The sequence below is a fragment of the Xenopus laevis genome, chromosome 6L (genome assembly GCF_017654675.1).
Source record: "Xenopus laevis strain J_2021 chromosome 6L, Xenopus_laevis_v10.1, whole genome shotgun sequence".
NCBI classification, from domain to species: domain Eukaryota; kingdom Metazoa; phylum Chordata; class Amphibia; order Anura; family Pipidae; genus Xenopus; species Xenopus laevis.
The window spans coordinates 1919914-1992002 of record NC_054381.1 but is presented as its reverse complement, the minus strand read 5'-3'; the positions used below and the strand labels follow the sequence as shown (position 1 = coordinate 1992002).

Below are 72089 nucleotides of genomic sequence, written 5' to 3'. Positions count from 1 at the left end.
CAGTGGGTCCTGCACATTATACTCAGTGGGAGACAGTGGATCCTGGCACATTATACTCAGTGGGAGACAGTGGGTCCTGGTACATTATAACAGTGGGAGACAGTGGGTCCTGGCACATTATACACAGTGGGAGACAGTGGTCCTGGCACATTATACACAGTGGGAGACAGTGGGTCCTGGCACATTATACCAGTGGGAGACAGTGGGTCCTGGCACATTATACACAGTGGGAGACAGTGGGTCCTGCACATTATACTCAGTGGGAGACAGTGGGTCCTGGCACATTATACTCAGTGGGAGACAGTGGTCCTGGCACATTATACTCAGTGGGAGACAGTGGGTCCTGGCACATTATACTCAGTGGAGACAGTGGTCCTGGCACATTATACTCAGTGGGAGACAGTGGGTCCTGGCACATTATACATGGAAGACAGTGGGTCCTGGCACATTATACTCAGTGGGAGACAGTGGGTCCTGGCACATTATACTCAGTGGGAGACAGTGGGTCCTGGCACATTATACGCAGTGGGAGACAGTGGGTCCTGGCACATTATACCAGTGGGAGACAGTGGGTCCTGGCACATTATACTCAGTGGGAGACAGTGGTCCTGGCACATTATACTCAGTGGAGACAGTGGGTCCTGGCACATTATACTCAGTGGGAGACAGTGGGTCCTGCACATATACTCAGTGGGAGACAGTGGGTCCTGGCACATTATACCAGTGGGAGACAGTGGTCCTGGCACATCATACTCAGTGGGAGACAGTGGTCCTGGCACATTATACCAGTGGGAGACAGTGGGTCCTGGCACATTATACTCAGGGGGAGACAGTGGGTCCTGGTACATTATACAGTGGGAGACAGTGGATCCTGGCAAATTATACTCAATGGGAGACAGTGGGTCCTGGCACATTATACTCAGTGGGAGACAGTGCGTCCTGGCACATTATACAGTGGAAGACAGTGGGTCCTGGCACATTATACTCAGTGGGAGACAGTGGGTCCTGGCACATTATACTCAGTGGGAGACAGTGGTCCTGGTACATTATACAGTGGGAGACAGTGGTCCTGGCACATTATACTCAGTGGGAGACAGTGGTCCTGGCACATTTACACAGTGGGAGAAGTGGGTCTGGCACATTATACTCAGTGGGAGACAGTGGGTCCTGGCACATTATACTCAGTGGGAGACAGTGGGTCCTGGCACATTATACAAGTGGAGACAGTGGGTCCTGGCACATTATACTCAGTGGAGACAGTGGGTCCTGGCACATTATACCAGTGGAAGACAGTGGGTCCTGGCACATTATACTCAGTGGAGACAGTGGATCCTGGCACATTATACCAGTGGAGACAGTGGGTCCTGGCACATTATACTCAGTGGGAGACAGTGGTCCTGGCACATTATACAGTGGAAGACAGTGGGTCCTGGCACATTATACTCAGTGGAGACAGTGGGTCCTGGCACATTATACAGTGGGAGACAGTGGGTCCTGGCACATTATACTCAGTGGGAGACAGTGGTCCTGGCACATTATACTCAGTGGGAGACAGTGGGTCCTGGACATTATACAGTGGGAGACAGTGGGTCCTGGTACATTATACTCAGTGGGAGACAGTGGGTCCTGGCACATTATACTCAGTGGGAGACAGTGGGTCCTGGCACATTATACTCAGTGGGAGACAGTGGGCCCTGGCACATTATACAGTGGAAGACAGTGGATCCTGGCACATTATACTCAGTGGGAGACAGTGGGTCCTGGCACATTTTACACAGTGGGAGACAGTGGGTCCTGGCACATTATACTCAGTGGGAGACAGTGGATCCTGGCACATTTTACACAGTGGGAGACAGTGGGTCCTGGCACATTATACTCAGTGGGAGACAGTGGATCCTGGCACATTATACTCAGTGGGAGACAGTGGGTCCTGGTACATTATACACAGTGGGAGACAGTGGGTCCTGGCACATTATACACAGTGGGAGACAGTGGGTCCTGGCACATTATACACAGTGGGAGACAGTGGGTCCTGGCACATTATACACAGTGGGAGACAGTGGGTCCTGACACATTATACACAGTGGGAGACAGTGGGTCCTGTCACATTATACTCAGTGGGAGACAGTGGATCCTGGCACATTATACTCAGTGGGAGACAGTGGATCCTGGCACATTATACTCCGTGGGAGACAGTGGGTCCTGGCACATTATACTCAGTAGGAGACAGTGGATCCTGGCACATTATACTCAGTGGGAGACAGTGGGTCCTGGTACATTATACAATGGGAGACAGTGGGTCCTGGCACATTATACTCAGTGGGAGACAGTGGGTCCTGGCACATTATAGTCAGTGGGAGACAGTGGGTCCTGGCACATTATACGCAGTGGGAGACAGTGGGTCCTGGCACATTTTACACAGTGGGAGACAGTGGGTCCTGGCACATTATACTCAGTAGGAGACAGTGGATCCTGGCACATTATACTCAGTGGGAGACAGTGGGTCCTGGCACATTATACTCAGTGGGAGACAGTGGGTCCTGGCACATTATACTCAGTGGGAGACAGTGGGTCCTGGCACATTATACTCAGTAGGAGACAGTGGATCCTGGCACATTATACTCAGTGGGAGACAGTGGGTCCTGGTACATTATACTCAGTGGGAGACAGTGGGTCCTGGCACATTATACAGTGGAAGACAGTGGGTCCTGGCACATTATAGTCAGTAGGAGACAGTGGATCCTGGCACATTATACTCAGTGGGAGACAGTGGGTCCTGGCACATTATACTCAGTGGGAGACAGTGGGTCCTGGCACATTATACTCAGTAGGAGACAGTGGATCCTGGCACATTATACAGTGGAAGACAGTGGGTCCTGGCACATTATACTCAGTGGGAGACAGTGGGTCCTGGCACATTATACTCAGTGGGAGACAGTGGATCCTGGCACATTATACTCAGTAGGAGACAGTGGGTCCTGGCACATTATACTCAGTGGGAGACAGTGGGTCCTGGCACATTATACTCAGTGGGAGACAGTGGGTCCTGGCACATTATACTCAGTGGGAGACAGTGGGTCCTGGCACATTATAGTCAGTAGGAGACAGTGGATCCTGGCACATTATAGTCAGTAGGAGACAGTGGGTCCTGGCACATTATACAGTGGAAGACAGTGGGTCCTGGCACATTATAGTCAGTAGGAGACAGTGGATCCTGGCACATTATACTCAGTGGGAGACAGTGGGTCCTGGCACATTATACTCAGTGGGAGACAGTGGGTACTGGCACATTATACTCAGTGGGAGACAGTGGGTCTTGGCACATTATACTCAGTGGGAGACAGTGGGTCCTGGCACATTATACTCAGTGGGAGACAGTGGGTCTTGGCACATTATACAATGGGAGACAGTGGGTCCTGGCACATTATACAATGGGAGACAGTGGGTCCTGGCACATTATACTCAGTGGGAGACAGTGGGCCCTGGCACATTATACTCAGTGGGAGACAGTGGGTCCTGGCACATTATACTCAGTGGGAGACAGTGGGTCCTGGCACATTATACAGTGGAAGACAGTGGGTCCTGGCACATTATACTCAGTGGGAGACAGTGGGTCCTGGCACATTATACTCAGTGGGAGACAGTGGGTCCTGGCACATTATACTCAGTGGGAGACAGTGGGTCCTGGCACATTTTACACAGTGGGAGACAGTGGGTCCTGGCACATTATACTCAGTGGGAGACAGTGGGTCCTGGCACATTATACTCAGTGGGAGACAGTGGGTCCTGGCACATTATACTCAGTGGGAGACAGTGGGTCCTGGCACATTTTACACAGTGGGAGACAGTGGGTCCTGGCACATTATACTCAGTGGGAGACAGTGGGTCCTGGCACATTATACTCAGTGGGAGACAGTGGGTCCTGGCACATTATACTCAGTGGGAGACAGTGGGTCCTGGCACATCATACTCAGTGGGAGACAGTGGGTCCTGGTACATTATACAGTGGGAGACAGTGGATCCTGGCACATTATACTCAGTGGGAGACAGTGGGTCCTGGCACATTTTACACAGTGGGAGACAGTGGGTCCTGGCACATTATACTCAGTGGGAGACAGTGGGTCCAGGCACATTATACAGTGGAAGACAGTGGGTCCTGGCACATTATACTCAGTGGGAGACAGTGGGTCCTGGCACATTATACTCAGTGGGAGACAGTGGGTCCTGGTACATTATACAGTGGGAGACAGTGGATCCTGGCACATTATACTCAGTGGGAGACAGTGGGTCCTGGCACATTTTACAAAGTGGGAGACAGTGGGTCCTGGCACATTATACTCAGTGGGAGACAGTGGGTCCTGGCACATTATACTCAGTGGGAGACAGTGGGTCCTGGCACATTATACACAGTGGGAGACAGTGTGTCCTGGCACATTATACACCGTGGGAGACAGTGGGTCCTGGTACATTATACTCAGTGGGAGACAGTGGGTCCTGGCACATTATACTCAGTGGGAGACAGTGGGTCCTGGCACATTATACTCAGTGGGAGACAGTGGGTCCTGGCACATTTTACACAGTGGGAGACAGTGGGTCCTGGCACATTATACTCAGTGGGAGACAGTGGATCCTGGCACATTTTACACAGTGGGAGACAGTGGGTCCTGGCACATTATACTCAGTGGGAGACAGTGGATCCTGGCACATTATACTCAGTGGGAGACAGTGGGTCCTGGTACATTATACACAGTGGGAGACAGTGGGTCCTGGCACATTATACACAGTGGGAGACAGTGGGTCCTGGCACATTATACACAGTGGGAGACAGTGGGTCCTGGCACATTATACACAGTGGGAGACAGTGGGTCCTGACACATTATACACAGTGGGAGACAGTGGGTCCTGGCACATTATACTCAGTGGGAGACAGTGGATCCTGGCACATTATACTCAGTGGGAGACAGTGGATCCTGGCACATTATACTCCGTGGGAGACAGTGGGTCCTGGCACATTATACTCAGTAGGAGACAGTGGATCCTGGCACATTATACTCAGTGGGAGACTGTCAGGCTTACCGTCTGATCCAGCGAAGAAGGAGCAGGATTAGCAGAATGCGAACCCACAAGCGCCTCGCACAACACTAACCCACCTGGAGTGGAACAGGGAGAAGTGAAGTGGCGAGTAGCCAATGAGACTGACCAAGCGAAGTACAGAGGGTTCAGGCAGAAGCGAAGTCAACAGGCCGAAGTCGTGGGCAGGCAGCGAAGAGTCGTAATCGTAGTCAGGCAAGAAGGTCAGGGCAGGCGGCAATAAGACAATCCGGAAACAGGCTGAGGTCAAACACAGAAGATCAATAGTATACAATGCTAGGGGTTCAGTCAAATAACCTAATAACCAGGCAAGGAGTCAGAGTTCAGATTGAGACTAAATAGAGCTATTTGGCGCCAAACTAGCGTCATTACGCTGGCGTCGCACAGCTGACGTCAGTGCGTCCGTCATTGGCGTCCGTCGCCGGTGCCCATGCGTCCGCGACCGTCGCCGGCGCTATCGCGTCGGCGACCGTCGCCGGCGTCCAACACCGCGCGCCGACGCGCATCGGTTCCCCGATGAGCGCGCCTGCGCCTGTGCCGGAAGGAACGCGAAGGCGAATCCTTACATTGCCCCCCATCAAGGAGCGGCCTCAGGACGCAACTGGCAGAAGGTTTATCAGGGTAGCTCTTGTGAAAATCCTTCAACAGCTCCGCGGCATGGATATTAGAAACAGGCTCCCAAGAATCCTCTTCCGGACCAAAGCCTTTCCAGCTGACCAGATATTGGAGATGCTTGCCTCTAACACGGGAATCCAGGATCTTCTCAACCTCGAACTCTTCTTGCCCGTCTACTACAACAGGAGGTGGAGGAGAAGCTGTACGGCCAGGAAAATGAAATGCGGAGGCTGGTTTCAGTAGAGCAGCATGAAACACAGGATGAATACGCCAGGAAGCCGGAAGCTTAAGTTGGAAAGCCACAGGATTAATCTGCCGAGTAATAAGAAAGGACCCAGGAACCGTTGACCCAACTTCTTACTGGGACAGGACAATTTGAGGTTAGCAGTGGATAACCAAACGCGGTCCCCACCTTAAACTCTGGATCACTTCTTCGTTTCTTGTCAGCATATATTTTAAAGTTCTGTTGTGCTTTTCTCATGTTCTTCTGGAGTTTCAGAAAATTATCAGCCAAAAAGGTTAACCGGTCCTTGACTGCAGGAACAAGAATATCTGAAACAATGGAAGAAGGGAAGGTTACAGGATGTAGGCCATAATTTGCAAAGAAGGGAGACTGGTTAATAGTAGAATGTTGGGCGTTATTATAAGCGAACTCCGCTAGAGGAAGGAGATTAACCCAATCATCCTGGAGATAAGAGGAGTAACATCTCAAATACTGCTCAAGGGTCTGATTAGTTCGCTCCGTCTGGCCATTGGTTTGAGGATGAAAAGCTGATGAAAGTGACACAGAAATCTTAAGAGCACCACATAAGGCTTTCCAGAACTGAGATGTAAACTGTGGACCACGATCGGATACAACCTCATCGGGAAGACCGTGAAGTCTTACTACTTCCTTGATGAAACAGTCCGCCATCTCAGAAGCAGAAGGAAGTCCAGGCAAAGATTTAAAATGAGCCATCTTGGTCAAGCGGTCAATGAAGACAACAATAGTGGAGCAATCACAGGAGAGTGGTAAGTCAGAAATGAAGTCCATAGACACCGAACCCCAAGGACGAGAAGGAACTGGAAGGGGTTGGAGAAGGCCAATAGGACGAACATGAGAATCCTTGAATCTGGTACAAACCTCACACGAAGAGACAAATTTTAAACAGTCCTTAGTCATCCCAGGCCACCAAAATAGCCTTTTAGCAGAAACAATAGTTTTCTTAATACCTGGATGACCCGCCAGTTTAGCGTCATGAATGTTTTTGAGAACTTCCAAACGCATTTGTTCAGGAACAAAGATTTTCCCCTCATGCAGAAGAAACCCTTCTTTGGGCACTAAAGAAGGTTCACAAACGGTTTTAGATGCATCCTTAATTTGATTCACCAGAACAGACTGCAACAAAAGAAAGTTATTTGAATTAAGAATTGTCTCGGGAGAAGAGAGAGTCTCATCCTCAGAAGAAAACATGCGGGATAGGGCATCCGCCTTGACATTCTTGGACCCGGGCCGGTAAGTCAGGTGAAAATTAAATCGCATGAAGAAAAGGGCCCATCTTGCTTGTCTAGGTCTTAATCTCTTGGCGGAACGTAGGTATTCCAAATTCCTATGATCAGTGAAAATGAGAATTGGGTGTTTGGAACCTTCGAGGAGATACCTCCACTCTTCTAATGCTAATTTAATAGCAAGTAGTTCGCGATCCGCCACGTCGTAGTTGCATTCGCACTTGGCCAATTTACGTGAAAAGAAGGCGACTGGATGGAGTTCTTCTTGAATTCCAGACCTTTGTGATAAAACAGCGCCCACAGCATTTTCTGATGCGTCGACCTCTAACGTAAAAGGAAGAGCCAAGTCTGGATGGCGAAGAATTGGAGCCGACGTAAAGAGTTTCTTTCAACTTCTCAAAAGCTATCTGAGCCTGTGATGACCAAGAAAATTTTTGATTACAGCGTGTGAGTTCAGTAATCGGTAAAATAATTTGAGAGAAATTCTTTATAAATTTCCTATAGAAATTTGCGAATCCAATGAAACGTTGAACCGCTTTCTTAGAAGAGGGAACAGGCCAATCAATAATTGCGGAGATCTTCTTGGAATCCATTTGAATTCCTACAGGAGAAATAAAAAACCCCAAAAAGTCTACAGATGTCTGTTCAAATACGCACTTCTCCACCTTGGCATAGAGCTGATGAGTACGGAGCCGGGCAAGAACCTTCTTAACATGCATTCTATGCTCTTCCAAAGAACTAGAGAAAATTAAAATATCGTCCAAATAAATGATGACGAAAATATCAAGAAAGTCTCAAAAACATCGTTGACAAAATGCTGAAACGTAGCGGGAGCATTACAAAGTCCGAATGGCATGACGAGATATTCAAAATGACCATAACGGGTACGGAATGCCGTCTTCCATTCATCCCCTTCCCGAATTCGAACCAAGTTATAAGCCCCTCGTAGATCAAGTTTAGAGAAAATCTTGGCCTCCTTAAATCGTTGGAACAGCTCCGGAATGAGAGGAAGAGGGTAACGATTTTTGACCGTGATCTTATTTAAGTCTCTATAATCAATACAAGGTCTCAAGGAATGGTCTTTTTTTTCAACGAAGAAAATCCCGGCTCCGGCAGGAGAAGAAGATTGTCGGATAAATCCCTTGGCAAGGTTTTCATCCAAATAAGTGCGTAACTCCAGGAGTTCAGGCTCTGTTAAAGGATAAATGCGTCCGAAAGGAATTTGAGCTCCTGGGAGAAGATTAATGGGACAATCATAGATTCGATGGGGAGGTAGCCTATCGGCTCCTTTCTTGTTGAAAACATCAGCAAATTCCCAATACGCCAGAGGGAGAAGATCAAGACTTTCAGGAGAAGGAGAAAGGGAACATACTTTAATTGAAGAAGACGAATTCTCAAGTAAACATTTAGAAAGGCAAAATTTCGAAGAAAAATGTTACACCACCAGTGGCCCAATTGATAGAAGGATTATGTCTCTGTAACCAGGGTAACCCCAAAATGATAGGGAATAAAGGAGACGAAACAACATCAAAATTCATTACTTCCGAATGAATTTTATTAATCACCACAAACAGTGCAACAGTCTCTTGAACCACAGGACCCGAAGTGATTAGGGAACCATCCGCCACACGAAGTGCTATGGGGTTCTTCTTTGATTGAAGAGGGATTTGGAACTGAAGGGCAACTTCGCGGTCCAAGAAGCACCCACTTGCCCCGGAGTCAAGTATTGCTTGTAGTTCCACCACCTTGTCTCCCCACTGCAAGGATAGAGAGATTGTCAGTAAGGACACAGAAAAGTTGCAACCATTAAAGTCTCTTCCAAAAGTCTCCTTACCCAAAGGACGGGTTGGACAATTCCGAAGAAGATGACCCGCTTGCCCACAGTACAAGCAAAGATTAAGCCTGCGACGTCTGAGGCGCTCTTCAGGGTTAATGCCGACTTAATGGCCCCAATCTGCATCGGCTCTGGGGCAGTACTGATAGTAGCAGTAGGAACTGTAGATGTCATCATAGGAGGCATACGGATAGGAGGTGGAGCAGAAGGTAAGAGCCAAGTAGGAGATACAAAACCAGCCTTTTCAGCCTTTTCCTCCTCCCTACGTTCTCTGAGTCTTTGATCCAGCTGAATGGAGGTATGGATAAGTTCCTCCAAGGTGTCAGGGATGCCTGTACGGGCCAACTCATTTTTCAGCTCAGCCGAAAGACCCAGGCGGTAGCGGTTCTTCAGAGCTGCGGGATTCCACTCAGTATCCTCTGCCCACTGACGAAACTCCAGAGTATAGTCCTCGACAGGACGAGAACCTTGTCTCAAGGCATGCAGGGCGGCTTCGGCAGTGGAGGTTCTGTGTGGATCATCATAGACTACGGCCATGGCATCAAAGAACGAGTCCACAGTGGCCAAAACAGGACTTTGCCGATCCAACAGACGAAAGGCCCAAGTCTGAGGCTCACCGGTCAGGAAGGAGATAACAACCCCCACTCGTGTCTGTTCATTCGGATAGGTGTGAGGCTTAAGAGAAAATAGTAGTTTGCAGCTGCTTCTAAAGTTGCGAAATAATTTCCGGTCACCAGCAAACTTCTCAGGGAAAGCAACTTTCGGCTCCGAAATCTCAGAAGTAATTACTTGTACTTCGGCTGGAGCGGAGGAAGAAGATGCTGTAGCGGAGGAAGGATTAACAGCCGGGGGATGTACTCTGATGTGCTCCTGTATCTGAGCGTAAACCGCTCTGAAGCTCTCGGACGGCTTGGGTCAAGGACGACAGCTGTTGCGTCAGGACAGAAAATGGGGAAGCCCCTTCAGTTGGATCCATGGCCTGGTTATACTGTCAGGCTTACCGTCTGATCCAGCGAAGAAGGAGCAGGATTAGCAGAATGCGAACCCACAAGCGCCTCGCACAACACTAACCCACCTGGAGTGGAACAGGGAGAAGTGAAGTGGCGAGTAGCCAATGAGACTGACCAAGCGAAGTACAGAGGGTTCAGGCAGAAGCGAAGTCAACAGGCCGAAGTCGTGGGCAGGCAGCGAAGAGTCGTAATCGTAGTCAGGCAAGAAGGTCAGGGCAGGCGGCAATAAGACAATCCGGAAACAGGCTGAGGTCAAACACAGAAGATCAATAGTATACAATGCTAGGGGTTCAGTCAAATAACCTAATAACCAGGCAAGGAGTCAGAGTTCAGATTGAGACTAAATAGAGCTATTTGGCGCCAAACTAGCGTCATTACGCTGGCGTCGCACAGCTGACGTCAGTGCGTCCGTCATTGGCGTCCGTCGCCGGCGCCCATGCGTCCGCGACCGTCGCCGGCGCTATCGCGTCGGCGACCGTCGCCGGCGTCCAACACCGCGCGCCGACGCGCATCGGTTCCCCGATGAGCGCGCCTGCGCCTGTGCCGGAAGGAACGCGAAGGCGAATCCTTACAGGAGACAGTGGGTACTGGCACATTATACAGTGGGAGACAGTGGGTCCTGGCACATTATACTCAGTGGGAGACAGTGGGTCCTGGCACATTATACAGTGGAAGACAGTGGGTCCTGGCACATTATACTCAGTAGGAGACAGTGGATCCTGGCACATTATACTCAGTGGGAGACAGTGGGTCCTGGCACATTATACTCAGTGGGAGACAGTGGATCCTGGCACATTATACAGTGGAAGACAGTGGGTCCTGGCACATTATACTCAGTGGAGACAGTGGATCCTGGCACATTATACTCAGTGGGAGACAGTGGTCCTGGCACATTATACCGTGGGAGACAGTGGGTCCTGGACATTATACTCAGTGGGAGACAGTGGGTCCTGGCACATTATACTCAGTGGAGACAGTGGGTCCTGGCACATTATACTCAGTGGAGACAGTGGGCCCTGGCACATTATACAGTGGAAGACAGTGGATCCTGGCACATTATACTCAGTGGGAGACAGTGGGTCCTGGCACATTTACACAGTGGGAGACAGTGGTCCTGGCACATTATACTCAGTGGGAGACAGTGGATCCTGGCACATTATACTCAGTGGGAGACAGTGGGTCCTGGCACATTATACCAGTGGAGACAGTGGATCCTGGACATTATACTCAGTGGGAGACAGTGGGTCCTGGCACATTATACTCAGTGGGAGACAGTGGGTCCTGGCACATTATACCGTGGAGACAGTGGTCCTGCACATTATACCAGTGGGAGACAGTGGGTCCTGGCACATTATACTCAGTGGGAGACAGTGGTCCTGACATTATACAGTGGAGACAGTGGGTCCTGGCACATTATACTCAGTGGAGACAGTGGATCCTGGCACATATACTCAGTGGGAGACAGTGGGTCCTGGCACATTATACTCAGTGGGAGACAGTGGTCCTGGCACATTATACTCAGTGGGAGACAGTGGTCCTGGCACATTATACTCAGTGGGAGACAGTGGGTCTGGACATTATACATGGAGACAGTGGGTCCTGGCACATTATACTCAGTGGGAGACAGTGGGTCCTGGCACATTATACAGTGGAAGACAGTGGGTCCTGGCACATTATACTCAGTGGGAGACAGTGGGTCCTGGCACATTATACTCAGTGGGAGACAGTGGGTCCTGGCACATTATACCAGTGGGAGACAGTGGATCCTGGCACATTATACCAGTGGAGACAGTGGGTCCTGGCACATTATACTCAGTGGGAGACAGTGGGTCCTGGCACATTATACCAGTGGGAGACAGTGGTCCTGGCACATTATAACTCAGTGGGAGACAGTGGGTCCTGGCACATTATACTCAGTGGGAGACAGTGGATCCTGGCACATTATACTCAGTGGGAGACAGTGGGTCCTGGCACATTATACTCAGTGGGAGACAGTGGGTCCTGGCACATTATACAGTGGAGACAGTGGTCCTGGCACATTATACTCAGTGGGAGACAGTGGGTCCTGGCACATTACCAGTGGAGACAGTGGATCCTGCACATATACCAGTGGGAGACAGTGGGTCCTGGCACATTATACTCAGTGGGAGACAGTGGGTCCTGGCACATTATACTCAGTAGGAGACAGTGGATCCTGGCACATTATACACAGTGGAAGACAGTGGGTCCTGGCACATTATACTCAGTGGGAGACAGTGGGTCCTGGCACATTATACTCAGTGGGAGACAGTGGATCCTGGCACATTATACTCAGTAGGAGACAGTGGGTCCTGGCACATTATACTCAGTGGGAGACAGTGGGTCCTGGCACATTATACTCAGTGGGAGACAGTGGGTCCTGGCACATTATACTCAGTGGGAGACAGTGGGTCCTGGCACATTATAGTCAGTAGGAGACAGTGGATCCTGGCACATTATAGTCAGTAGGAGACAGTGGGTCCTGGCACATTATACAGTGGAAGACAGTGGGTCCTGGCACATTATAGTCAGTAGGAGACAGTGGATCCTGGCACATTATACTCAGTGGGAGACAGTGGGTCCTGGCACATTATACTCAGTGGGAGACAGTGGGTACTGGCACATTATACTCAGTGGGAGACAGTGGGTCTTGGCACATTATACTCAGTGGGAGACAGTGGGTCCTGGCACATTATACTCAGTGGGAGACAGTGGGTCTTGGCACATTATACAATGGGAGACAGTGGGTCCTGGCACATTATACAATGGGAGACAGTGGGTCCTGGCACATTATACTCAGTGGGAGACAGTGGGCCCTGGCACATTATACTCAGTGGGAGACAGTGGGTCCTGGCACATTATACTCAGTGGGAGACAGTGGGTCCTGGCACATTATACAGTGGAAGACAGTGGGTCCTGTCACATTATAGTCAGTAGGAGACAGTGGGTCCTGGCACATTATACTCAGTGGGAGACAGTGGATCCTGGCACATTATACTCAGTGGGAGACAGTGGGTCCTGGCACATTATACTCAGTGGGAGACAGTGGGTACTGGCACATTATACTCAGTGGGAGACAGTGGGTCTTGGCACATTATACTCAGTGGGAGACAGTGGGTCCTGGCACATTATACTCAGTGGGAGACAGTGGGTCCTGGCACATTATACAATGGGAGACAGTGGGTCCTGGCACATTATACTCAGTGGGAGACAGTGGGCCCTGGCACATTATACTCAGTGGGAGACAGTGGGTCCTGGCACATTATACAATGGGAGACAGTGGGTCCTGGCACATTATACAGTGGGAGACAGTGGGTCCTGGCACATTATACTCAGTGGGAGACAGTGGGTCCTGGCACATTATACTCAGTGGGAGACAGTGGGTCCTGACACATTATACTCAGTGGGAAATGAAATGCTAATTGACATATAAAAGCCTCAGGAAAAATGGTAGGTATAACAGAGGACTGTTTACATGAAAACAATGAAAAAAGTCAGAAAACTAGTATAAAGCAAGAAGAAACAGAGCAAAAAAAAGAAAAAGAACTTAAAAAAACCTTTAATATTTATTCAAGCTGGTGTAGAAGCTGCTGTTTATAGTACCTGTGAGTTGAATGAAAGTTCCAACTGCTTCATATCAGTCTCCCTTCTGCCATTCTGCCTTCAGTAGGTAAAGGTTTCCCAGCCACGACTACTCTGAACCTGGTTGGTACTGTTAGGGAATAATCCAAAAACCGGAGATCACCGAGGTAAAAGGGTTAATCCAAGTTTATTATTTATATAATAAACATACACGAGCTCCGTGGGTTCTGATACACAAGTAGGTCAGAACTGAGAAACAAAAGATTAACCACACATTATATACCCTCTAGTGGGGAACTTCATGGGAATGGTATGTGAAAGGAGTACGGAAGGGAGTATAGGGAGTGAGGAGGAGTACAAGTCAGTGTGATTAGCTAGTTATGTGAAAATAAAGGGAGTACCACTATGTGTGAGCTTCAAAGCTATTGCACCTTGTTACTGAGAACAAAAACATAACAGAATAGTGATAAGAACCTTCTCACAGATGTTACACATAACCTTGAACAGTTTCTAGAAGGGCCTCATGGGCACCCAGAAACTGTTCACTCCATTAAGGGGGCCAAGCAAGGCCTGCAAGACTTTTCCTCTACAATCCCCCGTTTTGTCAGTTCTTCTGACAACCATAATACAAAACAAACAAGAGTAAATATAGCATACCTTATAAATGCTGTGAACACAAAATACGTGAAAATACAAATGGTATATAATGTTGATATACTGTGCTGATTAAATGAAGTCATGTCTGACTGTTAGTCGTCTTAGGGTAGAAAAGAACTGGCTTAGACGAATCAGCCTTGAGAGAAAAACGAGTTAGGAAGGAGGTACAGCAAGAACAACAGCAACAAATGATGTTAGGTAGACAATAGATGACTAGAAGGATGACACCAACACAAATGAGGACATACAGAATGGTATGGAAAATCTTAGAACCATGTGGATGGGTCCAACCAGGGGAAGATGGATTGTTCCTAGTGATTGGTTAAAAGGTGTCCTTCCTCTGATAAACCTTTACCAGGCGCTTGTCATCAATGTAATTACAACTGTACCTAACCCTCCTTGACTAGCTGGAAGATAATCTAACACTAAACAATGCGGCAGAGCTTCCTTCTTCAATTGTTGGAGTTCATGACTTACTATCTTCAAACTGTCGTCGTATTCATTAGTAATGTCATCAAGCAACAACATACTAGACATAAGGTTAAAGGCTTTCTTAATGCAACATCCATTTACCTGAGGGGAAGTTAAAGAGAGCTCTTGCCTTACCTTTAAAGATGCACGCTTCATTAGGAAGTGAGCTGGAATCTGAGCTATCTTAATATCTTTAGCTTCCATATACCAGGTGGGAGGAAGCAATTTAGCAATCATACATACACCATGGGAGCCTTTTGGTAGCCACGGATAGGCACATTTACCACAAACAAAGTAATAATGTGAAGGTAAAGTGTAAGGAGGTATAGATGATTAGCGGAACTGTTGATACAAAGGCCATCAGAACATAAGTGTACCAACTTACCAATATCCTTGGGCGACAACGTTTTATGAAACTGGAGAAGTGTTAAATTACCCCAAGGCCTGTTAACTATATCCTGACAGGATAGAGATTCTACTATGTATGTCATACTGTGAGCTGACAAAGGAGAATGTGTACATATCCATCAATCAGTAATAGTGTGGATGCTGCTATAACATACATTTTAACAAAAGCATTATCATTAGGCTCAAACAGTTAGGCATATAAGTCTCCTTTGACAACCTTAACCTGATCGGTTGACGACACATTAGCCTCCGAAGTTGGTGAGGCTGCTGTTTGTTTACTTGTGAGTTGTCGTTGCCTGCAGGCTTTATGAGTGCTATTGTCAGCACAGCAGCGAAGATAATGATGTGCAGTACGGAGACACAGATGATAAGTCTTTTATCTGGCCTTGGGCCAAAGAATCTGGCACACAGAGACATGATGGTGCTGCTGAGGATCTTCACCCGATGGGGACCTACGTTTTTTGCACTGCACGTTAGGGTCCCTGGGACTTAGGTGGTGGAGGGAAAGAGGCGTTATTATGTCCTACAATTCCCCCCCACTTACACCGCAGGTGGAAGTTGAGAGTTCGGTTTCCCTTCAACCTTTACAGCTGTTTCTGTGACGAGGAGTACCTGGAATGGTTATTTTCCGCGAGGTTGAAGATCTTTAGCACTGTGTCTCCTTATGAGGATCCAATCTCCTGGAATGAGAGCATGTGGTTCCAGAACATCCGCTGGATCTGGTAATGAAGAATAAACTCGAGAACACAATTTGGTCAGTTCCTTAGGTAACTTAGTAACATATTCAGTCATTCTTCCATAGTTCATGCAAAGAAGATGAGTAGAAGGAAAGTACTGAGCCATGCGGGCTTGTCTCTCAACATATGGGGAGAGTTCACTTAGCCTTTGGGGAGTGTGTGTGACAGACATAAGCACTATATCAAGGGCATCTGGTCACACAAGTGTAGTCTCTGCACATACTTTACTGAGCCTGCTTTTAATAACACCCTTTAGACTTTCCCACTAGCTTGGGGATGATATGGTGTGTAACATTTGATGAGTCCCAATGTCTTTGTGCAGATGTATTACATTACCTGTCCCGTGAAACGTGTACCTGGATCAGAGGAGAATACCTCAGGCAGTGTATAACGGCAGACAATCTCGGCAATTAACTCTTTAGCTATAGCTTCATGTGAAGCTTTTACAATGGACCCAGGGAAGTGGTCAACACAAACAATTACATATTCATAAGTACAACATTTAGGTAACTGTACGAAATCTATCTGCAATATCTGAAATTGTTACATTGGTTTAGGTCAGTGTTTGATAGGTGTCCTAATAGTCTTACCTAGATTATATTGCAAACAAAGAAAACATAATTATACATATTTGGCTGCAATAGATGAGAACCGGGGGCAAACCACATTCCTGACACTACATCACAAATCCCCCCTTAAAAGGTGTGGGTGAGACCATGTGAGGCAGCAACCAAATATGGTAACAGAGCACGGGGTGCAACAGGGCAATCGCCTAAATGCCAAACAAAAACATCAACATCCGGAGTATGTGTATATCTGGCTTTAACCTTTTAAATGCCACAGATCGTAGAATCTACGTTCTGTGGCAAAGGTACTTGAAATGCCACAGAACGTAGATTCTATGTTCTGCAGCATTTCCCTCCCTGCAGAAAGCGGTGCGCATTTAAAAGCTGCGCACCGCTTCTGTTCCGTGCAGAACCCCCTAGGCAACGAGCAAAGAAGGTCATACTTACCGATCCGGTAAGCGATCGGTTTTGGGCAGCCAATAGGAGCAGTGGAGACGCAAGGAGCACAGTGATGACGTCTCCACTGCTCCCCCCATAAATTACACCCGGAAAACGCCGCCCCTTCCACTCCTGCTGCGCATCTGCTACAGTTGGAGCCCCCCTGCTGCCATTCTGCTGGTTTCCTGCCGAGTTGGTCATTTTGATTGCCTGGATTCGACTGAGTGAGCTCAACTACACCTCTCTACACCCTTTGTTTCTGTTTATTTCTGTTTATAACTGTCTAAAAAAACAGTTTTTCTTCTCTCTTTGGCCTTAGTACACTTTTGCACTAAAGCACACTTACAGGCAACTTTGCCAAGCACACACTCACACTCACACTCACACTTACTCTTACTTTTTTCTCTATACTTTTTTTCTTTTCTTTTTTTTCTTTGCTTTCTTTAGTAGTTTTTCTTTATTTGTTGTTCAAACTTTATTTCTGATCTTCTATTACAATTATTTGATTGCTTTTTACTGTTTTTTGCCATTTTATCATTGGTTTGTGTTTTTTATTGCTCTTATTGGTTTATTTCCCCTTTGCATTGTTCTTTACTGCTGGTTTATTTCCCCTTTGCATTGTTCTTTACTACTGGTTTCCCTTTGCCGTAATACTGGTGGATCTATAGTTCAGACTACCGATTTCACCCCAAAAACGTAATTTTTATTGCTTTTGGTGATTTTATTAGTTTATTCTTTGCATTGTTCTTTACTGCTGGTTTCCCCTTTGCATTGTCCTATACTGCTGATTTAGTTCCCTAGAAAAGTTTCCCTTTGCAGTGACGCTGGTGGATCTATAGTTCTGACCACCAGTTTCACTCCAATAACAGTAATTTTGCTGCATCTTGTTGATTATATTCAGTTTTTCCCTTGCATTTTTTACTACTTGCTTAGCTCCCCATAAAAGGTTTCCTTTGCAGGGACACTAGTGCATCTAGGAACCTTGACCACTGATTTCAGTACAATCGTTGTTGTTTTATTGCTTTGGGTAGTGTTATTGCATTTTAGTGATTGTATTCAAGAGTTTTCTTTGCACTGTTCTTTATTGCTTGTTTAGTGCCCCTAAAAAACGTTCCCTTTGCTGTGACTTAGTTTTAGTGGTCTTATTCTGCTTGATTCAGCTGATTGTCCCAGAAATTTGCTGGCTTGTGTTTTTTTGTTTTGTTCTGGTGGTTTATATTAGCAGGGGTTAATTCTTGGTCATCTTGCTGGCTTGGTTTTTTTTTTTTTTATTCTGGTTGTTTATATTGGGAGGGGTTAACTTTTGGTCATCTTGCTAGCTTGTGTTTTTTTTTTTTTGTTCTGTTTGTTTGTATTAGCAGTGCTTGGTCATATTTTGCTGGCTTTTTATTATTCTCATATTTCAAGTAGGAGCTGTCTTGCTTTCTCATTTGTTTGACTTGCCTATTGATTCATAGTTTTGCAATTGTCTGTATATTTCTGGCACAATGGCCAAACGGTTTTATACCGCTGAGGAAGCGGCTAGGTTTTGCATGGACTCCAGCTCAGAGGAATTCAGCGATTCAGATTCTGAGTATGTCCCATCTGATGCCTCTACTGAGGAATCAGAGGTAGGTGATAGCAGCACTATTAGCGCAGAGACTAGTAGTGGCGGCACACTTACTGCTGAAGAAGCAGAGGCTGGTGGCAGTGTGCCAGATGCACCCATGGAGGTAGAAGAGGGTGAGGGTAGTGGTGATGCAGCAGTTGGAGCGCCTGTGTGGGGGCCTCCCTGTAATTATGCCCCAGAAATTCCCCCATTCACTGCAGTCGCGGGCGTCAAGGTGGACACCACTAACTTTCAAATCATAGATTTCTTCAATCAATTTATTACAGAGGCCATCCTACAGGACATGATCCATTTTACAAATTTATACGCTGAGCAGTATCTTGCCAGCCACCCTTTACCAGGGTATTCAAGAGCCCATGCGTGGTATCCCACTAATGTCGGTGAAATCAAAAGATTCCTGGCACTCACATTGGCAATGGGACTCGTAGAACGTAACACCTTAGCCTCATACTGGGATACCACTACAGTCCTTTCCATCCCTCTTTTTTCAGCCGTTATGCCAAGAAACCGTTACCAAATTTTACTGCGGTTTCTTCATTTTAACGACAACGCAGCGGCTGTTCCCCCTAATGAGCCCAGTCACGACAGGCTTTACAAATTGAGGCCCCTTATAGATAGCCTGTCTCAGCGCTTCGCAGAGGTCTACTCCCCCTCCCAAAATATCTGTGTGGACGAGTCCCTTTTGCTCTTCAAAGGGCGCCTAAGATTTCGCCAATACATCCCTAGTAAGCGGGCTCGCTATGGGATGAAATTTTACAAACTCTGCGAAAGCAGCACGGGCTATACTAGTTTTTTCATGTTCTATGAAGGAAAGGACTCTAATTTGGACCCCCCCGGTTGTCCCCTTGACTTGACTGCCAGTGGTAAAATTGTCTGGGAGCTCATTACTCCACTGTTGGGCCAAGGTTACCACTTATACGTGGATAACTTTTACACAAGCATCCTCTTATTTAGAACCCTTTATTGTTTGGACACCCTTGCCTGTGGCACCGTTAGGCAAAACCGCAAAGGACTGCCCAAGGAACTGGTGGACAAGAAATTGAAACGTGGAGAAGTAAATGCTCTAAGAACCGATGAGCTCCTGGCCCTAAAATTTGCAGACACAAAAAATGTTTTTATGCTTACTACTATCCACAATGAGAGTTTAGTTGTCCAACACAGACGTGGCAGGCCCGCAAAATCAAAGCCACTCTGTTGTAAAGAATATAGTAGCATATGGGTGGCGTCGATAAAACAGACCAAATTCAAACTTACTATGACGCCACCAGAAAAACCAGGGCCTGGTACAAAAAAGCAGCAATTTACATGATTCAAATGGCCCTCTATAATTCTTATGTCATTTACAAGGCGGCAGTACCAGGCCCCAAATTGTCTTATTACAATTTTCTGCTGCAACTGCTCCCTGCCCTTTTGTTTGGAGATGTACAGGAGGTTCCAGATGTGCCTGACAATGACAATGTTGCCCGAATGGTGGGTAAGCATTTCATTGCCCAAATTCCACCAACACCTAATAAAAGGTATGCCCAGAGAGCTTGTAAGGTTTGTCGTTCCAGGGGTGTTAGAAAAGATGTGCGGTATTTTTGTCCCAAGTGTCCTAGCAAGCCTGCTTTGTGTTTCCAACCCTGTTTTACACTGTGGTACACTACAAGAGGGCTTGAATTCTGTGTTGTGTTAGTAGGTTAGGGCTCTCTGGGTTTGTTGGTGGTAAAAGGATTTAGTAAATCTGTATAGTAAGCTTGGCATTCTCTGTTTAGGTGGTTAGGTGTCCTGGCAAAGTGATGCACTTTTTTTTTTGTGTTTTGTGCAGTGGTTTTTCAGATTCATGCACTTTTTTTTTGTGTTTTGTGCAGTGTTTTTTCAGATTCATGCATTTTTTTTTGTGTTTTGTGCAGTGGTTTTTCAGATTCATGCACTTTTTTTTGTGTTTTGTGCAGTGGTTTTTCAGATTCATGCACTTTTTTTTTGTGTTTTGTGCAGTGGTTTTTCAGATTCATGCACTTTTTTTTTGTGTTTTGTGCAGTGGTTTTTCAGATTCATGCACTTTTTTTTTGTGTTTTGTGCAGTGGTTTTTCAGATTCATGCACTTTTTTTTGTGTTTTGTGCAGTGGTTTTCCAGATTCATGCACTTTTTTTGTGTGTTTTGTGCAGTGGTTTTTCAGATTCATGCACTTTTTTTTGTGTTTTGTGCAGTGGTTTTTCAGATTCATGCATTTTTTTTTGTGTTTTGTGCAGTGGTTTTTCAGATTCATGCACTTTTTTTTGTGTTTTGTGCAGTGGTTTTTCAGATTCATACACTTTTTTTTGTGTTTTGTGCAGTGGTTTTTCAGATTCATGCACTTTTTTTTGTGTTTTGTGCAGTGGTTTTTCAGATTCATGCATTTTTTTTGTGTTTTGTGCAGTGGTTTTTCAGATTCATGCACTTTTTTTTTGTGTTTTGTGCAGTGGTTTTTCAGATTCATGCACTTTTTTTGTGTTTTGTGCAGTGGTTTTTCAGATTCATGCACTTTTTTTTGTGTTTTGTGCAGTGGTTTTTCAGATTCAAGCCCCCCATTGAGATCTAACATTTCACGCTCTAGGTTTTTGTGCACACACTAGCAGTAATTGGTTAGGTGTGCTGTCAAAGTGAAGCTTTTTTTGTGCTGTCAAAGTGAAGCGTTTTTTGTGCAGTGGTTTTTTAGATTCAAGCCCCCAATTGAGATCATTTTGGCAGGTCCCTTCTTCATTTATAAATATGTTATAGATATTGGTAATGAAAAAAAAAGTTTGACAAGATAAAAGTTGGCAGTTTTTTTTCTGTATAGTAATGATCTTTGATTTATGGTGTAGGATTTGGCACAGGGTGTGCAATTTTTTTGTGCTGTGTAGCAGTAAAAACAGTTGTGTGTATATAGGTTTGTTATTAGTCTATGCATTCAGCTTTTGTGTTGAGCTACGGTGCTTTAGGCCAGTTGTAGTGTTATGGATAGCATTTGTATTGTGCTGGTGCCATAGTGAACTGAGGTGCTGGTTGGTCGAGAGGGCGCACGATAGAACTTGTGGTGCGTGATGAATACGTGGGATGATGTGCATCTCTAATGCTGATGCCACAAGTCTTTTTTTTTACTGGCACCTCAAAAGCTCATCTATCAGTGCAGTTATCTATAGTTTTGTCTGTATTTCTGGGCAACATTTGCATTTGTTTTTGTAGATTTAGGCATCTCTGGATTTGTGGGTAGTATGTCTTCAGTTTTCTTGAACAAAGGTTTTTGAGCACAGGGTGACCGAAACACTATGGTCTATCGTTTAGATTTGTTCTTAGTGTATGCATTCAGCATATTTTTCCTGATAAGTTGTGGTTGGAATAATCCATTTTTTTTGTACTTATAGCACAAAGTGAATATATATGCAGTGTTTAGGTTAGACTAAGTTGCAGTGCTCTCTGAATACTAAGGGCTGGGACACACTGGGCGATTTGGGGAGATTTAGTTGCCTGGCGACTAATCGCCGCAACTTTTCTCCCCGAATGCCTCCCCTCGCTCTGCGCCTGGCTAAAATGAAAAATCGCCTGCACTAATCACACGCGGTGATTTGTTTTCCGAAGTCGCCCGAAGTTTCCTGAGGCAACTTCGGAAAATGAATCGTCGCGTGTGATTAGCGCAGGCGATTTTTCATTTTAGCCAGGCGCAGAGCGAAGGGAGGCATTCGGGGAGAAAAGTCGCGGCGATTAGTCGCCAGGCGACTAAATCTCCCCAAATCGCCCAGTGTGTCCCAGCCCTAATAGCACTTTGCCATACCTGTTACCAGTGGGGCACCAGCTTTCTACAAACTTCTGCTGCTGGGCATAATTTTATCTCCGCTGCTAATGCCCCAATCCTTATTGTTGCCACCTAAATTCCTAAACTTCTTAGGACACTTGCATAATTTATGGGCCAAATTTACTATGGATTTTGTTGGTAAATATATCTGCAAATGTGGTACAGATTTTGTCATTGCTGAAATAGTGTAGGAAGAAGCAAACAAATTGGTATTGTAACACCACAGGACAGATGAAACTCAAAGACGCTTCAATGAATCCAAAATGGTGAAATATGTTTTGGGGTTAATATGGGGTAGTAGCAACCATATACAGATCCACAGAGTAGCCCCAAAATTCTCTAGGAGAATTCTTGGGGATAAATCTAACTTTGTACATTGTATTTTCCTTTATTTCAGACCAAAGCACAGAGTTTTACAATGGAATGCAACCATAATTCTCCACATAGTAAAGCAAGAATGGCATCTCTGAATAGTTGAAGGTGTTTATTTTCAAGAAATCTATAGTTTTTGGGGGTTATTTCATTGGTAAGGGACAGTTTAGGATGAAATATGGATACTTGCACATAAATTCACAGAACCAATATTAGACATTGTGCCTGTTTTGGGGTGTTTGGTGGCTGCGTATCTATGTCTATTTTTACATATGGGGTATCATTTTATTCAGGGGAATGTGCAGATTGTTATTGAGCAGGTTTTTCTCAGTTGCCATGGAAACTTAGAGAAAAATATAACTTTTTATATCTTTTTTCCTTTATTTCCGACCAAATTGTTGACTTCTATGAATGACTGCAGCCACAATTCTCTGTGTAGAAAAGCGAGAATGGCATCTTTGAATAGCTGAAGAAGTGTACTTTTCGGATATATATGGTTTATGGGGGTTATTTTACAGGTAAGGGGCAGTTTATGATGAAAAAACTTGAGAACTGTACATAAATTCGCAGCCCCAATATTACGCATTGTGCCTGTTTTGGGGTGTTTAGGGGCTGTGTCTCTATGTGTATCCATACATATGGGGTATTGTTCTATTCAGGGGAACTTGCAGATTGTTGTTGAGCAGGTTTTTGTTAGTTGCCATGGAAACTTTGGGAGAAATCTAACTTTGGAACTCTTTTTTCCTTTTTTTTAGACCAAATTGCTGACTTCTAAGAATGACTGCGGCCACAATTCTCCGTGTAGAAAAGCAAGAATGGCATCTTTGAATAGCTGAAGAAGTGTACTTTTCGGACATATACGTTTTGTGGGGGTTATTTCACAGTTTGGGGGGTGTTTAGACTGAAAAACTGCAAGTAGTACACATAGAGCGCAGCCCCCAGATTTTCAACTGCAATTGCCCTTATGCGTTGCTCCTGTTTTGGGGTGTTTGGTGGCTGCGTCTCTATGTGTATCCATACATATGGGGTATTGTTCTATTCAGGGGAACTTGCAGATTGTTGTTGAGCAGGTTTTTGTTAGTTGCCATGGAAACTTTGGGAGAAATCTAACTTTGGAACTCTTTTTTTCCTTTTTTTTAGACCAAATTGCTGACTTCTAAGAATGACTGCGGCCACAATTCTCCGGTAGAAAAGCAAGAATTGCATCTTTGAATAGCTGAAGAAGTGTACTTTTCAGACATATAAGGTTTGTGGGGGTTATTTCACAGTTTGGGGGTGTTTAGACTGAAAAACTGCAAGTAGTACACATAGAGCGCAGCCCCCAGATTTTCAACTGCAATTGCCCTTATGCGTTGCTCCTGTTTTGGGGTGTTTGGTGGCTGCGTCTCTATGTGTATCCATACATATGGGGTATTGTTCTATTCAGGGGAACTTGCAGATTGTTGTTGAGCAGGTTTTTGTTAGTTGCCATGGAAACTTTGGGAGAAATCTAACTTTGGAACTCTTTTTTCCTTTTTTTTAGACCAAATTGCTGACTTCTAAGAATGACTGCGGCCACAATTCTCCGTGTAGAAAAGCAAGAATGGCATCTTTGAATAGCTGAAGAAGTGTACTTTTCGGACATATAAGGTTTGTGGGGGTTATTTCACAGTTTGGGGGTGTTTAGACTGAAAAACTGCAAGTAGTACACATAGAGCGCAGCCCCCAGATTTTCAACTGCAATTGCCCTTATGCGTTGCTCCTGTTTTGGGGTGTTTTGGTGGCTGCGTCTCTATGTGTATCCATACATATGGGGTATTGTTCTATTCAGGGGAACTTGCAGATTGTCGTTGAGCAGGTTTTTGTTAGTTGCCATGGAAACTTTGGGAGAAAACTAACTTTGGAACTCTTTTTTCCTTTTTTTTAGACCAAATTGCTGACTTCTAAGAATGACTGCGGCCACAATTCTCCGTGTAGAAAAGCAAGAATGGCATCTTTGAATAGCTGAAGAAGTGTACTTTTCGGACATATAAGGTTTGTGGGGGTTATTTCACAGTTTGGGGGTGTTTAGACTGAAAAACTGCAAGTAGTACACATAGAGCGCAGCCCCCAGATTTTCAACTGCAATTGCCCTTATGCGTTGCTCCTGTTTTGGGGTGTTTGGTGGCTGCGTCTCTATGTGTATCCATACATATGGGTTATTGTTCTATTCAGGGGAACTTGCAGATTGTCGTTGAGCAGGTTTTGTTAGTTGCCATGGAAACTTTGGGAGAAATCTAACTTTGGAACTCTTTTTTCCTTTTTTTAGACCAAATTGCTGACTCCTAAGAATGACTGCGGCCACAATTCTCCGTGTAGAAAAGCAAGAATTGCATCTTTGAATAGCTGAAGAAGTGTACTTTTCAGACATATAAGGTTTGTGGGGGTTATTTCACAGTTTGGGGGGTGTTTAGACTGAAAAACTGCAAGTAGTACACATAGAGCGCAGCCCCCAGATTTTCAACTGCAATTGCCCTTATGCGTTGCTCCTGTTTTGGGGTGTTTGGTGGCTGCGACTCTATGTGTATCCATACATATGGGGTATTGTTCTATTCAGGGGAACTTGCAGATTGTTGTTGAGCAGGTTTTTGTTAGTTGCCATGGAAACTTTGGGAGAAATCTAACTTTGGAACTCTTTTTTCCTTTATTTTAGACCAAATTGCTGACTTCTAAGAATGACTGCGGCCACAATTCTCCGTGTAGAAAAGCAAGAATGGCATCTTTGAATAGCTGAAGAAGTGTACTTTTCGGACATATAAGGTTTGTGGGGGTTATTTCACAGTTTGGGGGTGTTTAGACTGAAAAAACTGCAAGTAGTACACATAGAGCGCAGCCCCCAGATTTTCAACTGCAATTGCCCTTATGCATTGCTCCTGTTTTGGGGTGTTTGGTGGCTGCGTCTCTATGTGTATCCATACATATGGGGTATTGTTCTATTCAGGGGAACTTGCAGATTGTTGTTGAGCAGGTTTTTGTTAGTTGCCATGGAAACTTTGGGAGAAATCTAACTTTGGAACTCTTTTTTCCTTTTTTTTAGACCAAATTGCTGACTTCTAAGAATGACTGCGGCCACAATTCTCCGTGTAGAAAAGCAAGAATGGCATCTTTGAATAGCTGAAGAAGTGTACTTTTCGGACATATAAGGTTTGTGGGGGTTATTTCACAGTTTGGGGGGTGTTTAGACTGAAAAACTGCAAGTAGTACACATAGAGCGCAGCCCCCAGATTTTCAACTGCAATTGCCCTTATGCGTTGCTCCTGTTTTGGGGTGTTTGGTGGCTGCGTCTCTATGTGTATCCATACATATGGGGTATTGTTCTATTCAGGGGAACTTGCAGATTGTTGTTGAGCAGGTTTTTGTTAGTTGCCATGGAAACTTTGGGAGAAATCTAACTTTGGAACTCTTTTTTCCTTTTTTTTAGACCAAATTGCTGACTTCTAAGAATGACTGCGGCCACAATTCTCCGTGTAGAAAAGCAAGAATGGCATCTTTGAATAGCTGAAGAAGTGTACTTTTCGGACATATAAGGTTTGTGGGGGTTATTTCACAGTTTGGGGGGTGTTTATACTGAAAAACTGCAAGTAGTACACATAGAGCGCAGCCCCCAGATTTTCAACTGCAATTGCCCTTATGCGTTGCTCCTGTTTTGGGGTGTTTGGTGGCTGCGTCTCTATGTGTATCCATACATATGGGGTATTGTTCTATTCAGGGGAACTTGCAGATTGTCGTTGAGCAGGTTTTTGTTAGTTGCCATGGAAACTTTGGGAGAAAACTAACTTTGGAACTCTTTTTTCCTTTTTTTTAGACCAAATTGCAGACTTCTAAGAATGACTGCGGCCACAATTCTCCGTGTAGAAAAGCAAGAATGGCATCTTTGAATAGCTGAAGAAGTGTACTTTTCGGACATATAAGGTTTGTGTGGGTTATTTCACAGTTTGGGGGTGTTTAGACTGAAAAACTGCAAGTAGTACACATAGAGCGCAGCCCCCAGATTTTCAACTGCAATTGCCCTTATGCGTTGCTCCTGTTTTGAGGTGTTTGGTGGCTGCGTCTCTATGTGTATCCATACATATGGGTTATTGTTCTATTCAGGGGAACTTGCAGATTGTCGTTGAGCAGGTTTTTGTTAGTTGCCATGGAAACTTTGGGAGAAATCTAACTTTGGAACTCTTTTTTCCTTTTTTTTAGACCAAATTGCTGACTTCTAAGAATGACTGCGGCCACAATTCTCCGTGTAGAAAAGCAAGAATTGCATCTTTGAATAGCTGAAGAAGTGTACTTTTCAGACATATAAGGTTTGTGGGGGTTATTTCACAGTTTGGGGGGTGTTTAGACTGAAAAACTGCAAGTAGTACACATAGAGCGCAGCCCCCAGATTTTCAACTGCAATTGCCCTTATGCGTTGCTCCTGTTTTGGGGTGTTTGGTGGCTGCGACTCTATGTGTATCCATACATATGAATTATTGTTCTATTCAGGGGAACTTGCAGATTGTTGTTGAGCAGGTTTTTGTTAGTTGCCATGGAAACTTTGGGAGAAATCTAACTTTGGAACTCTTTTTTCCTTTATTTTAGACCAAATTGCTGACTTCTAAGAATGACTGCGGCCACAATTCTCCGTGTAGAAAAGCAAGAATGGCATCTTTGAATAGCTGAAGAAGTGTACTTTTCGGACATATAAGGTTTGTGGGGGTTATTTCACAGTTTGGGGGTGTTTAGACTGAAAAACTGCAAGTAGTACACATAGAGCGCAGCCCCCAGATTTTCAACTGCAATTGCCCTTATGCATTGCTCCTGTTTTGGGGTGTTTGGTGGCTGCGTCTCTATGTGTATCCATACATATGGGGTATTGTTCTATTCAGGGGAACTTGCAGATTGTTGTTGAGCAGGTTTTTGTTAGTTGCCATGGAAACTTTGGGAGAAATCTAACTTTGGAACTCTTTTTTCCTTTTTTTTAGACCAAATTGCTGACTTCTAAGAATGACTGCGGCCACAATTCTCCGTGTAGAAAAGCAAGAATGGCATCTTTGAATAGCTGAAGAAGTGTACTTTTCGGACATATAAGGTTTGTGGGGGTTATTTCACAGTTTGGGGGGTGTTTAGACTGAAAAACTGCAAGTAGTACACATAGAGCGCAGCCCCCAGATTTTCAACTGCAATTGCCCTTATGCGTTGCTCCTGTTTTGGGGTGTTTGGTGGCTGCGTCTCTATGTGTATCCATACATATGGGGTATTGTTCTATTCAGGGGAACTTGCAGATTGTTGTTGAGCAGGTTTTTGTTAGTTGCCATGGAAACTTTGGGAGAAATCTAACTTTGGAACTCTTTTTTCCTTTTTTTTAGACCAAATTGCTGACTTCTAAGAATGACTGCGGCCACAATTCTCCGTGTAGAAAAGCAAGAATGGCATCTTTCAATAGCTGAAGAAGTGTACTTTTCGGACATATAAGGTTTGTGGGGGTTATTTCACAGTTTGGGGGGTGTTTATACTGAAAAACTGCAAGTAGTACACATAGAGCGCAGCCCCCAGATTTTCAACTGCAATTGCCCTTATGCGTTGCTCCTGTTTTGGGGTGTTTGGTGGCTGCGTCTCTATGTGTATCCATACATATGGGGTATTGTTCTATTCAGGGGAACTTGCAGATTGTCGTTGAGCAGGTTTTTGTTAGTTGCCATGGAAACTTTGGGAGAAAACTAACTTTGGAACTCTTTTTTCCTTTTTTTTAGACCAAATTGCTGACTTCTAAGAATGACTGCGGCCACAATTCTCCGTGTAGAAAAGCAAGAATGGCATCTTTGAATAGCTGAAGAAGTGTACTTTTCGGACATATAAGGTTTGTGTGGGTTATTTCACAGTTTGGGGGTGTTTAGACTGAAAAACTGCAAGTAGTACACATAGAGCGCAGCCCCCAGATTTTCAACTGCAATTGCCCTTATGCGTTGCTCCTGTTTTGGGGTGTTTGGTGGCTGCGTCTCTATGTGTATCCATACATATGGGGTATTGTTCTATTCAGGGGAACTTGCAGATTGTTGTTGAGCAGGTTTTTGTTAGTTGCCATGGAAACTTTGGGAGAAATCTAACTTTGGAACTCTTTTTTCCTTTTTTTTAGACCAAATTGCTGACTTCTAAGAATGACTGCGGCCACAATTCTCCGTGTAGAAAAGCAAGAATGGCATCTTTGAATAGCTGAAGAAGTGTACTTTTCGGACATATAAGGTTTGTGGGGGTTATTTCACAGTTTGGGGGGTGTTTATACTGAAAAACTGCAAGTAGTACACATAGAGCGCAGCCCCCAGATTTTCAACTGCAATTGCCCTTATGCGTTGCTCCTGTTTTGGGGTGTTTGGTGGCTGCGTCTCTATGTGTATCCATACATATGGGGTATTGTTCTATTCAGGGGAACTTGCAGATTGTCGTTGAGCAGGTTTTGTTAGTTGCCATGGAAACTTTGGGAGAAAACTAACTTTGGAACTCTTTTTTCCTTTTTTTTAGACCAAATTGCTGACTTCTAAGAATGACTGCGGCCACAATTCTCCGTGTAGAAAAGCAAGAATGGCATCTTTGAATAGCTGAAGAAGTGTACTTTTCGGACATATAAGGTTTGTGTGGGTTATTTCATAGTTTGGGGGTGTTTAGACTGAAAAACTGCAAGTAGTACACATAGAGCGCAGCCCCCAGATTTTCAACTGCAATTGCCCTTATGCGTTGCTCCTGTTTTGGGGTGTTTGGTGGCTGCGTCTCTATGTGTATCCATACATATGGGTTATTGTTCTATTCAGGGGAACTTGCAGATTGTCGTTGAGCAGGTTTTTGTTAGTTGCCATGGAAACTTTGGGAGAAATCTAACTTTGGAACTCTTTTTTCCTTTTTTTTAGACCAAATTGCTGACTTCTAAGAATGACTGCGGCCACAATTCTCCGTGTAGAAAAGCAAGAATTGCATCTTTGAATAGCTGAAGAAGTGTACTTTTCAGACATATAAGGTTTGTGGGGGTTATTTCACAGTTTGGGGGGTGTTTAGACTGAAAAACTGCAAGTAGTACACATAGAGCGCAGCCCCCAGATTTTCAACTGCAATTGCCCTTATGCGTTGCTCCTGTTTTGGGGTGTTTGGTGGCTGCGACTCTATGTGTATCCATACATATGAATTATTGTTCTATTCAGGGGAACTTGCAGATTGTTGTTGAGCAGGTTTTTGTTAGTTGCCATGGAAACTTTGGGAGAAATCTAACTTTGGAACTCTTTTTTCCTTTATTTTAGACCAAATTGCTGACTTCTAAGAATGACTGCGGCCACAATTCTCCGTGTAGAAAAGCAAGAATGGCATCTTTGAATAGCTGAAGAAGTGTACTTTTCGGACATATAAGGTTTGTGGGGGTTATTTCACAGTTTGGGGGTGTTTAGACTGAAAAACTGCAAGTAGTACACATAGAGCGCAGCCCCCAGATTTTCAACTGCAATTGCCCTTATGCATTGCTCCTGTTTTGGGGTGTTTGGTGGCTGCGTCTCTATGTGTATCCATACATATGGGGTATTGTTCTATTCAGGGGAACTTGCAGATTGTTGTTGAGCAGGTTTTTGTTAGTTGCCATGGAAACTTTGGGAGAAATCTAACTTTGGAACTCTTTTTTCCTTTTTTTTAGACCAAATTGCTGACTTCTAAGAATGACTGCGGCCACAATTCTCCGTGTAGAAAAGCAAGAATGGCATCTTTGAATAGCTGAAGAAGTGTACTTTTCGGACATATAAGGTTTGTGGGGGTTATTTCACAGTTTGGGGGGTGTTTAGACTGAAAAACTGCAAGTAGTACACATAGAGCGCAGCCCCCAGATTTTCAACTGCAATTGCCCTTATGCGTTGCTCCTGTTTTGGGGTGTTTGGTGGCTGCGTCTCTATGTGTATCCATACATATGGGGTATTGTTCTATTCAGGGGAACTTGCAGATTGTTGTTGAGCAGGTTTTTGTTAGTTGCCATGGAAACTTTGGGAGAAATCTAACTTTGGAACTCTTTTTTCCTTTTTTTTAGACCAAATTGCTGACTTCTAAGAATGACTGCGGCCACAATTCTCCGTGTAGAAAAGCAAGAATGGCATCTTTGAATAGCTGAAGAAGTGTACTTTTCGGACATATAAGGTTTGTGGGGGTTATTTCACAGTTTGGGGGGTGTTTATACTGAAAAACTGCAAGTAGTACACATAGAGCGCAGCCCCCAGATTTTCAACTGCAATTGCCCTTATGCGTTGCTCCTGTTTTGGGGTGTTTGGTGGCTGCGTCTCTATGTGTATCCATACATATGGGGTATTGTTCTATTCAGGGGAACTTGCAGATTGTCGTTGAGCAGGTTTTTGTTAGTTGCCATGGAAACTTTGGGAGAAAACTAACTTTGGAACTCTTTTTTCCTTTTTTTTAGACCAAATTGCTGACTTCTAAGAATGACTGCGGCCACAATTCTCCGTGTAGAAAAGCAAGAATGGCATCTTTGAATAGCTGAAGAAGTGTACTTTTCGGACATATAAGGTTTGTGTGGGTTATTTCACAGTTTGGGGGTGTTTAGACTGAAAAACTGCAAGTAGTACACATAGAGCGCAGCCCCCAGATTTTCAACTGCAATTGCCCTTATGCGTTGCTCCTGTTTTGGGGTGTTTGGTGGCTGCGTCTCTATGTGTATCCATACATATGGGGTATTGTTCTATTCAGGGGAACTTGCAGATTGTTGTTGAGCAGGTTTTTGTTAGTTGCCATGGAAACTTTGGGAGAAATCTAACTTTGGAACTCTTTTTTCCTTTTTTTTAGACCAAATTGCTGACTTCTAAGAATGACTGCGGCCACAATTCTCCGTGTAGAAAAGCAAGAATGGCATCTTTGAATAGCTGAAGAAGTGTACTTTTCGGACATATAAGGTTTGTGGGGGTTATTTCACAGTTTGGGGGGTGTTTATACTGAAAAACTGCAAGTAGTACACATAGAGCGCAGCCCCCAGATTTTCAACTGCAATTGCCCTTATGCGTTGCTCCTGTTTTGGGGTGTTTGGTGGCTGCGTCTCTATGTGTATCCATACATATGGGGTATTGTTCTATTCAGGGGAACTTGCAGATTGTCGTTGAGCAGGTTTTTGTTAGTTGCCATGGAAACTTTGGGAGAAAACTAACTTTGGAACTCTTTTTTCCTTTTTTTTAGACCAAATTGCTGACTTCTAAGAATGACTGCGGCCACAATTCTCCGTGTAGAAAAGCAAGAATGGCATCTTTGAATAGCTGAAGAAGTGTACTTTTCGGACATATAAGGTTTGTGGGGGTTATTTCACAGTTTGGGGGTGTTTAGACTGAAAAACTGCAAGTAGTACACATAGAGCGCAGCCCCCAGATTTTCAACTGCAATTGCCCTTATGCGTTGCTCCTGTTTTGGGGTGTTTGGTGGCTGCGTCTCTATGTGTATCCATACATATGGGTTATTGTTCTATTCAGGGGAACTTGCAGATTGTCGTTGAGCAGGTTTTTGTTAGTTGCCATGGAAACTTTGGGAGAAATCTAACTTTGGAACTCTTTTTCCTTTTTTTTAGACCAAATTGCTGACTTCTAAGAATGACTGCGGCCACAATTCTCCGTGTAGAAAAGCAAGAATTGCATCTTTGAATAGCTGAAGAAGTGTACTTTTCAGACATATAAGGTTTGTGGGGGTTATTTCACAGTTTGGGGGGTGTTTAGACTGAAAAACTGCAAGTAGTACACATAGAGCGCAGCCCCCAGATTTTCAACTGCAATTGCCCTTATGCGTTGCTCCTGTTTTGGGGTGTTTGGTGGCTGCGACTCTATGTGTATCCATACATATGAATTATTGTTCTATTCAGGGGAACTTGCAGATTGTTGTTGAGCAGGTTTTTGTTAGTTGCCATGGAAACTTTGGGAGAAATCTAACTTTGGAACTCTTTTTTCCTTTTTTTTAGACCAAATTGCTGACTTCTAAGAATGACTGCGGCCACAATTCTCTGTGTAGAAAAGCAAGAATGGCATCTTTGAATAGCTGAAGAAGTGTACTTTTCGGACATATAAGGTTTGTGGGGGTTATTTCACAGTTTGGGGGGTGTTTAGACTGAAAAACTGCAAGTAGTACACATAGAGCGCAGCCCCCAGATTTTCAACTGCAATTGCCCTTATGCGTTGCTCCTGTTTTGGGGTGTTTGGTGGCTGCGTCTCTATGTGTATCCATACATATGGGGTATTGTTCTATTCAGGGGAACTTGCAGATTGTTGTTGAGCAGGTTTTTGTTAGTTGCCATGGAAACTTTGGGAGAAATCTAACTTTGGAACTCTTTTTTCCTTTATTTTAGACCAAATTGCTGACTTCTAAGAATGACTGCGGCCACAATTCTCCGTGTAGAAAAGCAAGAATGGCATCTTTGAATAGCCGAAGAAGTGTACTTTTCGGACATATAAGGTTTGTGTGGGTTATTTCACAGTTTGGGGGGTGTTTAGACTTAAAAACTGCAAGTAGTACACATAGAGCGCAGCCCCCAGATTTTCAACTGCAATTGCCCTTATGCGTTGCTCCTGTTTTGGGGTGTTTGGTGGCTGCGTCTCTATGTGTATCCATACATATGGGTTATTGTTCTATTCAGGGGAACTTGCAGATTGTCGTTGAGCAGGTTTTTGTTAGTTGCCATGGAAACTTTGGGAGAAATCTAACTTTGGAACTCTTTTTTCCTTTTTTTTTGGACCAAATTGCTGACTTCTAAGAATGACTGCGGCCACAATTCTCTGTGTAGAAAAGCAAGAATGGCATCTTTGAATAGCTGAAGAAGTGTACTTTTCAGACATATAAGGTTTGTGTGGGTTATTTCACAGTTTGGGGGGTGTTTAGACTGAAAAACTGCAAGTAGTACACATAGAGCGCAGCCCCCAGATTTTCAACTGCAATTGCCCTTATGCGTTGCTCCTGTTTTGGGGTGTTTGGTAGCTGCGTCTCTATGTGTATCCATACATATGGGTTATTGTTCTATTCAGGGGAACTTGCAGATTGTCGTTGAGCAGGTTTTTGTTAGTTGCCATGGAAACTTTGGGAGAAATCTAACTTTGGAACTCTTTTTTCCTTTTTTTTAGACCAAATTGCTGACTTCTAAGAATGACTGCGGCCACAATTCTCCGTGTAGAAAAGCAAGAATTGCATCTTTGAATAGCTGAAGAAGTGTACTTTTCAGACATATAAGGTTTGTGGGGGTTATTTCACAGTTTGGGGGGTGTTTAGACTGAAAAACTGCAAGTAGTACACATAGAGCGCAGCCCCCAGATTTTCAACTGCAATTGCCCTTATGCGTTGCTCCTGTTTTGGGTTGTTTGGTGGCTGCGACTCTATGTGTATCCATACATATGAATTATTGTTCTATTCAGGGGAACTTGCAGATTGTTGTTGAGCAGGTTTTTGTTAGTTGCCATGGAAACTTTGGGAGAAATCTAACTTTGGAACTCTTTTTTCCTTTATTTCAGACCAAATTGCTGACTTCTAAGAATGACTGCGGCCACAATTCTCTGTGTAGAAAAGCAAGAATGGCATCTTTGAATAGCTGAAGAAGTGTACTTTTCGGTCATATAAGGTTTGTGGGGGTTATTTCACAGTTTGGGGGGTGTTTAGACTGAAAAACTGCAAGTAGGACACATAGAGCGCAGCCCCCAGATTTTCAACTGCAATTGCCCTTATGCGTTGCTCCTGTTTTGGGGTGTTTGGTGGCTGCGTCTCTATGTGTATCCATACATATGGGGTATTGTCCTATTCAGGGGAACTTGCAGATTGTTGTTGAGCAGGTTTTTGTTAGTTGCCATGGAAACTTTGGGAGAAATCTAACTTTGGAACTCTTTTTTCCTTTATTTCAGACCAAATCGCTGACTTCTAAGAATGACTGCGGCCACAATTCTCCGTGTAGAAAAATCCGCGTAGCTTCTGAAAGAAAAAAAATGGTGCTTACTGTACTTTTCAGAGCATGTAAACAGACTTCGACTTGGGCTGGGTCAACAGGGTTAGTATCTCAATACATTTTGTCTAACATTTGGTAATCCCCTGGACCACACACGTTTGAGTACAAATAATATATTGGTCTAATTAGGCTAATGAGCACCATTGACACACAAGAGTTCCTGTGCAAATTTGTGTGGATTAGTATGGGGCTGTGGAACATCTTGAAAAATCCCTCTAAGATCTGTGTGTTTTTAGTCAGACGCACTTCTGCAGCGTCCCCCATCGCCCCCCTTTTTCTCTACTTTGTATTGTACGGGCGGGGTAGAGCTTAGCTGTGGGGCTGGGGACAGCCTGCTTGTCTGTATCTGAGCTATAACTTTCAGAGAACTTATCTCTGAGCTGTTTGTGTTTTTGGTGTCAATTTTTTTTTCACTGTTCTTTATTATCTAACTTAACCCTTCTGCTATCAACTTTTCTTGTTCCTCTCTTTGCTTTCTAGCTTCCTTTGATTCTTAGGCACTTTCCTGACTTTCTAGGGCACATACTTGACCATTTACCTCTTTTGCTGCCTCTCTCTTGCTCTTAGCTATTACGGGAAAACAACCCATCATAGAGTGGGGAGGCTGACGGCTCTATGTATGCCTTATGAGTTACAACCACTCAAGTCTGTGGGGCTAAAGCTTCTGATATCTCACTGCTGTGCTGCGTATGTACTTAAATGCTTGTACTCTTGTCTGGTGATCCCATGTATCATTGGGAGGAATGGCAAATGACTTACTCTCTGTAAGTGTACTCCACTTAGGCAAGTAAGCCACTACATCTTTGCCATATTTAACAGCAATCACACTACGTGGTGAATGCTCTACAGTCACTCTGCCTAGCGACTGTCTTGCGCTCACTCTACTTGGTGAACGCGCAGAGGTGATCAGCCTCTGTTCACAATCCTCCCCACTAGGGCGAGATGCTCCTAACGGAGTCTTACACTCATTCTGGCCAAATGCCTTAGTGAGCCTATTTCATCTCAACTAAAAAATTCCCTCTTCCCTCAAGTACGCATACTATCTTGGGGTATACTGGGGTCTAACCAGGTAAGTTAGTACAATTCTTATAAGCAGCAAGAGTATAGAAAAGTTAGAACTCGAGTGATCACCTTGGGTCAGGCTGCTTGCACAGCAACACCCTGTCCGTTTGGAACCGGAGAAGAAAGGAGACAGAACAAGGTATGCTTACCCTGTGTGGCCACTCCTGTCCCGTTAGTTCTCCGGGTCCTCACTGTGGATGGGTGAAGTCAGCGTCTTGAGCCTGCCCGCATTCTCCACCATTTTGTTAGGGAATAATCCAAAAACCGGAGATCACCGAGGTAAAAGGAATAATCCATGTTTATTATTTATATAATAAACATACACGAGCTCCGTGGGTTCTGATACACAAGTAGGTCAGAACTGAGAAACAAAAGATTGACCACACATTATATACTCTCTAGTGGGGAACTTCATGGGAATGGTATGTGAAAGGAGTAAGGAAGGAGTATAGGGAGTGAGGAGGAGTACAAGTCAGTGTGATTAGCTAGTTATGTGAAAATAAAGGGAGTACCACTATGTGCGAGCTTCAAAGATATTGCACCTTGTTACTGAAAACAAAAACATAACAGTAATACGAACCTTCTCACAGATGTTACACATAACCTTGAACAGTTTCTAGAAGGGCCTCATGGGCACCCAGAAACTGTTCACTCCATTAAGGGGGGCCAAGCAAGGCCTGCAAGACTTTTCCTTCCACAGTCTGTAAAGTTAGCTGTGCTCTGATTAGACAAGCTACAAACCACATATATCCAATCAGAGTGCAACTGATCTCTTCAGCATCGTGGTTTGGAGTGGACCTTAGCTACCAATCCGTGATTAAAGAAACTGTGCAGTCAGCAACGTAGCAGGTTTATTTTGTTTTATTTCTTTTTATTTTAGGGGTCAGACAGGTTTGGGGAGGCTTAGCCTCCCCTAGCCTTATTGAAAATACGCCTATGACTATAGTTTATATAAACAAGCTGCTGTGTAGCCATGGGGGCAGCCATTCAAGCATAGGATACACAGTAGATAACAGATAAGTACTACTATAGTTTATATAAACAAGCTGCTGTGTAGCCATGGGGGCAGTCATTCACGTACAGGAAACACAGTAGATAACAGATAATTACTACTATAGTTTATATAAACAAGCTGCTGTGTAGACATGGGGGCAGCCATTCAAGCACAGGATACACAGTAGATAACAGATAAGTACTACTATAGTTTATATAAACAAGCTGCTGTGTAGCCATGGGGGCAGCCATTCAAGTACAGGATACATGTGCACTTCCACCTGTTTCTCTATTGGGCAACATTTACAATAATTACAGATCATCAGACTCTTATCAGGAATTCAAGAGCAAAAATACTTGTATGAATTGATAGATGGGGCCTTTGTTACAATGATACCACTGCAAAATAGTTCAGTAGGAAAAAGCAATTATCCCACTATCTATATTTCAATTCTGGGGCTGCCACCCCTCCTCTCCCACTTACAAATCAGCATGAGAGCGGGTCAAAGGGGGGCAGTATCACTAGTGCATTGAGCGCAATTGTATTAGCAGAGCCAAATTTCCGGGTTTAAAGTCACAAGAGGCGCTTTTTGTAAGTGGCTGCTCACTGCCGCCTGAGCAAGGTTCTGACATGACAGGAGCGACCCTGCTCTCACCATCCAGTTGTATCTGACGAGTCCCACAAGTCATGTGCAGAGGAATAGATGAACTGTACGGCAGCCCAGGCTGAACCAAACACTTACAATGGACTCATCTCTAGAGGCAACAAAACAAGCAAAACTCTTCTTCTTGCATTCATACAAATAATTCAGTGGCATGAGAGGCTCAGAGACACATTTCCAGATCCTAAAGTGGATATTTATGAATTAAAGTTCTGCCACTAAGGACTAAACTTGATCATGAAGTCCATTTTGGTATTTTCTGCACAAAAAAACTCCTGAGAGAAAAAGTTTGGTTCCCCAACATGGATCAGTATGTTGAAAATACAATAAAATGCTGTTCTGCTTGTCGGCTGTTGATTTCAACACTATAGAGTGTCATTCTGTCAGTCTATTACCCTCTCTGGACAGTATCTTTTCAGCATACGGCATAATTAAGACATATAATGGTCCAACATTCAATTGACATACATTTCAACAATTGGCTGGATACCTTGGGTCCAAACGCAATAAAATAACTCCACTCTGGCCATAAGCCAATGGAAAAGTAAAATTCTTGTTGGTTTCTCCCCTTCATGCTTGGAGGATCTAGCCTTATCTGGATGTCCAATTAGAAAGGAGTATTGTACACAATGGTCTCAAACCTTTTGAAATTGTGTTTGTCTATCATTTAAAATAATGGTCAAATTTTTATTGACTAAGTTTCAGTTTAATTTGTTTTTAAGTTGCTGTACTGGCAACTTAAAAACCAACAAACACACCAGCGTCAATGCACACACAAATTGCGTGCGTGCGCGCCCTAAGGGACCGGCAGTTTGGAAGAAGAGGAGCGACGCGGGTGTCCACGTCGCACCACTTGACCACCAGGGTGAGTTGTTACACATGCAATTTTATGTAGAAGTAAATTGGGGGAATGTAATCATGATCCTTAATGCAAAAAACATTCATAATTTGGTCACAAATTTGTCTTTGCAAACACTTTGCCCCATGAGACAGTGGGATAGCAACTGCAAATTTGACAGTTTTCCATACTGTGCCATGTGTGTAATAAAACTTCTTAATAAATATGTTGTTATGTTTCTCCAAAAGTTTATTTCATTTTCAAGCAGGTGTTAAAGGTTTGCAATGTGCGGTTCAGATTCACAATGCAATAAAAGCCTGAAGAATATTACATCACAACATGGGACTTTCTATTGGCAAATTTGTTCTTTGCTAATTTTATTACATTTCCCCCAATAGAGTTGTCCTAGGCAAAATTCAAGCCATTTTTTAGATCTGAGATTTTCAAGTTTTTTTGAGTTTGTAAATTCACAAATTCATGTTTTTTTTAGCTTGCAAACTCACAAATGTGAGGTATTTGAGTTTTCTCCATGATTATATTCAATCGAGTTTTTTTATATCTGGATTTTTAATAAATATTAAAATTTTTTTAAAAATTGTGAGTTTATTCAAAGTAGAAAACCCCTCAAATGCGACCTTTCATAAATTTGCCTATAGGTGTAGTAGTAGATACCATTACCAGTCGACCAGATGTAATGTAAAAAAATCACGCACATGTTTTTAAGAAACTGGCAACATGGGAGTCTTTTTTTCCATTGAAAAAGCAGTTGTAGCCTAGTGAATAGGAATAATCCATGTAATTCACCTTCCCATTACCTCTAATGCAATTCAAGAACTTTAACACCAAGGGGCAGATTTATCAAGGGTCAAATGAAAATTCAAATTTTTAAAAAAGAATTATGGTGAAAACTCTCAAGAATGTCTAGGGAGTTTTCCAAATTCAATTTGAGTTTTTTAAACAATTTGAATTTGATTTTTGACATTTATCACACTCTGGCCCCTTAAGAATTCAAATTCGACTATTTGCCACCTAAAACACAACAAATTACTGTTTAAGTTAATGGGAGAGGTGCAGGAATCAATTTGGAGATGTTTGCAGCCTTTCTGACATTCAAGGTTTTTTTCTGAGAAAAAACTTGCATTGAGTTTGATCGAATTCAAGTTTTCATGGCGTTTAAATTCATCAGAGTTTAAAAAACTAGGCAATTAAGTTAGTTAGGCAAAAATGTAATGTATAAAGGCTGGAGTGAGTGGATGTGTAACATAATAGCCAGAACACTACTTCCTGCTTTTCAGCTCTAACTCTGAGTTAGTCAGTGACTATAAGGGGGGCCACATGGGACATTTCTTTTCAGTGAGTTTGTAATTGATCCTCAGCATTCAGCTCAGATTCAAAAGCAACAGTTATGTCCCATGTGGCCCCCTCAAGTCTCTGATTGGTTACAGCCTGGTAACCAATCAGTGGAAAGCAAGAGAGCTGAAAAGCAGGAAGTAGTGTTCTGGCTATTATGTTACACATCCACTCACTCCAGCCTTTATACATTACATTTTGGCTAACTAACTATATTAGATACATGTTTTATTTTGCACAGACTATCTATTTACCCAGTTTTTATTTTTATACTGAACAATTCCTTTAAATATTGCAGAATGTTTTGGCATCACTGAAAATGGCCACATTAATGAATATATATATATATATATATATATATATATATATATATATATATATATATATATATATATATATAAAAAAAGCATATTTATTACCAGTTTATTAAAAAATACTTATGGCCAATTAAATACTATCAGGAATATTTTTTTCCCATTATATTAATTTTTCTTAATACAGTCACTAAAAATATATTTATAAGTATGATTCTTCCCCAGTGCAGTCACTAATTTCCATTGCTTATGTTTAAAAAACTGACTATACTCCTCTTTTACTTTTACCATTTCTGTCTTTTTTCCACTGTCTGGGTGGCAATAAAAATTGATGACAATTTTGTCTATATTTGGTGACAATTCTGGTGATAATCTTTAGTAAACCTTGTGAGACAATTTACGTAGCACGAATGCAATAATAGCCATTAATATATAAATGTTCACCAGAATATTTGCAATGACAAAAGTGCTCGCACTTGAGTAAAGTTGCTCTTGTGGATTTTCTGCTGGTTTTTCTGGTACAGGCTATTAATGCTGTTTGTAAATTAGTAAACTGATGTGTAAGTGCTGCCAGGACTAAAATAAAATGGCTGGGAGGCTTTACTTTTCCTTTAGATAATTTATTCACTCAAATTGCTAATATTGCCTTATTCATTAAGCTAAAACTAGTAAAATAATGCAAGTGTGAGTTGCATATAAAATTATAGTACAAACACTTTTTTTTGTTAAATCGGTGTTTTACCTGTTTTGTTAATTAGGCTTTTATACCTATAGGATTAGAAAGAAACTTGTTCCATTACTATAAAATGCTAATCCCTATTAATATGATAATAATTCCCCGATAGGGCACCTACAAGAGGTATGAAATGAAGACTGAAGAATCAAAGCAGAGCAAATTATCTTACAATAGATCTGACACATGTAGGAGAGTTCTACTGAGCTTCTACTCCATTTCTAAAATGTCAGGAGAACATGATGTTTAAAATATAATTTTTGCACAATTTTTATTTCGTCTGAAAGACAAATTCTTGAAAGTGTCTGTAAACTGTCTTCCTTTCACTAAAAAGTTAAAAGCGGCACAAAAGTCGGAATTTAGGTGGATTTCTGTTTGTGAATTTGGAGAAAGTATTTCACTCCGATTTACCATGAATTTTACTCCAAAAATGGACTTTTACCATTATTTGGGAATCCCTCATAGAGTCTGTGTAGATGTTATACCTATACGAATCTATATCTAAACCTATATGTACTAGACTCTCTATCAGATCAGATACAGTCAAACTCATTCACATCCAAAACTCCACCCTTGCCGAAGGGTAGCCACACCCTAGAGAAAGTCCCAGCCAATCAAATCAATGTCGTATGATGATCCATAGAGCCCTTCAAGTCCTGTAGATGGCATTGTTGACCAAATAATGGTATTTAAGGTGTCCTTAAATGGCAATGTTATACTGAAAATGGGGGTCATTTATTAACACTGGGCAAATTTGCTGTAACCCATGGCAACCAATCATCTATTTGCTTTCCCAATTCAACCTGCAGCTAGCTCAAAAAAAGCTAATCACTGATTGATTGCTATGGATTACTACCCGGTGCAAATTTGCCCAGCATTTGTAAATGAACCCCCCTAATGACTCCAATACCTGACCTTTATTCCAAGGGCCAAAAATCTGTTCTGACAACTTGAGGGTATAAGTAAATTACTATTGATATTTTTCCTTCGAAATGGTCGTTCTTTGTTGTTGTTCTCCCATGCCATTCCTTCCTGAACATCCCCTTTGTAATTCCTTCATTTGATGCCAGTGTGTGGGCTCTTCTTTTATACATTTACACAACAGAGTTAGGAGACTTTAATAGCAATAACATTTTATGACAGGATAGCCCTTGTTTTGGTCACTTGGCAAACTGTACCATCTGTGTTTATATTATACTGTACACTGCCCTGAGCCCAAAGTCACTGTTAATTCCTTAACACCTGTAGGGATGTGAAAATGTAGACACCCTTACTCTTTGTTGACAGGCACATTCTTAGTGATATTAACGCCTAAGTGGGTCCTTATGGGGGCCTTGTGCTTATGTAATCCCTGCAGTTCTCACAGTGGATGCTAGATGGCACTGTGGTATAATATAAAAGGCTTGAAAGCCATGAGGTCAGGGCCATTGCTGCTGAACCTTTCCTCTGTTAGACCACAGAGGTTAGAGGTGGTGGAACTCAGCCTGAGTATAGGAAGTGATAGTTATACCCTTTAATAGATCACTCTAGGAGTGATAGATAGGGTATGTAGTTGAGCAGCTCAAAGCTCCGATGAGGATATTAGAGGGGTTAAGATCCCGGGTATTACTGACCCCATAGTAGGGCCCAAGTGTTAGGCTCAGTGAAGTATATCTTTTTCTGAGTTTCACCTAAGGTAATCCTGAAGATTGGGGAAATAGCTTCTAACAAGCTGCCTAGCTCTCTACGTGTACTCTTTACTCTGCAGAGAACCATTCTATGTTTAATACAGTGAGTATAGCTTGTTACATTGATTGATCTATGTGTTACTCTATGTTCCATGCTCCATTGTGAACTGGTTAATAAACTCAGTTTATTGTTTAAGCAAATAAAACTACTGGCACCCAATCTCTTGTGCATTGCACACAGTTGCAGTTACACTACACCCTGCCTCCACCCTACTGCGAGGGCTTGCCCCTGAGAAAGAGAGCTCGTCTGTGGTATCAGCCCACAAAGGAAAGTAGCTATAACTGCTAAATACAAAGCAGTTTACTATAGCGCTACACACCCTTAGTTATTGGATAATAAATTCCCCCATTTGTATCTGAAGGACACACCACTAAGACATTACAGAATTCTCTTCACTATATTGGGGCAACATCCCAGAGAGGATTCACACTGCTCACTCACACATACACACAATCTTTTCTAATTGAATGTTTAACACAAATCGCTAACTAAGAACAACGTGATTAAACAATATCTAAAAATGAATACACACTTATGCAAAGAAATGTAAAAAATAAAAGATATTTTGAAATGAATATTGGCAATTTTCACCCTTCTTTTCTTATGCAACAAGCGAGCTACACGGCACATATACATGTATAGCAAAGTCAACAAGGAAGAGAACATTAGTCATAATATAACTCGGTGTATTAGAGAATTCAGAAGTGTTTTGTTTGGTTTGAATGACCAAGCAAATGTCTCCCACTAATACACATTTGAATGTTTTTCTAACAGATTGGAAACTTTATTCAATTAACTCTGATTGTCACATAAACGTGTGACGTATGACCAACTAGCACACACACGGAAATACCACACTTGTAAGAAGAGTTTACACAGGAGTTTATTTCAGATATAAAACAAGATCAGGAACATGGAATTAGCATGTGAAATCCCCAAGTCCAAAACACTCCCGGTCAGAAATAAAGAGCTTCCCTTGGAGCAATCCACAGCAAGATGCACACGCCCTCCAGGCAAATCCAAACACAAAGTCAGGGAGTTCCTTTGGGCAATTTCAAAGGGGTAAGGAGCAAAGTGCCTTTGGGTAAATCCACAGAATAACCATACCTCAAAGGAATCCAGGTATAAAGAGTCCTCTGGGAGGTAGGGAAATCCAAACTATTGGAGGGAGTCTTCCTGCCTCAGCTAGGATAAACTCCAAGGAACCGCAGAGGAGGGTGTCCTGCCGGAGCCAGGTTACACCCCAGACGAACAACAACAACTCTCCACCCCTCCCCTCTGCTATTTCGACCCTGCGTCCGATGACCCTGCCCTTTTCCCCACTCCCTAGGGTTGATTGGCTGGGAGGCCGAAACCCTGCTTCTTGTTAACCCCACCCAGGCAGGTCTGATTGGCAGGGGCCCTGCTGCATCATTAGGGGAGGGAGAAATACCTTGGAGGGGTTTGTCCAGCTCTTCTGAAGGGAAATTCTGGGAGCTCCTTTGTTTAAAGCTTTTTGGCGGGAATGTAGAACAAAGAAGAAACACCATCTTGGATTGGATGTCAGTTAGCTATGGATAGAGAGGACTCTTTATACCTGTATTTGACTATATGTATTTTGTGGTCACAGCCTCATTGCACCACCGCCTAATGGTTTTAAAAATTAGTGTTGAGCACAATTTTCCCTTGTTTGCCAGTAGAAGGGGGTTTTGGTCACACTCAGTGTTTGTCACACTGATCATGGTGGATTATAATCATAAATCATAAATTACCTTTCCCATTGCTAAATTGAATTATTTTAGATTAATGGGACTTGGTGTGAATGAAGTTTACATTTTTGAGAGAATTCTTTCCCACATTATATACAAGAGTAAGGTTTCTCTCCTGTGTGGATTGTATGGTGTGAGTGAAGGCTGGACTCATCAGAGAATTCTTTCCCACATTTTGTACAAGAGAAAGGTTTCTCTCCTGTGTGGATTCTCTGATGTTTAAGAAGGCTGGACTTATCAGAGAATTCTTTCCCACATTCTGTACAAGAGTAAGGTTTCTCTCCTGTGTGGATTTTCTGGTGTCTGTGAAGGCTGGACTTATTAGAGAATTCTTTCCCACATTCTGTACAAGAGAAAGGTTTCTCTCCTGTGTGGATTCTCTGATGTTTAAGAAGGCTGGACTCATCAGAGAATTTGTTCCCACATTCTGTACAAAAGAAAGGTTTCTCTCCTGTGTGGATTTTCTGGTGTGTGTGAAGGCTGGACTTTTTGGAGAATTCTTTCCCACATTCTGTACAAGAGAAAGGTTTCTCTCCTGTGTGGATTGTATGGTGTGAGTGAAGGCTGGATTTACTAGAGAATTCTTTCCCACATTCTGTACAAGAGAAAGGTTTCTCTCCTGTGTGGATTCTCTGATGTTTGCGAAGGCTGGACTTATCAGAGAATTCTTTCCCACATTCTGTACAAGAGTAAGGTTTCTCTCCTGTGTGGATTTTCTGGTGTGAGTGAAGGTTGGACTTATTAGAGAATTCTTTCCCACATTCTGTACAAGAGAAAGGTTTCTCTCCTGTGTGGATTCTCTGATGTTTGCGAAAACTGGACTCAACAGAGAATTTGTTCCCACATTCTGTACAAAAGAAAGGTTTCTCTCCTGTGTGGATTTTCTGGTGTGAGTGAAGGCTGGACTTTTTGGAGAATTCTTTCCCACATTCTGTACAAGAGAAAGGTTTCTCTCTTGTGTGGATTGTATGGTGTGAGCGAAGGCTGGATTTACTAGAGAATTCTTTCCCACATTCTGTACAAGAGTAAGGTTTCTCTCCTGTGTGGATTCTCTGATGTTTGCGAAGGCTGGACTTATCAGAGAATTCTTTCCCACATTCTGTACAAGAGTAAGGTTTCTCTCCTGTGTGGATTTTCTGGTGTGAGTGAAGGTTGGACTTATTAGAGAATTCTTTCCCACATTCTGTACAAGAGTAAGGTTTCTCTCCTGTGTGGATTCTCTGGTGTGAGTGAAGGTTGAATTTTTTGGAGAATTCTTTCCCACATTCTGTACAAGAGAAAGGTTTCTCTCCTGTGTGGATTCTCTGATGTTTGCGAAGGCTGGACTTTTCAGAGAATTTGTTCCCACATTCTGTACAAAAGAAAGGTTTCTCTCCTGTGTGTATTCTCTGATGTTTGCGAAGGCTGGACTTTTCAGAGAATTTTTTCCCACATTCTGTACAAAAGAAAGGTTTCTCTCCTGTGTGGATTGTATGGTGTGAGTAAAGGCTGGATTTACTAGAGAATTCTTTCCCACATTCTGTACAAGAGAAAGGTTTCTCTCCTGTATGGATTGTATGGTGTGAGTAAAGGCTGGCCTTACTAGAGAATTCTTTCCCACATTCTGTACAAGAGAAAGGTTTCTCTCCTGTGTGGATTCTCTGATGTTTGCGAAGGCTGTACTTTTCAGAGAATTTGTTCCCACATTCTGTACAAATGAAAGGTTTCTCTCCTGTGTGGATTTTGTGGTGTGAGTGAAGGCTGGATTTACTAGAGAATTCTTTCCCACATTCTGTACAAGAGAAAGGGTTGTCTGCTGTGTGGATTCTCTGATGTTTGCGAAGGTTGGACTTATTAGAGAATTCTTTCCCACATTCTGTACAAGAGAAAGGGTTCTCTCCTGTGTGGATTCTCTGATGTGAGTGAAGGTTGGACTTATTAGAGAATTCGTTCCCACATTCTGTACAAGAGTAAGGTTTCTCTCCTGTGTGGATTCTCTGATGTGAGTGAAGGGTGGACTTATTAGAGAATTCTTTCCCACATTCTGTACAAGAGAAAGGGTTCTCTCCTGTGTGGATTCTCTGATGTGAGTGTAGGTTGGACTTATTAGAGAATTCTTTCCCACATTCTGTACAAGAGAAAGGGTTCTCTCCTGTGTGGATTCTCTGGTGTGAGTGAAGGCTGGACTTATTAGAGAATTCTTTCCCACATTCTGTACAAGAGAAAGGTTTCTCTCCTGTGTGGATTCTCTGGTGTGAGTGAAGGTTGGACTTATCAGTGAATTCTTTCCCACATTCTGTACAAGAGTAAGGTTTCTCTCCTGTGTGGATTCTCTGATGTTTGCGAAGGCTGGACTTATCAGAGAATTCTTTCCCACATTCTGTACAAGAGTAAGGTTTCTCTCCTGTGTGGATTTTCTGGTGTGAGTGAAGGTTGGACTTATTAGAGAATTCTTTCCCACATTCTGTACAAGAGAAAGGTTTCTCTCCTGTGTGGATTCTCTGATGTTTGCTAAGGCTGGACTTTTCAGAGAATTTGTTCCCACATTCTGTACAAAAGAAAGGTTTCTCTCCTGTGTGGATTGTATGGTGTGAGTAAAGGCTGGATTTACTAGAGAATTCTTTCCCACATTCTGTACAAGAGAAAGGTTTCTCTCCTGTGTGGATTGTATGGTGTGAGTAAAGGTTGGCCTTACTAGAGAATTCTTTCCCACATTCTGTACAAGAGAAAGGTTTCTCTCCTGTGTGGATTGTATGGTGTGAGTAAAGGCTGGCCTTACTAGAGAATTCTTTCCCACATTCTGTACAAGAGAAAGGTTTCTCTCCTGTGTGGATTCTCTGATGTTTGCGAAGGCTGGACTTTTCAGAGAATTTGTTCCCACATTCTGTACAAAAGAAAGGTTTCTCTCCTGTGTGGATTTTCTGGTGTGAGTGAAGGCTGGATTTACTAGAGAATTCTTTCCCACATTCTGTACAAGAGAAAGGGTTGTCTGCTGTGTGGATTCTCTGATGTGAGTAAAGGCTGGACTTATTAGAGAATTCTTTCCCACATTCTGTACAAGAGAAAGGTTTCTCTCCTGTGTGGATTCTCTGATGTTTGCGAAGGCTGGACTTTTCAGAGAATTTGTTCCCACATTCTGTACAAAAGAAAGGTTTCTCTCCTGTGTGGATTCTCTGATGTTTGTGAAGGTTGGACTTATTAGAGAATTCTTTCCCACATTCTGTACAAGAGAAAGGGTTCTCTCCTGTGTGGATTCTCTGATGTGAGTGAAGGGTGGACTTATTACAGAATTCTTTCCCACATTCTGTACAAGAGTAAGGTTTCTCTCCTGTGTGGATTCTCTGGTGTGAGAGAAGGCTGGACTTATTAGAGAATTCTTTCCCACATTCTGTACAAGAGTAAGGTTTCTCTCCTGTGTGGATTCTCTGATGTTTGTGAAGGCTGGACTTATTAGAGAATTCTTTCCCACATTCTGTACAAGAGAACTGTTTCTGACCTCTTTGGATTGTCTGGAGTGTGAGATCTTTACCAGATTCTGTGCAACTAAAGATTACCTTCCATTTGTGGTCTTCCTGGCTTGAGGCAAAGTTACTATTTGTAATTTCCTCACACTCTGTGTGTAAATTCTCAGATGAATCAGTGTCATTTTTCAACTGAGGAGAAGACAGAAAAATATTAGTATTTTATTTCTCCCCACACTCGGTGCAATGATATGGTTTCTTTTCTTTGCTCACCATTTGGGTCCTTGTGTGATATGGGATTTTTTCTGCATTCTGTGTATAGGAGAGATTACTGGTTTCTAGACTGTGAGTTTTCTCTTGGTTTAACTCTATGGGTGCTTCAGAGATCTGCCTCTCTGTGTCCTTTGAACAGTTACCTAGAAAAAATCACATGTCAAAACTGTTAATGTAAGTAACTGTTATAACAGAAAAACAATTTAGCTATATTCATTATTATAGGTGCAGTCAACAAAAGTCTCGCAAAGGTAAGAATATAAGAACATTTGGAACCCAGTATAATTAATAAAACCTGTAAATGCACAAACCATGGACCACCCACAACTAGTAAGACTCAGTGTCAGGCTTTGTTAGGATTCAAGCCAGGGGCCTTTAAATAGAGCTCTAATTAAGGCCAGCCCTCCTCACACTCCTTGCCTGAGCACTGGCCTTCCTAGTACTGTGGCAGTGCCCCTAGCTAGGTTGTTTCCAGCTCTAGCCCTTTTCTCTTGCCTCTAAGTAGCCTTCCAGAGCACTGTGGCTTGCCCATATATCTGTTTCCAGCTTTAGCCTTTTCCCCTGTGCCTGCTTTGTATCCTTGTACATTTCCTTATACCCAGCCTTGTACCTTGCCCTTGCCTTGCTTTAACCCTGCCTTGTTTTCCTTGATTTGACTTGACCTGACCCTGCCTGTTCCTGCCTCCTGTCCTATTCTGCCTTGAAACCTGTCTTATATCTTCCCTAGTCTCCTCTCCTGCTATCCCTTCCTCTCCTGATTTCCAAATCCTCTGCTGCTTTCCAGTCCTCTCTTGTTATCTCATCCTGTCCTTCTACTCCAGTCCTCCTGCTATCCAGTCCCCAGTCTGCTCCCAATCTATGCGCACACCATCCTATCCTGATCTGAGCCTGCACCATCCTGTCTCATCCAGTCTGTTCCTGTTCTACACCAGCTCCATCCCGCTCCCACCCAGTCTGCTCCTGTCCTGACTCATTTCCCTCTTCATTCTATCTAGACCTGATCTTCGCCCTCTCCATCCTGTTCCACTCTGCACATGTTCCACTCTGACAGATTACGCCCTCATCACCCTGTTCCTGCCTTCCCTATACGTGTTCCCTGGGCACAGCCAGTCCCTGCCTAAAAGACTCCCATTCCTCCCCTACCTCCACAGCGCTCCCTACCTAACCCTTGACACTCAGGAGCATAGCCTGTGGAAGGTGAAAATAGATAAGCTTATTGGGAAATCTGTGATAAAAAGTCCATTCATTGTCAGGAGCTGGTGTGCAAGAATTTTCTTCAGGCCCCAAATTGTGAAGATCCTTACATGTTGGCACGTCCTCTCTCATGATGATGTGCAGTCTTGTGCAGATTCCAAGAGGCTTGCCATTCTTTACATATACGTGTGTTGTGACATTGATGCTAATGTTTGACACGAGTCCGTCGTGCGTCGGTTCTGGAGAATTGCCTATTTAAGGATGCCAATGTTTCCCTGCAAGTTGCTAACAGATCTTCTTGCTCATGTGGACCCTAAGCATTTGTTCTTGTTCTGATTTCCTGGTGCAACCCGGCTTGTATTGACTCTGTGATTTCTGCTGCCTGACCTGACCCATCGGCCCATCATCTGACCATGTATCCTTGCTTCCTGACCTGACCCTGGCATGATCGCTGACTACAAATCAGTGTTGCCTGACCTTGGCCCATCTCTTGACCTTGAATCTGCTCTTTGGATCCGCTCCTGATCATTAATGGCATTCTTGCCTATTTATACAATTTTCCTCCTGTTCACACTCCAGCATTTAGCATTGTGGAATCTAAAAGTGTGGTCTAGAACTTCTGATTGTTCTGAGTACTGTCCAGGTAAATGATAGTATCGCTTAGCCAAAAGATGGATTGTAGTCATGATGATGCACCTATCAACTTGCTCACCCTGCGAATTGTAGCTTTGACCCAGACCATTCAAGAATTACAAAGTAGATATAAGCAAATTCAAGTCCAGATCCAGGTTCTAGCTCCAGGGATAATCCTGCTGTTCCTCCATCTCTTCCTCCTTCAGCTGCTCTTTCTGCCTAATCTACTATGAAAGGATATCATTTCCCTATGTCTGATTTCTTTTCTGGGGACAGATCCAGTTTCAGAGCTTTTAACTCTTGCCAGCTCATTTGCTCCTTAAAACCTCTGACTTATCCTTCTGATCAAGTGAAAGTAAGAGTGGTCATTTCATTGTTGTGTGGGGAACCCCAGGCTTGGGCTTGCAGCTTGATGGAACAAAGTAACACAGTTCTAAATAATCTCTCTGTATTCTTCCACGCAATGGCCTCTTTATATGATAAATCAAGATATGCCTGTACTGCTGAAGCTGCTAACAGGTCCCTATGCCAGGGCACATCGACCTGTTTAATATTACGTGGCTGAGTTCAAACATTAGGCCATAGGCACAGAGTGGAATGATAAGGTCCTTAAGCACCAATTTTGTGGCATGTAAAGGCAAAAAAATAAAATGCCATTTTTACTTTCTTTAATGAAAAAGAAATCTAACTCCAATATACTTCATTAAAAAATGTCTACTGTTTTTATAATAAACCTGACTGTATGCAGTGAAATTCCTCCTTCATTTACTCCTGTGGATAGGAATTGTCAGACGGTCCCTAACTGCTCTGCAGGTAAACGATCATACTTTCAAATGGCAGGGGGAGCCTCCCCACTTTACTTCCCAGGACTCAAGCAGCTTTGTTGGATTCCCTGTAGAGATTTGTATCCACAGATAAAGTGCAGTCTGCATATTCTGATTATTAATCAGTCTTACTGTATTGGCTTCTATGGAAGATATTATTTGACTTTTATGTTTTGATCATTTATGACGATCCCTAAGCTTAACCTCCCAACTGAAGCCCAGACCACACTGAGCATGTGCACAGTCTTGGTATTGCAAAGATGTTTAACAAAGTTACAAGATGACAGCCCCCTGCACCAACATAAATCATATATCTTATTAGGCTTCTGGTGCAGTCAGTTCATGTTTATATTTAGTATACAAAATACAGCATTTCTAACATGTATAAGTGCCAGAAGCATCGGAGGACCTTATTTCCCTGGTCATCCAAATTGATTGCAGACTTTGGGAATGTTGTTCAAAAAGATCCTGATCTCCATATTGGGTGACACCGAAGACTCCCCTGGCTTCAGCTCTCTTTACTAACTCAGAACCTGCTGAACCCATGCAACTTGGCCTTATCCCCTCTTCATTATCTCTGGAGGAATCAGCAGGAAGAAGACAATTAAATTTATATCTCTACTGTGGCAATGCTGGGAATCTTCTCAGAGCTTGTTCCATTTGTCCTGAGGGAAGGTCCCTTTTTAGGAACTTATTCTAGAAGTAAATACTGTATGCCCATTTCTCTGTTTCTTTGCTCCGTCAATTCCAAGGAATAGTGATTGAGAAGGTGCCATCATCGATTCTGGGGCATGTGGATACTTTATGGACAAAGAATTTTCCAAAGCTCACGATATTCCAACCAAGGTTAAACGTTACCCGTTGATTCTTCATTTGGCGGATGGTTCTTCTTCTCCCTCAGGTCCTATCGACTATGAGACTTCGCCTAGAAATGATTTGTTTGGTTAAACACAAAGAAAGTGGTATCTTCTATGTTTTTTCCTCTCCTATGTTTCCCCTTATTTTGGTTTGCTTTGGTTAATTAAACATAACCCGTATATCAAATGGAAGTTTAATGAAATTAAATGTTCTACCTTTTTGTCAAAATAATTGCTCAAGAGACAATCCCATTTCTCACACTGTCCTTGATTCTATGAGTGAGATTCCAGCATTTCCTACCATTTATCAGGAATTATATGAGGTCTTCAATGAAAGAGGGGTGGATGAACTTCCTCCTCATTGTTTTTATGATTGATTGATTTACTTCCGGGGCAGCAATTCCTTTTGGGCAAATTTATCTTCTTTCTAAACCAGGGTTGAGAGTCCTTAAGAATTATCTGGATGAAAATTTGTAAAAGGGTTTTATCCAACATTCTAATTCCCCTTCTGGTGCTGGAAATGAAAGATAAGTCTTTAAAACCATGCATTGACTACAGAGACTTAAATAAAATTACCATCAAGAACTGCTACCAATCAGAGATGATTGAGTTTTTAGGTTTTTGAATCTCTGGTGCAGGGATCTTGATCGACTCCAAGAAGGCTGATACTATTGTTAATTGGCCTGTTCCCAATAATTGCAAGGCTGTTCAAAGGTTTGTGGGGTTTTCAAATTTCTACTGCAAACGTATTAAAGACTTTTCCTCTATTATTCGTCTAATCACCGATTTAACATCCGTCAAGAAGAAGTCTGAATGGTCCACTGAAGCTCAATTTGTTTTTGATAAATATAAAAACCGCACCAATTTTCCAACATCAGGATCCCTCCTTGCATTTTTTTTCTTGAGGTTGATGCTTCTGACTCTGCAGTAGGAACTGTGTTATCCCAAAGGACTGAATTCAACAAGAGGCTTCATCATGTAGCTTATGTTTCTAAGAAGCTTGCATGTCCTGAAAGAGATTTTATCAGAGATAAGGAACTTTTTGCCATTCAGTCTGCTCTGGAGGAATGACAGCATCACCTTGAAGGAGTCCAGCATCCAATTCAGATCTTTTTTGATCATACAAACTTTCTGCTAAAAGACTTAATCCTCAACAAGCTCGTTGGGCTCTGTTTTTTTATAGATTACATTTTCTTTTTTCTTTTCGTCCTGGTACCAATAATGGAAAAGTTGACGCCCTGTCTCTATTCTCAGAGCCTTATTTACCTCTTTTATGTATTTTGTGCCCCTAAGGAAGACCATTTTTGCGGTCGAATCACGTAGGGCAGCTATTATGATTTTGTAACCATTTTCCTTTTGGCAAATAAAAACTATTTTTGAACTTAGAGTGTGTGATTCTGTGTATATGGCATATTCATTTGGAAACGAGTTTGCTTCTTGTATGGATCAGAACCTCAAAATTGATTTGAATGTGCGCCTACCATCTTTTTGTAGCTTCTATTCTCAGAGGATTCTGTACTGTCATATTCAGAGGATACCATCCTTCATTCTAGCAACCTTCTCCTCATTCAAACTGATTTCATTACTCAGCTCAGATCTTATAAAGATCAGGCAGTTGCTGAACTTTCACCAGAAACATTTTTTTTCATGTGAACAGGACCTTATTTATATTAATGGTAAGATCTTTATTCCTCACAAGTTGAAGCCTTAAGACTCATTCATGACTCTCCTTTAGCGGGTCATTTGGAGGTCTTCAAAACCTCATCCAAATTGTGGAAAGATCGGTTAAACGAAAAACCCCAGGTCCTGAGCATTCTGGATAACAGCTCCCATACCTATACAGACAGATGTTTTGGATATTTCAAGACAATATTCAATTGGCCTTAATTTTTATATTATCTGGTTGCTAGGGTTTTACTCTAGTAGCCAAGTCGTTTGTAAAAAGGAATAGGATAGGGACTAGTTAAAAGAATAATTAATAAATAGTAACAAAAGCAGTAAAATTATAGCCACACAAAGCATTTTGGCTGCTGCAGTCACAAACTTTTAAAAGCTGAAAAGAGGCAGAAGAGGCAAGTATAAAAAAATGATTAAAAAATAATGAAGACCAAGGGCACAGTTGCTAGGAATAGGACATTCTATAACATACTAAAAGTTGAAACACCTCTTCAAGAGCTAAATCCATAGTGGGTTTGATAAAAAAAAATCCAGAAACGATACAGTTTTTTCATCTTGAGGTGAGGTTAAGAATTGCTGAGAAACCTTCTTGGGATCCATAATGACGTCATTAGTGAAGACAATGAAGCCCAGGAATTCAATAATATAGTATTTATTTAAAGTTCCTATATTATTGGGTTGTGAAGATGCAAAAATATACAATCTAATTTGTTCACAATGATTTTCCACAAAGGAAGAGTAATCAAAGTTATCATTATTACAGGCCACTACAAAGACATCAACAATGTCCCTAAAAATAATATTAATAAAGTGCTGGAAGGCTGGGGCATTGGAGAAACAAAAGCGCATTGCAAGATATTCATAGTGACCATACTTTGTCTGGAAAGAGGTTTTCTTCTAAACAGAGTTTTATGACGCGCTGGTGAGGTGGGAGGCATGATAAGAGCTTTATTAAATTCTTCATCTAAATGCTCCTGCAAAACCCCTAGTTCTTGTTCTGATAGTAGAAAGATTATATTAAACATTTTGGGTGTACCAGGGAGCAGGTCAATGGGTCAAACAATGTCTATGTCAGGGCGGGATGTCCACTCTCTTTTCACTGAAAACAGTGATCCTTCTCAAATGCTATGGACTTAGTGGGTCAAAAGTCAGATTGGCTTTATATAGGAACACCTGGTTATGGTCCTAATATAATTTAGAGTCCTGCAGCAGGTCGGGTACCCACAGGTTACCTGCAAAAACCTGTGGTACCTTGCGGGTTGAGGGGAGAAGTTTTGGGTGCGGGTAAAGACGCGGGACGGCGGTTCTGCGGGTTTGCGGGTCGGGCCACGGGTCTTCTCAATTGCGATATTTACTCCTTTTTTCTGGTCACAGCTACTTCCAATGATGTCACTTCCGGTTTACAATGACAGCACTTCCTGTTTTAGTCCTTTTTTTCTGGTCACAGCTACTTCTGATGATGTCACTTCCGGTTTACAATGACAGAACTTCCTGATTCTTGATGGTCAGCGGGTCCGGGTTGCGGATAAGGTACTTGCGGGTAGGGTCGGGTTCCAAGCGGGTAAGAATGCGGGTTGCGGGTCTGGTTGTGGATTGCGGGTTGCAGGTACGGGTCCCAAAAAACGGACCCGCGCAGGACTCTAATATATTTGATAAAAGGTATCAACCCGAAAAAAAATGTTGTGTAACTATTATCCCAAATAAATGAATTGCAGTTATCCTGCTGGAATTCATCTTCCTATTCTTTTTGCTGACTAGGCTGTTGCAGCACAGAGCAACAAAAAGTACATAAGATACTTGTTATTTTTCATTATACAGATCACCAAACGCTTGTTTTTTGATCCAGAACCCACATACACCACAGAACAAGGGCAAGACATTTCATACAAAGCAAATATAGTCTACATCATATTGAACTAACATATAGGGAAGAAACATCTCAACTTCTAGTAGGGGAAGCTGGTATATGTGTGCTGCCACAGCAGTTTAAAGTTGAATTATATTTAAAGTATAGATGTTTAATGGGACACTAAAGCCTAGACAAGAATATGGCTAAGAAATGTTTGTCTGTGTGTTTTGGGCTCTTGTACCAACCCAAAGTCACCAAAACTCTATAGGAATGAAGGCCCATGCCTCTGAAGATGTCCACAATATCTCTCCATCTTTTGTCTTGCCAAACTACTGCACATGCTCAGTCTGCTCTTGGCTGAAGTCAGTGACCTGAGCTTAGGGACAGACTCACTCTAGTCACTGCCTGTTCCCTATTAAACATGCATACAAGCCAACCAATCACAGTCCTGTCTGGCTGCTCACTAATAAACTAAAGCCCTGCTCTGGTACTTTGAGCTTGGAGCTAGACTTTAGCTAAATTCTCTCCATCCCTATTTGTGTGACTTTCCTTTGCACCTTGTAATGATCCCAAATGCTCAACTGTATTAGTCAAATCAATAGAATGGAGGAAGCAGAGGCGCAGAACTTTGCTGCAATTTCCTTTATTAGGAGTGTATTAAAATGACATGTTTTGGGCACACGTGCCCTTGGTCAAGTCTACAACCACATCACACAAGTTGAAATTAAATCATATTGCCAATTAACCATAATTAACCATAATCACACCCCTTAGTGTCCATTGGGGCATACATAAATTCAATTAATGTCCAAGGCTCATAGTTCAATCCTGGGTAATTGCTCAAGGCCTGGATAACAAACATTTTTAGGAGCCTAACCCAAAACAATAGTATTAGGCCACATCAATGAACTACCCCACGTAAACCAAAAAAAACAAAAAAGGGCAAAAAAAGGGGGGTTGGTGATTTAATTTCAGCTTGTGTGATGTGGTTGTAGACTTGACAAAGTACATGTGCGGCCAAAACATGTCATTTTAATACACTCCTAATAACGGAAATTGCAGCAAAGTTCTGCGCCTCTGCTTCCTCCATTCTATTGATTTGATTGATTTAGCAGTGTCTGGGCAGGAGCACAGGAGGTTACCAATAAGAGGAATAATAACCAGCTTTTGCTGCTACAACTGCACACATATTGGATTAGCGCTCAACTGTATTAGTGTTTCTTCCCTCACATAATCTAGGGTAATAATATAATAATTCCTCTATATTGTGTTACCTGTTACTGTTTTGATAATTTACTATGATCCCTAAGCTTTGCCTCTCAACATCAGCCACACTGAGCATGTGCATGGTCTTGGTCTTGTAAAGATGGTCTAACAAAAGATGGCAAGCAAATCAGACCGCACTCACTTTTCTGCCCAAATTTGATATTGGGTGCACGTCCAGTAGCCTATTCACATTGGCTGCTCCAGAGTATACAAATTCCATCCAGTAGACAGCACTCCCTTTTCAATAAAACCGTCTTTATTCTTATTAGGACAGCAACATCATGCTAACAAAAAGATGGCGACACCCTATGGAGACTTTTAAATTGTTTGTTTAATTGGACTTCTGAACATCTAGGCTGGTGCAGTAAGTTCAGAATGTTTATGTTCTGTAAACAAAATACATCATTTCTATTTTTTCTGTATTCGGCTTTAGGGTCCCTAGGGTCATCTCCCTATTTGTAAAACCCTCCTATTCCCCTTCCTTATGTGTGATATGTATCACTTCTTCCTTCATCTGTTTCTGTTCCTGCCTTCCATTAGCGACGAGCTGCTCCAGACGTTAGGAAGGGAAATATTCCTCCTACATTTGTCCATCCACCCCAAATAATAATAAGATAAGAACGTATCTGACAAGATTGCCCATTGCAGTGGTTGTATGTCTCATGAGCAAATCAGTCCCTATCACAGCAATTGGCAACAACAAAATCCCATTTTTATTCTCTTTACTCTTTACATCAATTAAAAAAAAATGTGCTAATTTTATAAAAACCCTGATTGTATCTAGTGAAATCCCCCCTTCGTTTACCTAATTGGACTACTGTGGATACCGATAAACCCTCGAATTCGACCCTCGAAGTTAAATCCTTCGACTTCAAATATCGAATTCAAAGAATTTAGCTCAAATCCTTCGATCGACCGATCGAAGTAAAATTGTTCGATCGAACGATAAAAATCCTTCAAATCGAACGATTCAAACGATCTTAATCGATCGATCAAAGGATTTTTCGTCGATCAAAAAAAACTTAGAAAAGTGCTGGGGAAGGTCCCCACCTCGGTAGGTTAAAACGACCAAAGTATGTAGTCGAAGTATTTTTTAAAGAGACAGTACTTCGACTATAGAATGGTCAAATAGTAGAACGATTTTTAGTTCGAATCATTCTAATCGAAGTCGAAGGTCGTAGTAGCCTATTCGATGGTCGAAGTACCAAAAAAAACCTTCGAAATTCGAAGTTTTTTCATTCGAATCCTTCACTCGAGCTTAGTAAATGTGCCCCCATTGGTACAGTGAAATGGCACAGAGGAAGACTAATAGACAAAGGACACTCACAAACATATGGAGAGAACTATGTTGACATACATCTCAACATTTTGGAAATAGAAAGAGGGACAAAAAGATTTGACACAAGGAAATTTTTTTGACCACGCCCAATTTTGTGATCACACCCCCTAATTTCCATGTCCATTTTACAAAATTGGACAGGTTATGAAAGTTCGAACACATTTCTGTGGTTTTAATTTGTTATTACAGTTTTGAAGGTTAATTGCCTTTTAAGCTGTGAGTCTAAGTTCCCCCAAAAGACCTAATTATCTTAAATTGTTACAAAAGTATCCATGTGCACCTGGTGGCTGTTCTGGTCTCTTTGCCAAAAGCAAATTTTAGTAACAATCCACAATGCGTGTTGAGCTGTCTCCAATCAGGACTCCACAAAGAAGAATCACTTTGATGTCAAAGCAGCTTTCCTGCACAGTGAGTTGACAGAAGAGATCTTTATGGAACAGCCACAGGATCTGAGTATCCACAAAGACCAAATTTATGGACTTATTTATCAAAATTCTGATTTGTGTAACCATTTTTTTACTTTGAATGAACTAAATTTAAAAAAAAAATATTCAAATGCTTATTTATTACAAAATCCAAATTTAGATGGTGAAGTTTTACAATCAAGTTTTTTTTTTAGCTTGATAAATTATTTATTTATTTTTAAAAGCATAATTTTTAATTTTTTTTATTTTTAAAAGAATATCTTGTATTTTTTTTTTAAAATATTTGAATATTGATAAATCACCCCCCCCCCAAACTCCAGAAAGGAATCTGCTGCCTCAAACTAACTGCTAGAGCATGGATTATGAAAATAAATGATGTACTCACATAGACCATATGGCACAGGAGCAAAGTAGACCTCTGCTTGTTCACAAGGAAATAAAGAGTGAACATTTGTGATCCTATATGTTGATGATTTGTTAGAATGATCTGAGCAAAAAGCAGATCATAACAAATTACTACAAGCCCCTAACCATTTCAGTTTTAGAGAGGTTTAATTTAAGGTAGCGTTGTGACATCCAGGTAGAGATAGCGGACAGGCAGGAGGAGACGCGAGTTAGGAGTTCTGGGTTGAGATCAGGAGATGAGAGATAGATCTGAGTATCGTCAGCATAGAGGTGGTAGTGGAAACCATATGAATTTATTAATTTGCCAAGGGAGGAAGTATAGAGGGAGAATAGTAATGGTCCCAGGACAGAGCCTTGAGGAACCCCAACAGAAAGAGGTAGGGGAGAAGATGATACTCCATTGTAGGAGACACTGAAGGAACGATTGGTGATGTAAGAAGAGAACCAGGACAGGGCTATGTCACGAAGGCCAAGTGACTGGAGGGACTGGAGGAGGAGAGGGTGATCTACAGTGTCACATGCAGCTGAGAGATCAAGCAGTATTAGTAGTGAGAAATGATTGTTAGCTTTAGCGGTTAAAAGGTCATTAGTTAGTCAGGTCAGGGCAGTTTCAGTGGAGTGTTGTTGCTTATAACCAGATTGTAGGGGGTCCAGCAGGTTATTATCAGAGAGGAAGAGTGTTGGCCAGTTATAGACTAGCCCCTAAAGTAGTTTAGAGATAAAAGGTAGTAGAGAGATAGGGCAGAGTTTATCAAAATTAGAGGACTCAATAGATGGTTATGATACTTGAACAAATCTGTGTATTGCACTTAAAGCATTTAACCCAGGAACCCAGTATATTGATGTGAAACATTACTTTGTGTGGGACTTAGAAGAGCTAAGACAGTTTGACTTACATTATTGTCTAACTGAGGACATGACTGCAGATATACAAAGCCATCGCCTGCAATCAGATTCCTAGCCCTGCTGGAGAAGATTCAAACCTTTTGAAAAAGAGTTGTTAAAATACTGTATATGCAGCAGAGTTTATGATTCAGCTTTTTGTGATTAACAAAAGGCCACTAAGTGTCAGTGTTCATGTTAATATGCACTTTTATTTCTGGTCTCTTTTGTTTTTTCTATTGCCTGTTGCTTCTACCAAATTATTATTGTTATGAAAACTGTGCTGAGTGTGTTTTCCCTCTACTGTTGCCACCTGGCCTGTATTTTACTAGTCCGGCCAGTCAATATGATGTCTGATAATAGTTCCAGAAGTGGTGGCAATGCTATATTCAACTGTGATTCCTCTGCAAATTTGTATCATATCTTATGAAAATACAGCACTGCCATGAAGCTTTGGCCCCTGATCATGACTCGCTGGTGTAAAGCCTTATGTACATTGTTTCAGAAGCTACAGTTCCCATCGTCTCTTAGTAGGGTTGCCACATGGCCTGTATTTTACCAGTCTGAGAGGCAACCCTCTCTCTTAGCTTAGCAACTTACAAAATGGCAGCTCCCAGTTGGTATTTACAGAAGGGAAGTTTCAGTGTCACTTTAAAGGACAAAGAAACCACTAATCACTAACCAACCCCAACACTTCTCTTTGCAGGTCAATAACAATCTAGTGATTATCAAAGACTAGGCTGATGTCCATCCAGCTAAGAAAGATTTCCCAGAGTTAGGCCTAGACCCTGTTGATATATTTTATGGGAACGGCCTATTCCTGTGACGGGCGAATGGTTAGTGTCCGAGTGTAATAATATCTGAGTCCCCAGTTACTCTGACACTGCGATGCCAAGGGCCCAAGCCAGAGTAGGTTTAGGGCAAATGGTCAAATGTGGACAGTGGTCAGTCATATAAATGATACTGGACTGTTGTAATAAATAATCTTCATTCTGCTATTAGTGTCAGCATATGTCTCTTGTGCAGAAGTGTCGCTCAAGAACTGATTCCACCTTCCTGTCTGAAAGGAACACAAGCTCATGAGGTCGTGTGCAGTTGGGACCAGAAAACTGTCTTATGTTGCAATACAATATTGTACATCTTGCAAGAAAGTAAAAATGTATGTCAGTAAATTATATAATTACATGATAACTAGAGATCTAGATGCAGACAGATGTCAAGGGCCTCAATTTGGGAACGGTCTAATTCCTATGACGGACGAATGGCTAGTGTCAGAGGGTTGATATTTGTCACCCCCGCCCTCTATGACGCCATAACACTATATGGTCACTCATATAGCTTATACTAGGCCATACAAACAAAAGATCATCACTCTGTTACTTAAATTCCAGAGTGTCAGCATAACGCCAGTCTGTCTGGTGGGGCCCCTTTCTGTACAAGTGCTGCTCAAATTACTGGAAATACCACAATGGCCTTGGTTAGCCAATAGCTGATTGCGAGGCTGTGGACCGTTGGAGCTAGGCACAGTATGTTACAACATTCCTTTGATAACATGTAAGACTAAGTAAATCATTTAGACATTAATTGTACAAGGAGGAGACAGACCATGTATGGTATTTCCGTGAGGCCCTTGTCACAATTACTGTAAATGCCTTCTGAAAGCTATATAATGCCTGGACCAAGAGGTGGGTCTTTGGTGAGTCCTTGGCTGACATTCTGTGTGTTACTCCAACAGCTTACCCAGACACAACTGTTATGTTGTATTATGTATGAATAAATTGCCTGACTATTACTAAAGGTTTTCCTTTACTGAGTTTAGTCTTACACGAGGTCAAAATGGTACTACTAAAAATACCATCATCCATTAGACTGCAGTACAGAGATGAGATAACTGATGCCAAACACCAGTCTATATTTAACAGACATAAAACCACAAGGTCTGAGCAGGTTGAAACCAGAATGCCAAGGAATGTCGCAATATACTCCAATATGCCAAAGTTGTAATGCTAAGCAAATCTTCTATCTTTGTAATGCTAAGCAAATCCTCTTGATTTATAACGTATAAGGAGGAGTCAGACCATGTATGGTATGTCTGTATACCCTCATTTCCATCTCCATCTCCCCATCTATGACATCCAAAGTTGTATATAAACTTATGTCAGGTATAAGTGTATAAGCACTAGTTTACCACCTTGGTGTCCCATTGACTGATTTCCCAGGCAAATCCTATCTATTGTCTTGGACTCAATAAACAACCTCATTATGTTTGTAATTGCCTTATCTCTTGGTTTTGCTTTATATACGAGGTCATAGAGGTCGAAATATAACAACAACCCCAGCGCATGTACCTAAACATCCAAAATTCTGTGCCAAACATAAAACATAATGCTTTACACAAGCACTATGTTCTCCTTTACTTTACACAAGCATTATGTACTCCTTTACTTTACACAAGTATTATGTTCTCCTTTACTTTACAAAAGCATTATGTGCTCCTTTACTTTACATTAGCATTATGTTCTCCTTTACTTTACACAAGTATTATGTTCTCCTTTACTTTACACAAGCATTATGTGCTCCTTTACTTTACATTAGCATTATGTGCTCCTTTTTTTTACACAAGCGTTATGTGCTCCTTTACTTTACACAAGTATTATGTGCTCCTTTACTTTACACAAGCATTATGTTCTCCTTTACTTTACACAAGTATTATGTTCTCCTTTACTTTACACAAGCATTATGTGCTCCTTTACTTTACATTAGCATTATGTGCTCCTTTTTTTTACACAAGCGTTATGTGCTCCTTTACTTTACACAAGTATTATGTGCTCCTTTACTTTACACAAGCGTTATGTGCTCCTTTACTTTACACAAGTATTATGTTCTCCTTTACTTTACACAAGCATTATATGCTCCTGTACTTTACACAAGCGTTATGTGCTTCTTTACTTTACACAAGTGTTATGTGCTCCTTTACTTTACACAAGCGTTATGTGCTCCTTTACTTTATACAAGCATTATGTTCTCCTTTATTTTACTCAAGCATTATGTGCTCCTTTACTTTACATAAGTATTATGTTCTCCTTTATTTTCTCAAGCATTATGTGCTCCTTTACTTTACACAAGCATTATGTTCTCCTTTATTTTACACAAGCATTATGTGCTCCTTTACTTTACACAAGAGTTATGTGCTCCTCGCAGGCGGGACTATGCCACATACACACAATGGACATGAAAGGAAGGAATAGAGGAGGTCACAGAACTGATACGGAGTGAAGGATTCTCTTTATGCTCATTAATTCAAAAGCATGGGATTTAACCAAAACATATAGTGATTGGGGATTAGCTGGGGTGGTCAACAGAAAAGTTATATCTCTCTCTCCCTTAAAATCCACCTGTTGGAACTCTCAGAAATCCCTGGGTACTTACCTCCATCAGTAGGTACAACTGCTGAGATCTCCATTGGGACTGTTTCTTCTTTAAACTGTAATATTTTCACTTTGGCTGAGGGAAACCTGTAAATACAAATCCAAAATGAACCTTGCACTGTTGTTCTGCTGCACTCCTAACTGGAACATTGCTTTGTACCCAAATACCTGATGGGGGGCTGCCCTGGATGTAGATATGGACACATAGTGGAAAAGTTCCATTAATAAAGCAGTAGAATATACAGAAATCATTGTATATGGACAACTGCAGAAATGAAATTTTATTGATTTCTTATACATTAGAATATATATATACACGTATATATATATATATATATATATATATATATATATATATATATATATATAGTACAAACATAGTAAAAAGGAAATAAAAAAAGGAACAATGTGACATATTCATATAATAAAACGTGTGCAACTTAAAATTGTACCAAAAACTTTAGGGCAACTCTGCATTGGAGAAGTCTTATAGCCAAATGGTGAATCTCTTTGTTTCAGGGCCAAGCTGACCAGGTACAATAGACAATCCGGTCGGCCACCTCACTCCCCCGCCCCGTGGGCACAAGAACCTGCGCCATGATCTCATGCAGGGGGGGGGGTGGCTGAGCGGACCAGAGAGTGGCAAAGAGGAGAGACAAAGGGGAGTCAACATGAACTAGAAGACCCTTTAGCAGATATCTGCCCAGTATCTCCTAGCCAGGTGCATCTTCTGCCCACCCCTAGTTCCAGCCTTGCTTTGTTGTGTTAAGAGTTGCATATCTACCTTAAATCTCACAGGCTACAGACCTACAGACTAATGGTAAAACAAGAGGAGTAGGAAAGCTTTTTAAAGGAGTATTAAGGGATAGGATACTTGACTTCATATCAAGACTCAAAGGACAGGTTCTTGGCCCAGACTTTACTCCACACAAAGCTGCCAGTCCTGTTGTCAGAGTTGGTCTTTATGATGATCACACCAGGAACACTCAGCACAGTAAAGGATTTACTTGTGAATCACTCAGGGATAATACAGAGCACATTTAACAGTGTGGAAGATCAAGGACAATATGGTGGAGACACAAAAAGGAAAAAGAAACAACAGAGTGCAGAAATACAACAGCAAAGATCATTCCGATCAGACATTAACAACATTCACAGCACCACCTTGTGACCATTTTAATACTCCAGTGTTTAAGCATCAATGTTGTTACATGGATTCCAACAAGTCCTACCTTTTATACAGTTTCCCCATAGGTCAGTTTGATAGAATTTGAATTTTGTAAATTTTTTAAGTACCGTATATACTCGAGTATAAGCCGAGTTTTTCAGCACCCAAAATGTGCTGAAAAAAATCGACCTCGGCTTATACTCGAGTCAAAGATCGGTGCACTCCCTCCTTGGCCGCAACAGACCTTGTTCACCAACAAACAGGATCCGCCGGAACAGCAGACTCAAGAAGGATCGTTCCCACATTCGATCGGTCCAATGGATTGCCCCCCCCAGAATTTTCCTCCTTCCGTTAACTTCAGGCCAGGCAGTAGCAGACTCGCCACTGCTGCTGCCTCCGGTTCCCATGCCTAATGCCCACAGAAACTACCGGCACTGCCCTGGAACTCGAGGTACTGGAAACTGGGGGGAAAAATGGAAGCCCCATGCTTGTGGCCTGAGTGCGACCGCTTTCTTCCAACTGCAGTTACGGTAGGTTCGGAGTCTCCTGGTAACATTTATTGTCATGCCACTGGATGCCATTTGGAATATTACTGTGCAGTGGCAAGCGGGAGACCTAGCCTTCCGGATACTTATGTTTCTAAAGCTCCTCTCTATGTTCTCTTGTGCTTTTGTCCCCATTGTGATCAGTGTGGACAGAGAGTCTACCATTTTAAACCCACTGGGCATCAACAAGACCAAGAAGAAGAAAAAGATTTCCACTATTCCTGTCATGCTTTCACGCATACTAATCTGCACCTTTAAGTTATTTGGGTGTTGCAGGGAGATGTAGTTCAGCAACATCCAGGTAGGCTTTTTCAAATGCTATAGATAAGATTAAAGAAAGCAGATATAGATAATGTGATTTCTGGATTGCGTCTGTTGTGTTGTTGCACTTGAGCTGATACACATTTGCTTCTCTCCTTGCACCTTGTTTTTTTTTTCTGTGTGTCTGTGCAAAATCTGTGGCATAAAGCTGTATATGATTAACTAAACTTTTTAAAGGGGACATTTTGCATAACCTTCATATTTAGATATATTATAAATGTTTCCTCAAACAATGTAATGATGCAGAGAAAAAAACGTTTTGAATGCATTTTACCTGCTAAAAGTGTCATTACATCAGAGCTGCATTGAGAACCTCTCAGGTCAGAAGTTAGGCTGAAATGAGAGATGGGCGTGTCTGTTCATTCTCTCACAGGAAATGGTCACAGCACTGACTGACAGGCTGAACTCCTGAGCTGTAGCTTGGAAAGCCCCTCCCATCTCCCTGCCTGTGTGTTTGTAGTGGCCAGTGGATATGTGCTGCTGCTGCTGCTGCCGACACTGTACTTAGTTTAGAGCATATGAATATGACACAAAGCCATCAGGATCAGTTGCTCAAATAATTCACTTAGATAATTTTAGTTAGCAGCACAACTCCAATTTAATGAACACATATGTAAGTATACAAGATATATATATATATACATATATGTACAAAACAGGGAGGGCAAACAGGAGAACAGTCAGTGAACAAACAGACAGGAATCTGTAGCCTGACAGGAAAACATTCCCCACTTTTCCCCTCCTGGCAGACAGACAAGTCAAAAAGCAGAGCAAGCCATGTTCTGTGTATGTTCTGTGTATGTTCTGTGTGTGTTCTGTGTATGTTCTGTGTATGTTCTGTGTGTGTTCTGTGTATGTTCTGTGTGTGTTCTGTGTGTGTTCTGTGTATGTTCTGTGTGTGTTCTGTGTGTGTTCTGTGTATGTTCTGTGTATGTTCTGTGTGTGTTCTGTGTGTGTTCTGTGTGTGTTCTGTGTGTGTTCTGTGCGTGTTCTGTGCGTGTTCTGTGCGTGTTCTGTGCGTGTTCTGTGCGTGTTCTGTGCGTGTTCTGTGCGTGTTCTGTGCGTGTTCTGTGCGTGTTCTGTGCGTGTTCTGTGCGTGTTCTGTGCGTGTTCTGTGCGTGTTCTGTGCGTGTTCTGTGCGTGTTCTGTGTATGTTCTGTGTGTGTTCTGGGTGTGTTCTGTGTGTGTTCTGTGTGTGTTCTGTGCATGTTCTGTGCATGTTTTGTGTATGTTCTGGGTATGTTCTGGGTATGTTCTGGGTATGTTCTGTGCATGTTCTGTGCATATTCTGTGCATGTTCTGGGTATGTTTTGTGTATGTTCTGTGCATGTTCTGTGCATGTTCTGTGCATGTTCTGTGCATGTTCTGGGTATGTTCTGGGTATGTTCTGTGTATGTTCTGTGTATGTTCTGTGTATGTTCTGTGTATGTTCTGTGCATGTTCTGTGTTTGTTCTGTGTATGTTCTGTGTATGTTCTGTGTGTGTTCTGTGCGTGTTCTGTGTATGTTCTGTGTATGTTCTGTGTATGTTCTGTGTATGTTCTGTGTATGTTCTGTGTATGTTCTGTGTATGTTCTGTGTATGTTCTGTACCAAGCTGAAGGAGATCAAACTGACAGGGGAATGTCCGTTCTGTTTGTTGCTCAGCGGGTCACTGCTGCGGCTGCTATTGACTCTCTCCCAATCAATAAGGAGGTGGGAGAAATCAGCTCACAGGCCAAGAGAGGTGATGCCCCCCCTACAGAGGAAGAACAGCTGGAGCCGGGTTTATCTGCTTGGCAGAAAGTTTCACTTCTTCACTGACTTACAAGCAGCAAACTGCAGAGCTGACCGCGGCCATGGAGAGCCCAATCACAATCTTTCTCCTCACTCCTAACCCCTCTGCTTAGGTCATGGGCCCCATCCAGTCATTTCGCCACTCTCTCTACAGAAGAGCTGTGAGCGCCAGCACTTCACAGACCGGAGCGTTACTATGGCAACGGTGACGCTACCCTTACGTCTGCGCAAATGATTATGAGGCAGTTTGTAAAACACCCTTTACTCACTAGTTGCCGCACTTATTCAAGGATGATCTTCACGCTCCGTTGCTGTCTGACTGTGCACAGGAGAAGCTGGGCGGGGACGAGCACAAGCAGCCCGAGAAGGACCCGGCATGATTGACGTGGCTCCAAGATTAACCAGCGCCTCCCCCTATGCACGGCCAGTCCTTCTCAGTGGCTTCTGCTTGTAGAAAAAAAACACAGGAAAAAAATAGACGGCCGACGGCTGCACAGATACCAGCACAGGATATCAAGAGAAGGGGAGGAGCAAGATAAGAAATACAAAGATAACAGAGAAAGTGGACCCAAAAGGTATATTAAACATTAAAGGGGTTATGTAATTAAAGGCACTAAGTTTGCCCAGGGGCAGTAACCTATAGCAACCAATCAGCAGGTAGAATTTCCTGGTAACATGTTTAAAAGCAAACATCTTATTGGTTGCTACTGGTTACTGCTCCTGGGCAAACTTAGTGCCTTTTAGTACATGTGGGGGAAAATGTTTTATTCAATTTTAACACAAAAGGAATTGATTAAGACTTAGTTCAAAAGTATGGTATATGTCCCCTTTAAATTAATGCATTCAGTAGTTGTGCAACAAATCCAGGGCAGCAACTTGTCTGCAAAGTTCTTTATTGGGATAATGAGTTAGGTAAAATTAGGGACCTTCACTTATACTCAAGTATATACGGTATATGAAACATGGATGTTTAACTCATAGGCCTCCAGCTGTTGTTGACCTAAAACTCTCATCATCCTTACAGAAAAAGACCAAGGACCACGAGCCACCAATGTATCCAAGTACAGAAACAGCAGCAACAAGACTGGAGCATTTGTCTCTATTGTTATTGTAATTGCACTGAAACCTGCATGAGATATTGCTCCTCATTCACACTGGCACAGTGGAGCTTACTATCTATCTACTGTATCTATCTACTGTATCTATCTATCTATCATCTATCTATCTATCTATCTATCTATCTATCTATCATCTGTCAGGATTAACTCCCAGTCTCCCCTCTCTATCAGTCCCTGCAGCAGGATTAACCCCCAGTCTCCCCTCTCTATCAGTCCCTGCAGCAGGATTAACCCTCAGTCTCCCCTCTCTATCAGTCCCTGCAGCAGGATTAACCCCCAGTGTCTCCCCTCTCTATCAGTCCCTGCAGCAGGATTAACCCCCAGTCTCCCCTCTCTATCAGTCCCTGCAGCAAGATTAACCCCCAGTCTCCCCTCTCTATCAGTCCCTGCAGCAGGATTAACCCCCAGTCTCCCCTCTCTATCAGTCCCTGCAGCAGGATTAACCCCCAGTGTCTCCCCTCTCTATCAGTCCCTGCAGCAGGATTAACCCCCAGTCTCCCCTCTCTATCAGTCCCTGCAGCAGGATTAACCCCCAGTCTTCCCTCTCTATCAGTCCCTGCAGCAGGATTAACCCCCAGTCTCCCCTCTCTATCAGTCCCTGCAGCAGGATTAACCCCCAGTCTCCCCTCTCTATCAGTCCCTGCAGCAGGATAAACCCCCAGTCTCCCCTCTCTATCAGTCCCTGCAGCAAGATTAACCCCCAGTCTCCCCTCTCTATCAGTCCCTGCAGCAGGATTAAGCCCCAGTCTCCCCTCTCTATCTGTCCCTGCAGCAGGATTAACCCCCAGTCTCCCCTCTCTATCAGTCCCTGCAGCAAGATTAAGCCCCAGTCTCCCCTCTCTATCAGTCCCTGCAGCAGGATTAACCCCCAGTCTCCCCTATCAGTCCCTGCAGCAGGATTAATCCCCAGTCTCCCCTCTCTATCAGTCCCTGCAGCAGGATTAACCCCAGTCTCCCCTCTCTATCAGTCCCTGCAGCAGGATTAACCCAGTCTCCCCTCTCTATCAGTCACTGCAGCAGGATTAAGCCCCAGTCTCCCCTCTCTATCAGTCCCTGCAGCAGGATTAACCCCCAGTCTCCCCTCTCAATCAGTCCCTGCAGCAGGATTAACCCCAGTCTCCCCTCTCTATCAGTCCCTGCAGCAGGATTAACCCCCAGTCTCCCCTCTCTATCAGTCCCTGCAGCAGGATTAACCCCCAGTCTCCCCTCTCTATCAGTCCCTGCAGCAGGATTAACCCCCAGTCTCCCCTATCAGTCCCTGCAGCAGGATTAATCCCCAGTCTCCCCTCTCTATCAGTCCCTGCAGCAGGATTAACCCCAGTCTCCCCTCTCTATCAGTCCCTGCAGCAGGATTAACCCCAGTCTCCCCTCTCTATCAGTCACTGCAGCAGGATTAAGCCCCAGTCTCCCCTCTCTATCAGTCCCTGCAGCAGGATTAACCCCCAGTCTCCCCTCTCAATCAGTCCCTGCAGCAGGATTAACCCCCAGTCTCCCCTCTCTATCAGTCCCTGCAGCAGGATTAACCCCAGTCTCCCCTCTCTATCAGTCACTGCAGCAGGATTAAGCCCCAGTCTCCCCTCTCTATCAGTCCCTGCAGCAGGATTAACCCCCAGTCTCCCCTCTCAATCAGTCCCTGCAGCAGGATTAACCCCCAGTCTCCCCTCTCTATCAGTCCCTGCAGCAGGATTAACCCCCAGTCTCCCCTCTCTATCAGTCCCTGCAGCAGGATTAACCCCCAGTCTCCCCTCTCTATCAGTCCCTGCAGCAGGATTAACCCCCAGTCTCCCCTCTCTATCAGTCCCTGCAGCATAATTAAGCCCCAGTCCCACAGACAGTACAGGAGGAGGAGGAGGAGGAGGGAAAATGACTTACCCAGTAGATGAGGCTGGAGATGTGAGTACAGGGGATGGGAATGTCAGGGACACAGAAGTGAGTCTATAGGTCTCTCGTGTGTTTTGGCTGTTTAAGGGGGAGGGACAAGTATGTTTCAGTTCTGCCCCTTTAAGGAAATCCTCTAACATTTTCCTGTGTTTTTTCCTGTGTTACAGTTTAAGCAGTAAAACCAAAATATCACAATGTTTCCTATAGAGACAACTTTAGTGACCTTGTGATGTGCCGTTTTACTTCAGTTCTTTCCAATGGATAAATAATCGATGACAAATCTCCCTATTGGCCACCGCATTAAGTGTAATATTGACTGTAATTTGCAAAGCAATTTTCAGTTGGTCTTTTTTTTTTTCTGTCTTCTTAGAATAATTGAGGTGTTTGTTCACAGTTGTCCCATATGGAATTTCAGCAGCTCTCTGGTTAATCGTAGGGTCCAAGTAGCCCTGACATTCTGCTGGTGATGTGAGTGAGAGACATGAATAGAGCGAAAAGTAATAATACGAATATTCTGCCTAATAAAGTCAGTGCAATAGTCAACTCCAATTCTCCCCCTCAGCCCCTGTTCTTGCCCAGTTGTCACACAGTTGAGGGGTGATTCTCATTATGTCTAACGGCACAAGTGCCCCCCACAAAGGATCAGGTTTAAGTGACAGAGTCATGGACCCCCAATAACCAGACAGAACTGTAACCTGCATTTTGGAAAAGGAAGGCAAATAATGCAGAAACTTAAAAAAAAAGACATCGCATTGAAACATTATAATTTAATAAATGTTTAACTTTAAATTGAGCTCCCCCCATAAATATCTGAGTTATTCCAACCTACACCCCCCTATAGTCTAAAGAGAAAAGAACAAAAAATACTTTGTTTTCAGAATTGCACATGTATATTAGAAAGATGAAAGAAAAGGAATTAATAATAAAAAAAAAAAAAATACAATTTAACCCTCAAAGTCACTGTTTGGCGAGTTTTTCAGGGGCCAGTTCCCTGGCATTGGGCTTATTAATAAACACTTAGCAAATTAATACCTGGGCAGCAGTGATGAGCGAATCTCTCCTGTTTCACCGAAAAATTAGCAAAACTATGGAAAGCATTTGTGAAACGGTGAAAATTTAGCGAAACGCATCGAAGTCAATGGCCATTTTTACAAGTGAAAATTGTTATGCTTTTTTCTCACTCCAAATACATTAAAGTCAATGGGCATTTTTTCTCATGGGTGTTTTTCTCTGTCAATTTTTCCACCGGGAAATTTGCGCTGCAGTTTCATGAAAAAAATTGCACGTGGCGAAATTTTGAATTTTGCATTGAATCCATGGCTGGCAAATAAATTTTCTCATCACTACTGGGCAGTAACCCATGGCAACCAATTAAATATTTGCTTTCATTGTTGCAGCTGCAGCTGGCAGGAATAAAGCCAGTCACTGATTGGTTGCTGTTGGTTACTGCCCCGTGTTTATAAATGAGCCCCAGCATTTTCAGTTGCAGATATAATTAGGAGTATTGGAGCTGTTAGGACCATGCAGGGGTTAAAGCTGTCTGTCAGCAGTTCTGCAAGTTCCTTCTTCTCCCCCCTCTTCCTCATTTGCTTTTCTCATTTGTCGGTTAGTTGTTACCAAACCACTGAGCATCTGCCAGAAAATATTATCTGCCCTTTTCATTTATAGTATTAATTCCTAATCAGCCTTATATTGTGACATTTCTATTCTATGTGTACTGTATATTGTGAGTGGCTCCCTAAGCTCAGTAAGTGACAGCAGCACAGAGCATGTGAATCAGCAGAAAAGAAGATGGGGAGCTACTGGGGCATCTTTGGAGACACAGATCTTTACTGCTAAAGGGCTGTGGTTGCCTTGGGCTGGTACAGAAGCACAAAACATCATGTACAACATTTCTAGCTACATCTTTAGTTAGGCTTTAGTTCTCCTTTAAGGACACCTCACCTGAATGTTCAGAACCAGACACATAAACCAACTAAGTTTTAGTCTATAGAACATTTTCTGTTTGAGGGGAGCGACTGTTGACTCGTTTCATATTAAACGATATGTTTAGTGAGCTCAGATGAAGCACATGGAAGGGCAGGGGGAGCACTTGTACCTGAACATTTGTAGGTTGGACTCCCACCTGCCCTTCCGCATGGATCTCATTGAAGTCAATGGGAGGTGGGACAGGTAGTTGGGGGATTCTCTGCTTCATCCAACTCTCACCTTCCCAAACAAATGAATTCACCCTCTGCCTATGAGATCAAGTGTCATTTCTACAGGTGAACTTAGTAAAATACTGGACAGGTGCCGACCCTAGCCCCCCTCTAGTCCCTGGACCCCCCTGGCAACTGCAGCGTCTGTTTTCTGTATCGTTAACCCCTTGCTATTCAGTGAAATGATTGGCAAGTTTGTACCAGAGCAGCTGTGGTTAAAAAAAATCAACCCTTTAATATTTGTAAATCCTGCCTACGTGCCAGTTGTCTCTTTGTATAATTCACACAGGCCACTACTGTTTTATGGCTTCTGTTGGCTACACAGCAGCTTGTTTATATAAACTATAGTAGTACTTATCTGTTATCTACTGTGTATCCTGTGCTTGAATGGCTGCCCCCATGGCTACACAGCAGCTTGTTTATATAAACTATAGTAGTACTTATCTGTTATCTACTGTGTATCCTGTGCTTGAATGGCTGCCCCCATGGCTACA

General features: G+C 42.7%; 1 protein-coding gene across 1 annotated transcript; it reads right to left on the bottom strand.

Moving 5' to 3' along the window:
- Positions 1-43215: 43215 nt before the first annotated feature.
- Positions 43216-70226, bottom strand: LOC108705846 (zinc finger protein 850). Its single transcript, XM_041566828.1, has 4 exons — positions 69389-70226; positions 62592-62677; positions 47812-47954; positions 43216-47730 (listed from the first exon to the last, which is right to left on the bottom strand). Exons 1-4 carry the CDS (start codon positions 69535-69537, stop codon positions 44188-44190), a joined length of 3921 nt encoding a protein of 1306 aa, XP_041422762.1. The 5' UTR covers positions 69538-70226; the 3' UTR covers positions 43216-44187.
- Between the last annotated feature and the right edge of the window lie 1863 nt (positions 70227-72089).

Bases quoted from the DNA above. Each gene is read 5' to 3' on its own strand.
- LOC108705846 (XM_041566828.1), bottom strand. From the start codon at position 69,537: ATGTTAGAGGATTTCCTTAAAGGGGCAGAACTGAAACATACTTGTCCC. The intron at 47,955-62,591 runs GTAAGTACCCAG...GATTTTTTCTAG, and splicing joins AGTTGTACCTACTGATGGAG to GTAACTGTTCAAAGGACACA. The intron at 47,731-47,811 runs GTGAGCAAAGAA...TCTTCTCCTCAG, and splicing joins ATCACACAAGGACCCAAATG to TTGAAAAATGACACTGATTC.